The sequence below is a fragment of the Capricornis sumatraensis genome, chromosome 4 (assembly GCF_032405125.1).
Source record: "Capricornis sumatraensis isolate serow.1 chromosome 4, serow.2, whole genome shotgun sequence".
Classification (NCBI taxonomy): domain Eukaryota; kingdom Metazoa; phylum Chordata; class Mammalia; order Artiodactyla; family Bovidae; genus Capricornis; species Capricornis sumatraensis.
Genome location: NC_091072.1, coordinates 88,797,471 through 88,869,559, shown reverse-complemented (window position 1 = coordinate 88,869,559; position 72,089 = coordinate 88,797,471). Strand labels below are relative to the sequence as shown.

Below are 72,089 nucleotides of genomic sequence, written 5' to 3'. Positions count from 1 at the left end.
TTTTGTTTGCTGGAAGATTTCTGATTACAGTTTCAATTTCCGTGCTTGTGATGGGTCTGTTAAGATTTTCTAATTCTTCCTGGTTCAGTTTTGGAAAGTTGTATTTTTCTAAGAATTTTTCCATTTCTTCCACGTTGTCCATTTTATTGGCATATAATTGCTCATAGTAGTCTCTTATGATCCTTTGTATTTCTGTGTTGTCTGTTATGATCTCTCCATTTTCATTTCTATTTTATTGATTTGATTTTTCTCCCTTTGTTTCTTGATGAATCTGGCTAATGGCTTGTCAACTTTATTTATCCTTTCAAAGAACCAGCTTTTGGCTTTGTTGATTTTTGCTATGGTCTCTTTTGTTTCTTTTGCATTTATTTCTGCCCTAATTTTTAAGATATCTTTCCTTCTACTAACCCTGGATCCTCTACATAGAAACCCTAAAGACTCCACCAGAAAATTACTAGAGCTAATCAATGAATATAGTAAAGTTGCAGGATATAAAATCAACACACAGAAATCGCTTGCATTCCTATACACTAATAAGGAGAAAGTAGAAAAAGAAATTAAGGAAACAATTTCATTCACCATTGCAATGAAAAGAATAAAATACTTAGGAATATATCTACCTAAAGAAACTAAAGACCTATATATAGAAAACTATAAAACACTGGTGAAAGAAATCAAAGAGGACACTAATAGATGGAGAAATATACCATGTTCATGGATCAGAAGAATCAATATAGTGAAAATGAGTATACTACCCAAAGCAATCTACAAATTCAATGCAATCCCTATCAAGCTACCAGCGGTATTTTTCACAGAGCTAGAACAAACAATTTCACAGTTTGTATGGAAATACAAAAAACCTCGAATAGCCAAAGCAATGTTGAGAAAGAATGGAACTGGAGAAATCAACCTGCCTGACTTGAGGCTCTATTACAAAGCCACAGTCACCAAGACAGTATGGTACTGGCACAAAGACGGAAATATAGATCAATGGAACAAAATAGAAAGCCCAGAGATAAATCCACACATCTATGGACACCTTATCTTTGACAAAGGAGGCAAGAATATACAATGGAGAAATGACAATCTCTTTACCAAGTGGTGCTGGGAAAACTGGTCAACCACTTATAAAAGAATGAAACCAGAACACTTTCTAACACCATACACAAAAATAAACTTAAAATGGATTAAAGATCTAAATGTAAGGCTGGAAACTATAAAACTCCTAGAGGAGAACATAGGCAAAACACTCTCCGACATACATCACAGCAAGATCCTCTATGACCCACCTCCCAGAATACTGGAAATAAAAGCAAAAATAAACAAATGGAATATAATTAAACTTAAAAGCTTCTGCACAACAAAGGAAACTATAAGCAAGGTGAAAAGACAGCCTTTGGAATGGGAGAAAATAATAGCAAATGAAGGAATGGACAAACAACTAATCTCAAAAATATACAAGCAACTTATGCAGCTCAATTCCAGAAAAATAAACCACCCAATCAAAAAATGGGCCAAAGAACTAAATAGACATTTCTCCAAAGAAGACATATGGATGGCTAACAAACACATGAAATGATGCTCAACATCACTCATTATCAGAGAAATACAAATCAAGACCACAACATGGTACCATTTCACACCAGTCAGAATGGCTGTGATCCAACAGTCTGCAAGCAATAAATGCTGGAGAGGGTGTGGAGAAAAGGGAACCCTCTTACACTGTTGGTGGGAATGCATACTAGTACAGCCACTATGGAGAACAGTGTGGAGATTCCTTAAAAAATTGGAAATAGAACTGCCTTATGACCCAGAAATCTCACTGCTGGGCATACACACTGAGCCAGGACATGGAAATAACCTAGATGTCCATCAGCAGACCAATGGATAAGAAAGCTGTGGTACATATACACAATGAAGTATTACTCAGTCATTAAAAAGAATATATTTGAATCGGTTCTAATGAGGTGGATGAAACTGGAGCCTATTATACGGAGTGAAGTAAGCCAGAAAGAAAAATACCAATACAGTATACTAACATATATATATATATGGAATTTAGAAAGATGGTAATGATAACCCTGTATGCAAGATAGCAAAAGAGACACAGATGTATAGAACAGACTTTTGGATTCTGTGGGAGAAAGAGAGGGTGGGATGATTTGGGAGGATGGCATTGAAACATGTATACTATCATGTAAGAAATGAATCGCCAGTCTAGGTTTGATGCAGGATACAGGATGCTTGGGTCTGGTGCACTGGGATGACCCAGAGAGATGATACAGGGAGGGTGGTGGAAGGGGGGTTCAGGATTGGGAACTCATGTACATCTGTGGCAGATTCATGTCAATATATGGCAAAACCAATACAGTATTGTAAAGTAAAAAAATAAAATAAAATAAAAAACAAAGGATTAATTATTAATAACCAATTAAATGAGTTATTAAGGATTGCCAATATTTTGTATTAATAAAATAAAACGAGCACATTAATAGGATTTACTGATTAAAATACATCCCACAAAGAAGTCTGGTTGAATGTTATGTTATTGTACATCAATAGATAAAATTACCCTTATTTTCAGAATAGAAGCCTTCATTTCAGTGTCATAGTTTTAAGTTCCTGCTTTTTTGCTTTTTAACTAAAATTTCCCATAAATGTAGCTTTCATCACAGTGCTTTAGGTTTATAGATATCTTTAAAGACATATATGCATTTTTATTCAAATACTAGCCATTCGCAACCCTAATGATAAAGTAGGTATATATATATAATCCCATTAAGTCTTGGTTTACAAAAAAATGACACTTCATTCTATGACTCAGAATTTTTTTTTCTCAGGAAAGTGGCAACAGTGGGTAAAATATCTTATGGGGTCATTTCTTCCCCCTGCAAAGTAGACTACAATCAAAAGAATCTGAAGATCATGGTCTTTATTATCATCCTGGCTTTAACTTCTGCCTTCTTTCTCCAAACACATACACATTATCACTGTAGTCTGGACTATCAAGAAGAGATCTTTTTTGCACACAAAATAGAATTGTTTCATATCTCTTGCTCAGGATATTTCAGTTTCAACATTACCTTCAACAATGATTATTAGCATATTTTAGATGCTTTTCCCTTTAAGAATAAGTGAAAAATAATTAAAGCTTCTTTCTTCTGAGGAAAATGTACATATACACATAACACACGATATAATCTTATACAGCTCAAGAGGTTTTGCAACACCCCTGAAGCCCATCCACAGATCTTCTAGGAATCCCTCTTCCAGCCTATAGAATTTGCAAATTGAGTCTCCTTTGAATAGTACAAAAGATCTTTTGCCTACCTAACCAAACTATTAACTTTCTCTCCCCACTTCAAAAGGAATTTTCAGAGCATATTATATTCTCTCTTATACCTCTTTTTTAAAATAAACTTTTAATTTTAGAATAGTTTGAGATTTACATTAAAGTTCCTATGATAGTGCATATTGCTTCTGTATTCACCAAACCCACTTTCTCCTATTATTACAGGAGGTAATAATAAAATAAAACATTTTACCTCAGTGTAGTACATTTATTACAATTAATGAAAAAATGTGGTGGTTTAGTAGTTATATCATGTCTGACCCTTGTGACCCCATGGTCTGTAGCCCACCAGGCTCCTTTATCCATGAGATTTCTCAAGAAAGAATACTGGAGTGGATTGCCATTTCCTTCTCCAGGGGATCTTCCTGAGCCAGGGATTGAACCCTGGTCTCCTGCAGGCAATCTCTTGCATTGCAGGCGGATTCTTTACTGGCTGAGCCACCAGGGAAGCCCCAATGAACCAATATCAGAGTGTTATTACTAAATAAAGTTCATACATTTTTTCAGACTTCCTTAGGTTTTATGAAATTACCTTTTTCTAAGATCCTCTCCAGAGCACCACATTATGTTTAGTTGCTATGTTCTTTTGGCTCCTCTTGGATCCACTGCTGAAGTAGTGTTTGTCAGGTTTCTCTGCTGTAAAATTACTCCTTTATCCTCCTTTCCATAGTGTATTCTTGGGAAGGGATTCACTATGCACAGCCCACACTAAAGAGCGGGGAGTTATACTCTATTTTCTTGAGGGCAGAGTATCCTTGTAAGTTTCTTGGAATACTTTTGCATGGGAGATTTGTCCATTCTTCTTTCCCTTTGTTTTTAAAATTGCTTTATCTCCATCAAAATGATGAAATAACTAAACGTTCCCCAAATTTCTATGAGTAAACACACAATGTACTTCTCATTCATCTCTCAATGTCCAGCATGGTTCCACATGTGGCTCTGCTCCAGACAGTCACACAGGCACTCAAGCTGACAAGAGGTTTTACCAACAGGTGACTATACCTTCTGACACACACAACTTCATCAGTTGCCAAGGTAGGTAGAAAGCACTGGAGTGTTTTCACTAGCAATTAAATGTTTTCACTTTTAAAGTGACCTGTATCATTTCTACCCATAGCTCATTGGCCAAAATTACATAGCTCTCTGTAAATTCAAGGGAATAAGGAAGTATAATCCTTCCCTGTGCCTGGAAGGAGAGAGAACCAGACCTGGAAGGTTCCTATCACAAATCTGCTACCCCAACTATCCACCTAACAAAATCCTCTTCTTCCTCCAGTTCTCATTTATCTTAAATGCTGTGAAGCCTTCATTGTCTCTTCCGCACAGATTTCAGATTCCCCTCTTTGCTCCATCAGTCCTTTGAGCAGACCAACAGTAAACAGCCATTGTGAGTGAGTGTTAGTTGCCCGATCATGTCTGAGCCTTTGCAACCTCATGGTCTTAGCCCACCAGATTCTGCTGTCCATGGGATTATCCCAGTAAGAATACTGGAGTGGGTTGCCATCGTAATTGTTGTTTTGAAGAGAAAAACAATTATGCCTTTTCACCTTGGTATCCTCAGCTTTAATACAGTACCTCTTACCTAGAAAATATTCAATCAACTTCTATTATTTATCGAATTAACAACTGGAGGAAATCCTAAATTCATAACCAAATGTTACATAGGAACTTTTTCCCTAATAAAATTATTCATGCATAAATTCTTGACAATTGAAGTATAAAATTATTTTCCTTTACTAACTTTAACATTGGATCATACCTTCAAAGATTTTACATATGTTGGCCTGAGTAATCCTGTATCTCAAACATATGGTCTTGTTTCTAATTTATTTCAGACCTAAGTTAACTCTTTATTTAAAAAATGATTCTGTCTTTAAAATTTTAGGTTTGTTGGTGCACTTAATCGCTCAGTCATGTTTGACTCTTTGCAATCCCATGGACTGCAGCCCACCAGGCTCCTCTTGTCCATGGAATTTTTCAGCAAGAATATCAGAGTGGGTTGCCATTTTCCTCCTCCAGGGGATCTGCCAGACCCAGGGATTGAACCCAAGGTCTCTTGCATTAGCTGGCAGAGCCTTTACCAATAGCACCATCTGAGAAGCCCCCAAAGTAAATGGTCTCATTCTTAATTTCTTTCAGAAATCTGAGTTAACTTTATCTAAAAAGTGATTTTGTCTTTAAAATTCTAGGTTATCTTTTGTAATTGCTTTCCCATGTTGGAGAAGCACATCCTTCTGTAGTTTATGTGCTATGCGTGTGCTTAGTTGCTCAATCATGTCTGACTCTTTGCGACTCTATGGACTACAGCCTACCAGGCTCCTCTGCCCAAGGGATTCTCCAGGCCAGAGAGTGGAGTGTGTTGCGATGCTCTCCTCCAGGAGATCTTCCCAACCCAGGGATCGAATCAAGGTCTCCCAATTTGCAGGCAGATTCTTTACCATCTGAGCCACCAAGGGAAGCTGTGGAAGCTGTGGCTGTAGTTTGTGGTTGATATTTGTTTGTAAGCTTGCATTACTTCCCTGCATCATTTGTAATATCAAAACACTATTTTAACACAGGTGGTCAAGAGAGGAGTGTAACACCCTAATTGTAGGTGGAGTATATTTATATACAGGGAATTTACCAATTTTGTTGAATGTCTACACTATACATATGAGTGTCCTTCTTTCTGAGAAAGCAGAGGAGAAGCTTTAAGAGAGCATAAGACCTCAAGTAGCTCATCATGATGAGTATAAGGACATGACAGCAAACCTCAGGATAGACAATAAAGTCATAGGTGACATGTGATTGACATATGTGTGTTATAAAGGCCGAGTCCTCTGAGTTCAAGGTTGGCATGCTCTGGATGAAGAGTGGGTTGGAGGGTAGAGAAACCAGAGGGAAGAAGACTGCTTAGAAAGCCAAGTCAGTAGTCCCATCATGAAATTCAAATCCTAACCAGATTTCACACGCTGACTACGCAGAGGATATTTAACTTGCCGTAGATTTAACTTTTACATAAGGAAGATATTTTAAGTGCATTCACTCAGTCGTGTCCAACTTTTTGTGACCCCATGGGTTGTAGTCCTTCAAGCTCGTCTATCCATGGAATCCTCCAGGCAAGAATACTGGAGTGGGTTGCCATTTCCTTCTCTAGGTTTCTATACTTAGGCTTATTTTATTCCCATTATTTTTCAGAAAAATTAGTAGTCATGCATGTATGTATAAATGAGTTTGTGTAAACTTTCCTATTAGAAGATAGTATACTTATGAGGAAACTTAAAAGTACCTTAACTTCCCAGATGTTGAAACATCCATTTATATTTTTTAAGCAGGTTTAAGTTTACCATTTTATATACACATGATATTTCTGATTTACTTAATTGCTCTTTAACTGAAAATCCTTTTGCAGTGGGAGGGAAGCTCAAGAGGGAGGGGATTTATGTAAACTTATAGCTGATTTACACTGTTATACAGCAGAAACTAATGCAATATTGTTAAGCAATTATCCTCCAATTAAAAACAAATCTTAAAATAGAAAATCTTATTGAATCAGTAGTCAAGAAAACTATTTTCCAAAATAAATCAGTAAGGCACTGATACTAGCCCTCATCATCTTTGGGGTCAAATCATGTTAGACTCTGTGAAAATGGTGCCATGTTTGTGAGTTCAGCTGCTATTTGACTGAGTTGGAAATAGACCACTCCCATGCCAGCAACCAGCTACCTCACAGAGGTATGATATTAGCTTGAGGTGAGGGGTTGGGGTGAGAAAATGAATTTTAAAAAATCTTAAACAACCTGAAGTGTTTCATCTTCAATTCAATGTGTACAGATAAATTGTTGCTAATAAGAAGCTGAGCACATTATCTTATTTGGTTCCTAAGGGTAGCAATAAAAGATTTGTTGAGAGAGAGAAAAAATATAAATAACCAAAATAAATAAAAAAATAAATAAATAACCCAAGTACATGACCTTATTTGCAACAATTTCTTCTCTCTTATCCCAACATTTTGTGATGTTGCTGCTGCTACTGCTGCTGCCAAGTCGCTTCAGTCGTGTCCAACTCTGTGCAACCCCATAGACGGCAGCCACCAGGCTGCCCTGTCCCTGGGATTCTCCAGGCAAGAACACTGGAGGGGGTAGCCATTTTCTTCTTCAGTTTTTTTGTGATGTTACTAGAGCTAAATTACAGATTGAAACCATAGCTTTCTAGTTCAAGAAAGAAACTGAATGACTATGCAGCAAATAAAAAGATCAAGCTTAATCTTAAATCAAAAATTAATGCTTAACAGAGAAACAAAATCAGAATTCTCTTCTAGAAAGAGGAAACTAAAATGGGAACATTTTGTTCTTTTTGTAAACAAGATTATGCTTTATCACCTGTTTGAAAAATTACTTTTCAGTGATGAATGCCCAATTGTTACGTGAATTGAGAAAGGATTTTTGAACCTGACCTGTATGGGAAGGGAAATATTTGCTCATAACGTGAAAAGGAGAAGTGAGATCCAGCCTAAGTTCTAATTGTATTGACCATGAACTTTTAAAGATAATAGAAATAATAGGACAAAGAAAGTATGCACAAAGAAATAAAGATTTCCTCAGTTATCAGTTGTGCACACTTTAAGAATTTTGTTATTGAAATAGTCTCTAATTGTTTTGCGGCATTCCTGATGTGGGATCAATCTCTTAAAGAAAAGTCACACTTTAAAAATAAATACATAAAATGGGTTTGTACAACTGTATCAGGAACTAAACGTGGTAGATAAAGGAGCTACAGCATGTTAGGGGGTGAGAATTGCATAGCGATAGAATTCCTTCCACTTCACTTCAACTTCAAAGTAATGTGTTGAACTGAAGAGACCATTGAGATGATCTGAATCTAAATCCCAGCTCTATCACTATCTATGTCTTTGGGCAGGTGACTTTTCTTCTCTGGGACACATATATTTTAATTTGTAAAGTGGACATAATACTTACATTTAAGACACTGGTATGAATTATGTCGTTGTTGTTCATTCAATAAGTCATGTATCCTCTGTGGCCCCTAGGACTATAGAACACTAGGCTCCTCCATCTTCCACTATACCCCTGAGTCTTTTCAGATTAATTCCATTCAGTGGTAATACTATCTAACCATCTCATCCTCCACCACCTCTTTCTCCTTTTGCCTTCAATCTTTCCCAGCATCAGGATCTTTTCCAATGAGTTGGCTCTTTGCATCAGGTGGCCAAAGTATTGGAGCTTCAACTTCAGCATCAGTCCTTCCAATGAATATTCAGGTTTGATTTCCTTTAGGATTGACTGGTTTGAACTTCTTGCAGTCCAAGGGACTCTCAAAGTCTCCTTCAGCATCATAATTAAAAAGCTTCTGTTCTTCAGTGCTCAGTCCTCATTATGATTCAATTTTCACATCCATACATGACTTCTGGAAAAACCACAGCTTTGACTAGACAGACCTTTTTCAGCAAAGTGATGTCTCTGCTTTTGAATACACTGTCTAGGTTTGTCATAGTTTTCCTTCCAAGGAGCAAGCATCTTTTAATTTCATGGCTCCACTCACCGTCCACAGTGATTTTGGAGCCCAAGAAAATAAAATATCTCACTGTTTCCACTTTTCCTTCTTCTATTTGCTATGAAGTAATGGGATCAGATGCCACGACCTTAGTTCTTTGAATGTTGAGTTTTAAGTCAGCTTTTTCACTCTCCTCTTTCACCTTCAAGAGGCTCTTTAGTTCTTCTTTGCTTTCTGCTATTAGGGTGGTGTCATCTGCATATCTGATGTTATTGATATTTCTCTGAGCAATCTTGATTCCAGCTTGTGCTTCATCCAGCCTGGCATTTCCCGTGATGCACTCTGCATATAAGTTAAATAAGCAGGGTGACAATATACAGCCTTGTACTCCTTTCCCAATTTTGAACTAGTCAGTAATTTGTGTATTAATTCATTACCCAAAGTCTCAGCCAAAGTTGTCAAACTCCTTTCAACAGGTTCACACATTCCAGAACATCTTTAGGTTTTTCCCCAGGGAATTCACAGGGACTCTTCTCTCTTCATCTCAATAATTGACCTTCTTATCCCTCCTGTATTAGAACCCTGTGCTTAGAACCCCCATGTTCTAATTTATTTGCTCTTTTTATTTTTTATGTATTCATTTTATGGCCAAGCAGGGTGACTTGCAGGATCTTAGTTCCCCAACCAAGGACTGAACTTGGGCCCTGGCAGTGAAAGCACCAATTCCTAACCACTAGACCAGAGAATTCCCAGGAATACATCATTTTGGAATTTCTAGAGCCACATGCCTTTTTAATGTACATATTTTTAAAGTAACAAAAAGAGCATGTTATTAACAGACCCAGATATCTTCATTTCTCTAATATGAAGTTAAAAGCAGATAATCTTAAATGAATGTTTGGCAATTAATGTTTCAGTATTTTCTCTTTTCTGGAAAGGATCTACATATCCAATGAATATTCTTCTTAAATTTAAGGTTAACAAAATGATTTTGAAAGCAATTTTTAAGTAGATATACTTTATAAAATATAATGATGGTTGCAGAATTCATTTATAAACCTTTTTCCCACTTAGTAGTAGGAGTAGTAGTAGTTAGTCACTCAGTCATGTCCAGCTCTTTGCAACCCCATGGACTGTAGTCCACCAGGCTTCTCTGTCCATGGGATTCTCCAGGCAAGAATAATGGAGTGGATTTCCATGTCCTTCTTCAGGGGATCTGCCCAACCCAGGGATCAAACCTACATTGGAGGCAGATTCTTTACCATCTAAGCCACCAGGGAAGACCCTTTTGCCCACTTATATCCATTTAATTCATGTGTTCTTAACAATTATGCTTGAGTCGCCATGAAACTTTCATGAGATATTAAAAATTAACCATCATTTTGAGTTACTTTTCTTGTTGAAAAACCAAGCAAGTAGCAAAAATCACAAAAAGAAAGAAACTTAAAATTTACACATGGCTTTTTTCTCTACCATATTGACGTACATCAAGAAAATCATTTTTATTGCAAACTGAGTTCTTAGATTGAATTTATAATTTTATCATCTCAAGCACCTAGTAGAGACAACATAAAATTTGACAAAGTTGATTCATTTTATTTGAAAAGAATATTTACTTAGTTATTTGGCTGCACCAGGTCTTAAGTTGTGGCAAGCAGGATCTCTATTTGCAGTATGTGGGATCTAGTTCCCAGACCAGGGACTGAACCTGAGCCACCGGCATTGGGAGCTTAGAATTTTAGTCACTGGACTGTCAGGAAAATCTCATGACTAGTCTTAATTTATACAAATGATTCTATTTTCTTTAAGCTAATTAAATAGAGCACAAGTTTTTAGGAATGCTATCCAGAGGGAGAAAAATATCACATATACACAACATAAAAACGTAGATATATGTAGACATATAGACAGATGCAAACACAGATCTCATAGCTTTCATTTCAATTTAGTCACTTTTCAGGTACAGTAGTACAAAACTCAAGAGCTTATAAAAGAGCAGTTGGATCTAAATGGTGTTTCTGGCAGATGGAACAAGTTTTCCCCTCAGATGACTGGCGTCTTTTACCAAGATTTGTGGAAAAGACCATTAAGATTTTTACTTGTCTTTAAAAGATAATCTTATGGAGGCTGTCAACAAAATCTGGATCAAGGGAGCTTATGAAAATATGAAATAACAGTTTGTTTTTCAAATCTCTCTTTTTGTTCCAGTCTCATGCTTGCTTTAGGCAACAATTTTCTCTTTGCATGTTTACATTTCAAAGATATGGTAAAGTCAATATTTCCAAAGTACTGAGAAAGAATTGTAGGGTTTAATCTAAGAAGGAACTCAGGGGCATATTTGCCTGTTATCAGAAATCTAAGCCTATTCCTATAACATTTTTCTTTTCTTTTATAATAGGATAGTCCAATGATATTTTAAGTTTCTTTTTATTATTTTCTTTCTGTAGCCCTATCCAGACTATAGGACATTCTAGACATGGTGGGGTCCTCCTACAGAGTAACAGACAATACGTCAAGACTTCTCGTACATTTTCTGGACCTTGTCAAAACTGTTTCCTGCTATCAATATTTATATAAATTATAAACCTCCTTGAGTGATGTCTGCAGGTTTTGACATTTATTCTCTGATCTTCTTCTTTTAATCTTGTTAACAAAGTGTTTTGTTTCACTTTGTTTTCTCAAGTAACCAAGATATTTTTTTGTAGCTATCTTTGTCTTTCTTTTTCTTTTCAATAGAATCTTACCATAAGTGAAAATAGGACCTCTGTTTAAAATGCAAGCTCTCTTAAAAATACTTTTTAGATATAAAAGTTCAGATCTTCAATATACCTCTTTCAACTCTGACTCCAAACCAGTGAGTCTTTTTATGGCTTAAAACCAATATTAGGGTGGCGCAGATGGTAAAACGTCTGACTGCAATGCGGAAGACCCGGGTTCAATCCCTGGGTTGGGAAGATCCCCTGGAGAAGGAAATGGCTACTCACTCCAGTGCTCTTGCCTGGAAAATTCCGTGGATGAAGGAGCCTCACTGGCTTCAGCCCATGAGGTTGCAAAGAGTTGGACATGACTGAGTGACTTCACTATGGACACGAAAGGTGTCCTCTAAGAAATGTAGGCCTCTCAAGATGCAGAACCTCTCCAGAGAAAGCTGGACCACTGGGGAAGTCCCAGGTGAGAGCTGTTTTACCCTACTCTTCTGAGAGAAGGGAGAGAATATTCTCAAAGACAAAAGTATGCTACTGACAACTGAAAATGGCAGCTTTAGATTTATGCTAAACAATGTATTACATAGAAACAATCTACTTTAACTGATTTATGCTAAAATATTTGCACTTTGACGCAAATATTATTTTGAGCTGAAGGCAATGGAGGAAAAGCAGATCAAAGACAAGTTCTCTGTCCTCCCCTTATTTTCTGGAAAGCAGAACATAAATTTGTGCATAAATTAATCACCAACAACCCTGAACACTTATCAGCCCCAATACAGCCCCAGAGGACTCTACAGAACAAACATTAGTACTAGTTATTATCTGCCATTAGTTTCAAATGTATTTATCACCCCCAAATTTGATACACTTGGAAGCCTATTACTCTTTTCCTCTCTGTAGTCGCTCCTCTGATTATATACTGTTCTTTGGTTCAGATGGTCTGTAAGTCCAGATTCCAGCCACCTCTGTGAGTTATTTATCCCCGCATTTCTCATAAGTATACATGAGATGTACATGTTAGTATACTTGTTCCCTTTTCTCTTGTTAATCTGTATTTTATTGCAGAGCTCCAGCCAAAAACCAAAAAGAGTAAAATGAAACACATGTTTCCTCCTGTACAGTTTCTAGTATTGTTGATGGGACAGTGAAAACCCAGGACACTCTACTCTCCCTGGAGACTGCAGCTGAGATATGGGATAGCTAACAACAGACCAGCAGAAGGTAAGAATTCTTACCATGTCGGTCTCCCAGCTCTCTGTGTGTAGTGCACAGTCAACAGAGGAGGAGAAATATTTCTCTTTGTCCCTCCCTTTCCAAATTCACAGTGGTAGGAGAAAAACATTTGTGAAAATAGATCTTGAACTGTGACTCTTGTGAACATGGTTTTGGTAATAAACACCTATGGTTACTGATCCTTAGCCTCCCAGAAGGAGTCGTGTTTTCCTTTGTCCCTTTCATTTGTCATAACGATGAAAAATCATCAGATGAGAATCTCCAATTGTTTTGTTTTATATCCTAAGAATGTGGCTTTAGTGAAAAGTGCAAAGTGAAAATGGCAGCTTTAGATTTATGCTAAACAATGTATTACATAGAAACAATCTACTTTAACTGATTCAGAATCTAATTCTTTTACTCTTCAATTTACTTTAGGGGATTCTAGAGTTTTTAAGATTCTACAAATAATACCAACTCCTTGTCATATCTTGAAATAATTTTTGGAATTAAGTAAATATGGAATGCACTCTGCAGTCGTGTTGTGAACAACACAGGACTCCACATTTGTGTTCAGCATTCTGTGCTCTAGTGAAGGCTGGTGGAGATGTATGTATCTCCAGTTAACAAATAACAATACTTGCATTTGTCTATAGCTTGTGTTTCATGTACTGATGAACTATTTTGTTCTCCCAAAGGATTTGAAGTATGTACTTTACAAGGAAGGTATGTTTTAGCCTTATTACAATTTGTTTCATCTTTCTCTACAGGGTGGCATGGAAAAGTCATTGTCGAGACCATGACGTCAGCAGTTATGTTGAGGGTTGCACGCTGTAACTGTGGAGTTATCGTTCTTCAGCTCATTTTGTCTCTTTTTCATGTTAAGAAACTAATAGTTGAATGAAAGCTTATACCACCATTCCTTCAAACAAACAATGGTTTTACAGAAGCAGGAGCATATGGTCTTCTAAGAAGCTTGGTGTTTATCTAATGTGTTAATTGTCTGACACTAGGCCTATAATATTTTTCAGTTTGCCAGTAAAACTAATGCTGGTGAATATTTGTCTAAACTCTTAATTATCTAATACATCTCCAGTACATTCAGTTCTTAATTAAAGCAAGATCATTTATGCACCTTGCTGATCATGAAGGAATATAAAGAGGGATTAGATGAACTGTTGCTTTTTCTTAATTTCATTAGCATTATGACAAATTCAGAGACAGCTGAGTCTGCAATTATTGAAATAATTGCTAGTTAACCACAGATATGAAATGATGCAGGCTGTAAAAATACAAACATTTTCATTAAAAACTTTGCAGTTCAAACCTTGTCTTTGTTTGTTTAGAGCCATTTAGTGTCTCTGAAGAAATACCTATGTATATTTTGAACAACAACAAAAAAGGGATTCCCTGGTGGCTTAGAGGGTAAAGTGTCTGCCTGCAATGCGGGAGACCCGGGTTCGATCCCTGGGTTGAGAAGAACCCCTGAAGAAGGAAATGGCAACCCACTCCAGTACTCTTGCTTGGAAAATCCCATGGACAGAGGAGCCTAGTTGGACACGACTAAGCGACTTCACTTTCCTTTCCTTTCCTTTTGAAAAAAATGACATTTAGCATTTCCAACATCCTCTTCTATACCCAGACAGATATGCTGGAGAAAAACCATAAGCATGATGAAAGATCTTACTTAACTTTTTAAATTTTTTTGGTAAGTTGCACAGATTGTGGGATCTTAGTTCTCCATCTAGGGACTGAATCTTTGCCCTCAACAGTGAAAGTAGGGAGTCCTAACCACCAGACTACCAGGGAATTCCCCTCAGTTTAAATTCATAACACAAATCTCAAATGGGCCCTCAAGACTACCTGGTCATCTTAGTCACTTCTCTGTATTGGTGTTCCCACTCTTTAAAATGTCTGTCATTATTTACTTCTCCTCTCATTTCAAAGTCCCAGCACACATGCCAACCACTGGTCTTCCATGCTCTCAGATCTCAGTAGATGACCTGGCCTCATGTTACACTGGCAGAACAGAAGCAACCTCATAAAAATTCTCCCTCCTCACCACCATAACCGAGCTCATGTTTCTCTGGGTCCATCCTCCCTTCTTTCCCCTTTATCACTAGGATAAAGAGCCTATGTTTTTGCCAACTGCAGTGTCTCAATAGGTAGTCTTCATCACAGCCCTCTCACTACCCCAATTTAGGCTAAGTTTTTCCTGCATTCTGAGTTTTCCCTCTTCACTGGATCATCCCTATCACTGTATTAACTGCCCTGGTAACATTGTCAGGAGGTAAACACTGACAATTTAGGATCACCTAATCATCAGATTCTATGCATTTCATCAATTGTCCCATAAGTCCTTCTTAATTAAGAAGTCTAATTCAGAATTGTGTTATATTTAGTTGTTATGTTTCCCAGTTTTTGATTTAGATCACCTCACATTTTTCCTGACATTTATGACTTTAATCCTTTTGAAGACCTCAAGCAGCTGTGGTGAAAATGGCCTAAGTTTTTTTATATATATTTTTTCTCTGAAATAGGTTAGGTTATGCATCTTTGCAGTGGAATCTTAACCAATGGACCTCCAGGAAAGTCCCTGAAAGTGAGGTCTTTTTTAATGAAATATAGGTGGATTTTGCTTTTTTATCCAGTCTGACTTCTCATTTCAGTATCAAGCCATCCTAAGTGCTTTTTCTTTTGATTATCAATACTTGCACTCTCCTGCTATTTGCTTTTAGCCCACTTTTCCCATAAAATTTGATTATAATTACTTTAAATAGCTTGTTGTTGTTCAGTCGCTCAGTTGTGTATGACTCTTTGCAACCCCATGGACTGCAGCACATCAGGCTTCTCTGTCCACCACTAACTCCTGGAGTTTGCTTAATCTCATTTCCATTGAGTCCATAATGCCATTCAACATCTCATCTTCTATCTCCCCTTCTCGTCCTGCCCTCAATCTTTCCCAGCATGAAGATCTTTTCCAGTGGCTGTTCATATGGCTTTTCCCAGCATCAGGATCTTTTCCAATGGCTCTTCATATCAGGTTTCCAAAGTATTGGAGCTTCAGCTTCAGCATCAGTCCTTCCAAGGAATATTCAGGGTTAATATCCTTTAGGATTGACTGGTTTGATCTTGCTGTCCAATGGCTTTCAAGAGGATTCTCCAGTACCACAGTTTGAAAACATGAATTCTTTGATGCTCAGCCTTCTTTATGGTTCAACTCTCACAGCCATACATGACTACTGGAAAAACCATCAGTTCAGTTCAGTTCAGTCGCTCAGTCGTGTCCAACTCTTTGTGACCTCATGAATCACACCATGCCAGGCCTCCCTGTCCATCACCAACTCCCGGAGTTAACTCAGACTCACGTCCATCGAGTCCGTGATGCCACATCCTCTGTTGTCCCCTTCTCCTCCTGCCCCCAATCCTCCCAGCATCAGAGTCTTTTCCAATGAGTCAACTCTTCACATGAGGTGGCCAAAGTACTGGAGTTTCAGCTTTAGCATCATTCCTTCCAAAGAAATCCCAGGACTGATCTCTTTTAGAATGGACTGGTTGGATCTCCTTGCAGTCCAAGGGACTCTCAAGAGTCTTCTCCAACACCACAGTTCAAAAGCAGCAATTCTGTGGTACTCAGCCTTCTTCACAGTCCAACTCTCACATCCATACAGGACCACAGGAAAAACCATAGCCTTGACTAGACAGACCTTTGTTGGCAAACTAATGTCTCTGCTTTTGAAGATGCTATCTAGGTTGGTCATAACTTTCCTTCCAAGGAGTAAAAGTCTTTTAATTTCATGGCTGCAATCACCATCTGCAGTGATTTTGGAGCCCCCCAAAATAAAATCTGACACTGTGTCCACTGTTTCCCCATCTATTTCCCATGAAGTGATAGGACCAGATGCCATGATCTTCATTTTCTGAATGTTGAGCTTTAAGCCAACTTTTTCGCTGTCCTCTTTCACTTTCATCAAGAGGCTTTTTAGTTCCTCTTCACTTTCTGCCATAAGGGTGGTGTCATCTGCATATCTAAGGTTATTGATATTTCTCCCGGCAGTCTTGATTCCAGCTTATGTTTCTTCCAGTCCAGCATTTCTCATGATGTACTCTGCATATAAATTAAATAAGCAGGGTGACAATATACAGCCTTGATGTACTCCTTTTCCTATTTGGAACCACTCTGTTGTTCCATGTCCAGTTCTAACTGTTACTTCCTGATCTGCATACAGATTTCTCAAGAGGCAAGTCAGGTGGTCTGGTATTCCCATCTCTTTCAGAATTTTCCACAGTTTATTGTGATCCACACAGTCAAAGGCTTTGGCATAGTCAATAAAGGAGAAATAGATGTTTTTCTGGAACTCTCTTGCTTTTTCCATGATCCAGCAGATGTTGGCAATTTGATCTCTGTTTCCTCTGCCTTTTCTAAAACCAGCTTGAACATCTGGAAATTCACGGTTCGCATATTGCTGAAGCCTGGCTTGGAGAATTTTGAGCATTACTTTACTAGCATATGAGATGAGTGCAATTGTGCCGTAGTTTGAGCATTCTTTGGCATTGCCTTTCCTTGGGATTGGAATGAAAACTGACCTTTTCCAGTCCTGTGGCCACTGCTGAGTTTTCCAAATTTGCTGGCTTATTGAGTGTAGCACTTTCACAGCATCATCTTTCAGGAGTTGAAATAGCTCCACTGGAATTCCATCACCTCCACTAGCTTTGTTTGTAGTGATGCTTTCTAAGGCCCACTTGACTTCACATTCCAGGATGTCTGGCTCTAGATGAGTGATCACGCCATCGTGATTATCTTGGTCGTGAAGATCTTTTTTGTACAGTTCTTCCATGTATTCTTGCCACCTCTTCTTAATATCTTCTGCTTCACTATATGAACCTTTTTAAAAAAATCATTTAAAGTTTTGTTGTTGCTGTTGTTCAGTCACTAAGTCATATCCAACTCTTTGGGACCCCATGGACTGCAGCACACCAGTCTCCACTGTCCTTTACTAACTCCTGGAATTTGCTCAGATTCATGTACATTGAGTTGGTGACGCCATCTAACCATCTCATCCACTGCCTTCCCCTTCTCCTTTTGCTTTCCAGCATTATGGTCTTCTCAATGAGTCATTCTTTATATCAAGTGACCAAAGTATTGGAACTTCATCAGTCTTTCCAATGAATATTCAGGATTGATTTCCTTTAAAAATGACTGGTTTGATCTCCTTGCAGTCCAAGGAACTCTCTTTTATTCCAGTATTAGATATAATGGTCATCTGAATTAAATTCACCCAATCTTGTCCATTTTAGTTCACTGATTTCTAAAATGTCAATGTTTTCTCTTGCCATCCTCTGCTTGACCACGTTGACTTTATCTTGATTCATGGACCTAACATTCCAGCTGCTACTGCTAAGTCACTTCAGTCATGTCCGACTCTGTGTGACCCCATAGACGGCAGCCCACCAGGCTCCCTCGTCCCTGGGATTCTCCAGGCAAGACCACTGGAGTGGGTTGCCATTTCCTTCTCCAATGCATGAAAGTGAAAAGTGAAAGTGAAGTCGCTCAGTTGTGTCCGACCTTCAGCGACCCCATGGAGTGCAGCCTTCCAGGCTCCTCTGTCCATGGGATTTTCCAGGCAAGAGTAGTGGAGTGGGGTGCCATTGCCTTCTCCGAACATTCCAGGTTCCTGTGCAATGTTTTTCTTTACAGCGTTGGAGTTTACTTTCACCACTAGGCACATTTACAACTGACTATTTTTTTCTACTTTGGCCCAGCCACTTCATTCTTTCTGGAACTATTTCTCTGCTCTTCCCCAGTAGCATACTAGACCCTACCGACCTGGGGGACTCATCTTCTTGTGCCATATCTTTTTGCCATTTCATACTGTTCGTGGGGTTCTTGAGGCAAGAATACTGCAGTGGTTTGCCATTCCCTTTTCCAATGGACCATGTTCTGTCAGAACTCTCCACCATGATCCTTCCTTCTAGAGTGGTCCTGCAAAGCATGACTCATGTCTTTATTGAGTCACACAAGACTGTGATCCATGTGATCATTTGTTTAGCTTTCTGTGATTGTGGTTTTAGTTCTTGGAGGATGTGAGATTATGCTTCTTCTACTTCTACTTCTGTCTACCCTCTGATGGATGAGGATAAGAGACTTACGTAAGCTTCCTGATGGGAGTGACTGGCTATGGGGAAAACTGGATCTTGCTTTGGTGGGCTCAGACAGTGAAGAATCTACCCGTGATGCGGGAGATCTGTGTTCAGTCCCTGGAGAAGGGAATGGTTACCCACTCCAGTATTCTTGCCTGGAAAATCCCATGGACAAAGGAACCTGGTGGCCTACAGTCCTTGGGGGTCACAAAGAGTCAAACACAACTGAGTGACTAACACTTTTGGTGGGCAGGGCCATGCTTAGTAAATCTTTAATGCAATCATCTGCTGATGGGTGGGTCTGTTCTCACTCTCCATTAGTTGTTTGGCCTGAGGTAACTCTTTGGCCACCTGATGGGAAAAGTTGACTCATTGGAAAAGACCCTGATGCTGGGAAAGATTGAAGGCAGGTGGAAAAGGGAAGACAGAAGATGAAATGGTTGGATGGCAACACCGACTTTATGGGCATGAGTTTGAGTAAGCTCTGGGAGTTGGTGATGGACAGGGAAGCCTGGCATGCTGTAGTCCATGGGGTCACAAAGAGTCAGACATGACTGAGTGACTGAACTGAACTGAACGGAGTCAACTCAGTCCTGGAGTGTACAAGCTCTATGTTGGGGCTACTGTTTTTGTTCAGTAGCTAAGTCGTCTCTGACTTTTTGTGACCCCATGGACTGCAGCAACCGCAGGCTCCTCTGTCTTCCACTAGCCCCTGGAGTTTGCTCAAACTCAAACATGTCCATTGAGTCAGTGATGCCATCCAATCATTTCATTCTCTTACCCTTTCTCTTCCTGCCCTCAATCTTTCCCAGCATCAGGGTCTTTCCCAGTGAATCAGCTCTTTGTATCAAGTAGCCAAAGTATGGGAGCTTCAACTGCAGCATCAGTCCTTCCAATGAATATTCAAGGTTGATTTCCTTTAGGATTGACTGACTTTATCTCCTTGCTGTTCAAGGGACTCTCAAGATGATGCTCCAGCACCACAGTTGGAAAACATAAATTTTTTGATGCTCAGCCTTCTTTGTGGTCCAACTATCACAACCATACATGACTACTAGAAAAACCATTGTTTTGACTATAAGGAACTTTGTCAGCAAAGTCATGTCTCTGTTTTTTAATATGTTGTCTAGGTTGCTCATAGCTTTCCTTCCAAGGAGCAAGCATCTTTTAATTTCAAGGCTGCACTCACCATCCACAGTGATTTTGGAGCCCAAGAAAATAAAATCTCTCACTGCTTCAACTTTTTTCCTATTCTTTTTGCCATGAAGTGATGGGGCCAGATGCCATGATCTTAGTGTTTTTGGAATGTTGAGTTCACTCCCCTCTTTCACCTTCATCAAGAGGCTCTTTAGTTCCTCTTTGCTTTCTACCATTAGAAGTGGCAGTGGCATCATCTGCATATCTGAGGAGGGCTACTGGCCACCTCCACAAAGGACTGGTGCCAACAGATGCCTCCTAGGACTGCTGCTGCCTGCGCTCTTGTCCCCATGGCAGGCTACTTCCAACCCTTGCCTCCATAGGAGAAAATCTTTTCATCCCTGTCAGACTGGCTTCTGCTCAGGATTTTAAAGCTGGCTTATTTCTGAGTCATTCTCTGCTCTGCTCCTCTCCATTCATTCTGGAAAATTGTTCAGGAGGTCAAAAGTCCATCACTGGTCTTAGGCGATAATCAAAGCACTGGCAGGCCTGTATTCCATTCTAAAGGTTCAGGGACAATCCATTTTCTTGTCTTTTCCAGTTTCTGGAGGCCATCGGTCTTCCTAAAGCTGAGACGCCTGCAGCAGCAACTTCTTCCAGCCTCTACTTAATTAGGTTTATCAAACCTCTACTAAACTTTTCAAAGAGCCAGATTTTCATTTGCTGATTTTCTCTATTGTTTTTCTGTTTTCAGTTTCACTGATTGCTGCTCTAATTTGTATTATTTCTTTTCCTCTGCTCTAGGTTTGAGTTGTTCTTCTTTTAGGTTCTAAGTTAGAAGCTCAGGGTTGGTTTTTTTTTAATTTCACAGTTTATTCTCTACTAATAAATGTCTTTAATGGTATACATTTCTCTGTAAGCACTGTTTTTATGGCATCCCATACATTTGTATGAGCTTATTTTTATTTTCATTTCAGTTCAGTTCAGTTCAGTCACTCAGTCGTGTCCGACTCTTTACGACCCCATGAATCGCAGCACGCCAGGCCTCCCCGTCCATTACTTCTCTTGAGAGACCCAGTGTTATTTAGAAGTGTGATGCTTCACCTTTATTTTTAAAATATTTTTTCTGTGTATAAAATACTAGGTTGACTATTTTTGCCTTTCAGTACTTTAAAGATGTTACTCCAATGATTTCATTGTTTTTATTGTTTCTGATAAGAATTCTAATCTCACTCTTTGTTTCTCTATATGTAACTAGTCTTTTTTTTCTGGATCCTTAAAAAACAGAAACAGCTTAATTGAGATAAAATTATTTTCATCACCCATTTGTAGTCACTTCTCATTTCTCCCCAATGCTCATAGCACTAGCCAGCCACTAATCTCCTTTCTGTCTCTACAGGAGTGCCTAACTAGACAACTCATGTGTATAGTATGTGGTCTTCTATAATCGACATTTTTCATTTAGCATCATGTTTTCAAAATTTATCCATGTCATAACATGTATCAGTACTTTACTTCTTTTTATGGTGAAATAATATTCAGTTATATGCATCCTGTTAAATGTATATACCACATTTTATTTATATGCTTATTAGTTGATGGGTATTTGAATTGTTTTCATTTTTAGCTGTTATGAATAATGCTGCTATGAACATTTGTTTACAAGATCTGCATGAACATGTGTTTTCATTTCTTTTAAAATGAAACCTAGGAGTTGAAGTGCTGGATCATAAGGTAACTATGTGTTTAACATTTTGAAGAACTGTTAGACAATTTTCCAAATGACTGCACCATTTACATTCCTGCCAGAAGTGTATGAGATTTCTAGTTTCTTTGCATCCTAACCAATATATGTTATTATCTGTATTTATGAATCTAGCCCTTCTAGCCCGTACCACACTGTCTTGATTACCATTGTTTTGTAGTAAGTTTTGAAATTGGGGAGTGCAAATTCTACTTTATTCTTTTTCAAGATTTTTTTTGCTATTCTGGGTCCCTTGAATTCCATATGAATTTTAGGATCAGCTTGTCAGTTTCTACAGAGAAGTTACTGGGATTCTGATAAGGATTTTGTTGAATCTATAGATTAGTTTGGAGAATATTGCTATCTTAACAATGGTAAGTCTGCTGGTCCTTGAACATGAAATTTTTCCCAATTATTTAGATCTTAACTTCTCTCAACAATGGCTAGTGCTTTCCAGTGTGTATGTTTTGCACTTTTTTGGTTAAAGTTATTCCTGAGTATCTTATTCTTTTTTATAAAGAATAAATAATCTTATTTTTAAATAAGAATAAATAATAATTCCATTTGTAAAAGGAATTATTTTATTTCATTTTTGGATGGTTCATTAAAAGTGCACAGAAATGCAATTGACTTTTGTAACTAGATCCTGTATCCTGCAACCTTGCTGAACTTGTTTATTAGGTTTTTGTTTGTTTGCTTGTTTTTAACAGATGCTTTAAGATATTCTATCAGGTTGGCCAAAAAATTCAGGTTTTTCCATAATGTTTTATGGAAAAATCCAAATGACATTTTTGGCCCACCCAGTACATACAAGATCATGTTTACTGTGAATAAAGATGGTTTTACTTCTCGTTTCTGATCTGGATGACTCTTATCCTTTTTGTAACTAATTGGTTTGGCTAGGGCCTTCTGTACAATGTTGAATAGAAGTGGTAAACAAAGAAGGGCTTCTTTGTTTTGTTCCTGATCTTTCGGGGAAGATATCCAGTTTATCAAAATTAGCTATACAGGTTTTTTTTTTTTATAGACATCCTTTATCAGACTGAAAATGTTCCCTTCTGTTCTTAGTTTGTTGAGTAGTTCCATCAGGAAATGGTGCAGGATCTTTTTCAATGTTTTTTCTATATCTACTGAGATGATAATGTCATTTTTGTTTTTTATCTTGTTGATGGGATGTATTGCATTGCTTTCAGGTGCTAAGCGAATTAGTATTGCTGGGATAAAATCCACTAGATCATGGTGCATAATTCGTTTTATGTGTTGCTGCATTCAATTAGCTGTTATTTTCTGAGGAGCTTTACATCCATCTTCATAAGAAATACTGATCTGTAGTTTTCTGTTTTTGTGATGTCTTTCTTTAATTTTGGTATAAGGGTAATATTTGCCTCCTAAAATGGGTTGAGTACTGTTTCTTACTCTGATTTTGGTAGAGTTTGTGAAGAATCAGTATTCATCTCTTATCCATTCAAATTTAATGTTATTATTGATAGTTAGATTTACATCTGCAATTCTATTTTTTTTACATGTCTCATGTTTTTTGTTCCACTCTTCTTCCTTTACTGCATTTTCTCATTAAACAAACTTTTCTAATGTAGCACTTTAACTGAATGATTTTTCACTATTTTTAGGGTTTTTTAGTAGTTGCTCTAGGTTTTACCATCTTTATCCTAATTTATCAAAATCAGCTTCAGATTTTTACCACCAAAAAATAAAACTATTCTTCTTGGCATTCAGTAGGAGGGGCTTTCCTGATGGCTCAAATGGTGAAGAATCTGCCTGCAATGTAGAAGACCCAGATTCAGTCCCTGAGTTGGGAAGATCCCCTGTTGATGGGAATGGCAACCTACTCCAGTATTCTTGCCTGGAGAATTCCATGGATAGAGGAGTCTGCAGGGAACAGTCATGTGGTCACAGAGAGTCAAATACAACTGAGTGACTAACAACACAATAACAGCTTTATTAGTATGTATTTTGATTTGTAGGAAGGGGAATTCATTATCTTTTAAAAACAATTTTATATTATTTACAATTTTGCAACAACTGTGTTCTTTTTATAGTCACACAAAAAATAAAAATAAAATATACAAATAAATAAATAAAAAGAAAAACAATGCTGAGGTTCAATTAACAATATAGGAACACAATGTGTTCAAGCAACACATATAGGAAAAAATGTAAAGATAAAGGGTATAATTTCATGCCAGCTTATTTTCTGTCGGGGGCCAGCATGAGGAATCCCACCCATGACAAGGTCATGCGGAAGGAAGCCTGACAAAATGCAAGGATGTGATCAGACTTCAGGGGTTCCCCCTGGAATTTCCTGAGCATCCACCCCACAACACCAGAGTCTGCCTACTTAACTGTGTTATGCTTTCCACCTACTCTTCTGTCATTAACAGGGGGCTGTCCCCCCACCACCTTTTTCTGGAAAAAATTAGAGCTTTTAGACAATAAATCTACTGGGCATAATACGAGTGTTTCAATCCAAAATCCCCTCTGATGGCTTTCTAGCCTCCCTGCAGGACTCGTACAGCTGCGCATGTGATTGTTTGAGGCCTCCTGACTGCAGGAGGCACAGGAAGCTTAAAACATCCTAAGAATGTAGGGGCTTCCAAGGAGTCAAAATCATTAGAATAGGACTGATTAAAGGTTTCATTTGTTGAGCCAATACTTGCTGCCAAATTTTCATATCCTTTATTTTTAGTTATAGTTGGTATATAGAAAAACAAGTAGTAGACCTGGTATTAGCAACATTAGATCTTTGAGTTAAGTACCTTCTTTGTTATAACCCACTGTGCCTTTGTTCTGTAGAAATGTAACTTTAGTGCTTTAAGAAGATGCAGATTAAAGAAAAACACTTCAGGGGAAACGAGATTAACATTCATTAAGAAAGAGAGCCAAAAAGTGTTAGAAGCCTCTGGGCCAGAAGATAATGTAAATCACCTGAGACCTTTTGTATACAAAAGACTTACAGAAAGGGTCAGGACTGCTGCTCCTGCATGACTCTGTGTCTTCCATTATGTAAAATTTAGGGTATAGAAACACCTTTTGAACAATAAAGCTGGAGGGGGTTTTTGCACAAACCTGGCCTCCCCTTGTCGATTCTTTCTCTTGCTCCCTCCCTCTCCTTTTCAGGCTGATCCCTTGGAATGTGGAGGCTCACCGAGTCTACTTACTTGCCCGGGCTTCTGAGACCGACGTGAGAGGGAGCCCAAGGCGGGGCACCCTCCGATATTCAAGCGGGCATCTGTGGCCCAACGTAGATGGTGCAAGTTCCTTGTCTGGAACTTTATTGGTTTTCCTTGTAAACCAAGTTAATCAGCCTCTTTTCTCCACTAAATTTTCCTACTACACTATTTCTTCCTAATCTAATCTTATATTAATAAATAAATAAGTTTTTTCCCTCGCCAATGCCATCCCCACTTCGAATTCCCTGGATCCACTGGGGCTGGATCCCGGCAATTTTCTTTATCCTAAAATGACAGAATGTCCAGATCATTTGTGAACACCTGCAATTACATATTTCTCACTGGTCTTTTTTGTTGTATCAGCTTCTAAGCGTCAAAATAATTCTATTCAAAGGTTTTCAATGAAAGGTAAGAGAAGATAGTAGGTTTAGAATCAGTAAAGTTCAACAAAGGTAAAATTTTTTTCTGTGTAACTGACAAAATTATTAATTATAAGTAAATTATATTCTTAAAATGTTCATAGTGGCCTTAAAACATTCTTATTTTGAAATAATTATAAATTCATAGAAGTTACAAAAAATGTACAGAAGAATCCTATGCACTCTCCCTCCAGCCTCCTCCAGTGTTAACATTTTGCACAACTGTAGTACAGTACCAAAGTAAAAAACTGACATTGATACAATCTAGAGGCTTATTTAAATTCACCACTTATACATGTACTTATTTGCGGGTGTGTGTATGTGTGTGTGCGTGTGTGTGTGTGTGGCTTTATGCTGCTTTATCACATGTGGAGTCTTGGATAATTACAATCAAGACACTTGATCATACACATCAGCCCAAGACTCCTCTCTTCAACTACTTTATAGTCGTAACTCTCTACTCCCTCCCATCCCTAACACCTATAACTGCTTCTCTATTCTCCGTCTCTTTTATTGTTACTTCGTGAATGTTAAATAAGTGGAATCTTTCAGTGTGTATCCTTTTGAAATCTGTTTTTTTCATTCAGTATAATTTTCTTGACGTTCCTTCACGATGTTGCATGTATTAATAGTTTGTTTCTTTATTATCACTGGGTAGTCAACCAGTGGACATACTAGTTTGTTAAACCATTCACTTGTTCAAGGAAATTTGGATAGTTCACTTTTATTGGCTATTTAAGAATAAAGTTGCTATGAATATACTTACACAGAATATCTCATGAAGAAAGAAGACATTTCTCTGGGGTAAATACCCAAGAGTGGATTGCTGGGTTGTATCATAAGTCCATTTTAATTTTTGCATGATTTGCCAGGCTATTTCATACTTAATAGAGAAACAAATCTGAATACTCTTCTGGAAAAAAAACAACAACAACTAAAATGGAAAATTTTCCATCACTTTTTAAACAAGATTATGCTTCATGATGTGTTTAAAAAATAATTTCTCAGTGATGAATGCCCAACTGTTATGTAAATTAATGAAGGATATTTTAATCTGACTTATGTGGGAAAGGAAATATTTGTTCATAATGTGAAAAGGAGAGTGAGATCAAGCCAAAGTTCTAATTGAACTGACCATGGAAATTTAAAGATAACAGAAATAATTGTACAAAGAAAGTATACACAAAGAAATCCAAAGCTTTCCACAATTATCAGCTGTACACACATTAAGAACTAATGTTTAAATAGTCTCTAATTGTTTCATGGCATTCCTGGCACTAGATCAATCTCTTAAAGAAAAATCACACTTCAAAAATAAATACATAAATTGGTTTTGCACAACTATATCAGTAAGTAAAATCAAACACGTGGTAAATAAAGAAGTTACAGTGTGTTAAGGGGTGAGAATTGTGTTGCGGTAGAATTCCTTCCCTTTCACTTCAACTTCAAAGTAACATGGTAAATTGAAAAGGCCAGGGAACTGACCTGAATCTAAATCCCAGCTCTCCCACTCCCTATCTATATGTCTTTGGGCAGATGAATTTTCTTTCCAGGACACATATTTTTTGATTTGTAAAATGGACACAATACCTGTATTTAAGACCCCTGTTTGAATTATGTCATTGTTGTTGTTCAGTTGCTAAGTCGTGTCCAATTCTTTGTGACCCCATGGACTACAGCATGCCAGTCTCCTCTGTCCTTCACTATCTTCCAGAGTTTTCTCAGATTAATTCCATCCAGTGATAATACTATCCAACCGTCTTGTCCTCTGCTACTTCCTTCTCCTTTTGCCTTCAGTCTTTCCCAGCATCAGGGTCTTCTCCAGTGAGTTGGCTCTTTGCATCAGGTGGCCAAAGTATTGGAGCTTCAACTTCAGCATCAGTCCTTCAAGTGAATATCAGGGTTGATTTCCTTTATGATTGACTGGTTTGAACTTCTTGCAGTTCAAGGGACTCTCAAGTGACTTCTCCAGCACCACAATTTGAAAGCATCAATTGTTCAGCACTCAGCCTTCTTTATGTCCAATGCTCACATCTGTACACGTCTACTGGAAAAACCATAGTTTTGATTATACGGACCTTTGTCAGCAAAGTGATGTCTCCGCTTTTTAATATGCTGTCTAGGTTTGTCATAGCCTTCCTTTCAGGGAACAAGCACCTTTTTTTTTTCTTTTCTCTTGACAACAACATCCTTTTATGTCTTATATATTGATGTGCTCCTATGTTGGAGGTATGTATACTTACAATTGCTATATCTTCTTAGGTTGAGTTTTTCATCATTATGTAGTTAGTGTCCTTCTTTGTCTCTTGTAACAGTGTTTATTTTAAAGTTTATTTTGTCTGATATAAGTATTGTAACCAACTTTCTTTTGATTTCCATATGCATGAAATACCTTTTACCATGGCCTCACTTTCAGACTGTATGAGTCTCTTCATCTGAAGTGAGTCTCTTGTAAGCAGCAAATATATCAGTCTTATTCTGTATTCATTTGGTCAGTCTTTGTTGTTTGGCTGGGGCATTTAGTCCATTTGCATTTAAGGTAAAAATGGATATGTCTGTCTTATGGCCATTTTGTTAATTGTTTTGGATTTGGTTTTGTAATGTTTTTTCTTTATTCTTCTTCTCTTCTCTTGTGATGTGATGACTATCTTCAGTTTCATTTTTAGGTTCCTTTTGGTATGTGTATCTATTATAGATTTTTGCTTAGGAGTCTCTATTTATACATGCTTGTTTTAAGTTGCTAATCTTTAGATTTCAAGCAAGCAGTCTTTTAATTTCATGGCTGCAATCACTGTCCACAGTGATTTTGGAGCCCAAGAAAGTAAAACCTGTCACTACTTCCATTGTTTCCCATTCTACCGGCCATGAAGTGATGACACTAGATGCCATGATCTCAGTTTTTTGAACATATAATTTCAAGCCAGCTTTTTCACTCTCCTCTTTCACCCTCATCAAGAGGCTCTTTATATCCTCTTCACTTTCTGCCATTAGAGTGGTATCATATGCATATCTGAGGTTGTTGATATTTCTCTCAGCAATCTTGATTCTAGCTTATGATTCATCCAGCCTAGCATTTTGCATGATATAGTCTGCATATAAATTAAATAAGCAGGATGACAATATACACCCTGTTATACTCTTTCCCCAATTTTGAATTAGTCAGTAATTGATGTATTAATTCATTACCCAAAATAGCCAAACTCCTTTCAATAGGTTTTCACATTCCAGGTCATCTTTTAAGTTTTTCCTCAGGGAGTTTGCAGGGACTCTTCTCCCTTCATCTCAATAATTTACCTTTTCCTCTCTCCTGTATTAGAACTCTGTCTCCTAGAACCCATATATTCTATCTTATTTGCTCTTTTAAATATTTATTTATTTACTTTTTGGCCAAGCTGCGTGGCTTGTGGGATCTTAGTTTTGCAGCTAAGGATTGAACTTGGGCCCTGGCAGTGAATGCACAAAGTCCTAACCACTAGTCAGCCAAGGAATTCCCAGGAATACATCATTTTGTAATTTTTAGAGACATATGCCTTTTTAAAGTACATTTTTTTTCAAGTGGACAAAAGAACATTTTATTAACAGATCTAAATATCTTTTGTTTCTATAAGAAGTCAAAAGCAGATAAACTTAAACATGTTTAGCAATTAATGTTTCAGTATTTTCTCTTTTTTGGAAATGATTTACATATTCAATGAAGGTACTTCATTTAAAGTTAATGTTACAAAAATATTTTGGAAACTTTCTAAGTAGACATATTTTATAAAGCATAGTGATGGCTGCAACATTCATTTATAAACTTTTCTCCCACTTATATCCATTTAATTCATATGTTCTTAAAAATTATGCTTGAGTTGCCATGAAAATTTCATGAGATATTAAAAATTAATCATCAGTTTATTTTTCTTATTGAAAAACCAGGCAAGTAGCAAAAGTCACAGAAGCAAAGAACCTTAAAATTTACTATGGTTTTTTATCCTTACCATATTGACATGCATTAAAGAAATAATTTTTATTGTAAGTTTAGTTCTTAGACTGAATTTATAATTTTATCATCTCAAGCATCTAGTGGAGGTAACATAAATATATTTGACAAGGCTTAATTTATTTTATTTTTTAAAATTTATTTATTTGGCTACATCAGGTGTTAGTTGTGGCATGCAGGATCTTTATTTGTGCACATGGGATCTAAACCAGGGACTGAACCTGGGCCCCCAGAATGGGGAGCATAGAATCTTAGCCACTGAACCAACAGGGAGATCAAATGACCGGTCTTAATGTAAAAATTGCTTCTATTTTCTTTAAAGCAATTAAATAGAGCTCTTTCACAAGTTTTTAGGAAAACTATCCAGAGGGAGAAAAATATCACACACACATAGCGTACGTACATAGACATATGTAAACATATAGATGAATGCAAAGACACATCTTATAGCTTTCATTTAAACATCATAGCCACATGGCAAGTGCATGTGTAGCTCAGTTGCTCAGTTGTGCCCAACTCTTTGCAACCCTGTGGACTGTAGCCCTCCAGGCTCCTCTGCCTATGAAATTCTCCAGGCAAGAACACTGGAGTGGGTGGCCACAACCTCCTCAGAGGATCTTCCTGACCCAGGGAGCCAACCTGTATCTCTTGCATTTCCTACTATTGGCAGGCAGGCTCATTACCACTTGTGCCATCTGGGAAGTCCCTATAAAAGAATAGTGATAGTGAAGTTGCTCAGTCGTGTCCGACTCTTTGCGACCCCATGGACTGTAGCCTACCTGGCTCCTCTGTCCATGGAATTTTCCAGGCAATAGTACTGGAGTAGATTGTCATTTCCTTCTCCAGGGGATCTTCCTGACCCAGGGATCAAACCCAGGTTTCCCACATTGTAGACAGATGCTTTACCATCTGAGCCACCAGGGAATAGTCACATGTAAATGGCTATGGTTTTTCCAGTAGTCATGTATGGATATGAGAGTTGGACTATGAAGAAGGCTGAGCGCCGAAGAATTGATGCTTTTGAACTGCGGTGTTGGAGAAGACTCTTGAGAGTCCCTTGGACTGCAAGGAGATCCAACCAGTACATTCTAAAGGAGATCAGCCCTGGGATTTCTTTGGAAGGAATGATGCTAAAGCTGAAGCTCCAGTACTTTGGCCACCTCATGAGAAGAGTTCACTCATTGGAAAAGACTTAGATGCTGGGAGGATTGGGGGCAGGAGGAGAAGGGGACGACAGAGGATGAGATGGCTGGATGGCATCACTGACTCGATGGACGTGAGTCTGAGTGAACTCCAGGAGTTGGTGACGGACAGGGAGGCCTGGCATGCTGCGATTCATGGGGTTGCAAAGAGTCGGACACGACTGAGCGACTGAACTGAACTGAACTGAACTGAAATGGTTTCTGCCAGGTGGAACAAGTTAAGCTCACCCACTATAATGGCTGAAGTATTTACCAATATTTGTGGGTAAGACTTTTAGATTTTTACTTGTCTTTAAAAGATAATCTTATGGAGGCTTTTGGCAAAATCTGGAAATATCAAATAAAGTTTGTTTTTAAAATCTCTCTTGGTTATCATTTTTTCCAGTCCCAAGTTTGCCTTAAGCAACACTTATCTCTTTGGATGCTTACATTTCAAAGATATGGTAAGGTCAATATTTCCAAAGTACTGAGAAAGAACTGTAAGGTTTATTGGAGAAGGAATTCAGGGGCATATTTGCTTTTTATCAGAAATCTAAGATAATTAATTACTATAACATTTTTCTTTCCATTAGCAGTAGGATAGGATAGTTCAAGGATATTTTAAATTTTTAGAGTTTTTATAGGGCAGCCCCAAAATACAAGAAGGTCTGGACATGGTGGGGTTAGCTTACAGAGTAATAGACAATAAATCCAGACTTCCTGTGCATTCTCTGAACCTTTGTCAAAGCTATTTGTGGCTATCAATATTTATGTAAACATCACAACTGCTTGAATGACGTCAGCAGCTCTTAATGTTTATTTTCTGAACTTACCTTCCTAATCTTGTTAAGAAAATGTTTTGTTTTTTCTTACACTAACCAAGGTATTCTTTATAGCTATCTTTTCTTTCTTTTTTTTTTTTCTTTTCAATCTCATCTTTCCATAGATACCAATAGGACCTTTGTTCAAAATGCAAGCTTTCTCAAAAACCCTTTTAAGGTGTAAAAGTTCAAATCTTCAATATACCTCTTTCAACTGTGACTCCAAACCAGTGAGTCTTTTTATGGCTTAAAACCAATATTAGGGCTTACTCATGGACACAACGGGGCTTCCTGGGTAGTTCAGTTGGTAAAGAATCTGCCTCCAGTGCAGAAGAACCCAGTTTGATCCCTGGGTCAGGAAGTTCCCCTGGAGAAGGGATAGACTGCTGCTGCTGCTGCTGCTGCTGCTGAGTCACTTCAGTTGTGTCCGACTCTGTGCAACCCCATAGACAGCAGCCCACCAGGCTCCCCCATCCCTGGGATTCTCCAGGCAAGAACACTTGAGTGGGTTGCCATTTCCTTCTCCAGGGATAGACTACTCACTCCAATATTTTTGGTTTTCCCTCATGGTTCAGACAGTAAAGAATCCATCAGCAATGGGGAAGACCTGGGTTTGATCTCTGGGTTGGGAAGATCCCCTGGAGGAGTGCATGACAACTCACTCCAGTATTCTTGCCTGGAGAATCCCCATGGACAGAGGAGCCAGGTGGGCTACAGTCCATGGAGTTGCGAAGAGTCGATCATGACTGAGCGACTAAACACACGCGTGGACACAAGGGCTTTCCCTAAGAAATGTGGCCCTTTCAAGATGCAGAGCCCCCCCAGAGAAAGTCTAAGGAAACAAACACCTTCCGTGTCTCAGGTGGCAATGAAACCTCTATCTGTCACAAAGTGAGACACCTTAAGTCTCTCATCTCGTCACCTCCGATACCAAAAAGGTGGTACTGGGATGAGAGTCTTCCCTTCACAAATCAGGCAACAAAGGTAGAGCCTGTTCATAGAGGCCCCTTATGAACTGAGACTCTTTATTAAAACAGACTCCCCTGAGTGTTCACATGGCTGAATGAATAAAAAGAATGCTGCCTGTCACTTCATGTCTTGGGCTCCCTGCTGGCTAGCTGCTGATGCAAGCCTGACAGACAACCTGTACCCCTAAAGTGGCAGAAGCCAGAGGGAGTATTCTCACTGGTGACAAAGCCAAGTTCTCAGGATATAAAACAAAACAAATGGAGATTCCCATCTTATAGTTTTTCATGCTCGTGACAAATGGCAGAGACAAACAAAAACATGGCTCTTTCTGGGAGGCTAAGAATCAATAACCATAGGTGTTGATTACCAAAACCAAATTCATAAGAGTCACAATTAAAAATCTTTTTTCAATTTTTTTTTCTCCTGCCAGTGTGCATTTGGAAAGGAAGGGACAAGGAGAAATTGTTATCCTTTTTCGTCTGTGCACTCTAGACAGAAAGCTAGGAGACTGACATGGTAAGGATTCTTACCTTCTACTGGTCTGTTGTCAATTAAACCATATCTCAACTATAGTCTCCATGAACAGTAAAGTGTTCTGGCCTTTCACTGTCCCATCCTCATCACTAGAAGCTGTACAGGAGACATTATGTGTAACAAAAGACAGTTTAACAAGAGAAAAGGAAATAAGTATATTAACATGTACATTTCATGTATACTTATGAGAAATGCCAGGATGAGTAAATCAAAGAGTAGCTGGAATTTGGACTTAACAGATCATCTTTACCAGAGAATAGTAAATATTTAGAGGTGCAACTAGACAGAGGAAAAGAGTACTGGGCTTCCAAGGGTGCTGAATTTTAGGATGATAAATACATTAAAAACTGATAGGCAATAGTAGCTAGTCAAAATCATTGTTTTGTAGAATCCTCTGGTGTTGTCTTGGGGCTGGTAAGTATCTGGGGTTTTGGTGATTAATATCTGCACAAATTTATGTTCTGCTTTCAGGATGATAGGGGGAGGGCAGAAAACTTGTCCAGGATCTGCTTCTTCAGTTCAAAATAATCCTTGTGCCAAAGGGGAAGATTTTGGAATGGCATATTCTGTGATTCTTCTATAGATTTTACCATCCTGCTTTTTCACTTTACAATGACACTATGTTCTAACATGGAAATGTGAAGTAAGACATTGTCAGATGGAGTTAAGAATGTTGTTCACTGGAGGTTTTTTTATCGTACTATGACATTGATTTATAAATTAAGAATTTATAATAGACACCAAAAGAGTAAGTATAGGAATCTGGCTGAGCAACATGGTGTTGTGCTATATATCAATCAGAACAACAGGCAGTGTGTCATGTTCTTTGTGAAAAGTGTATATAAAATAATTTTAAGTGAAAAAAATGAAGACAACATACTGAAGTCACATAAAACAACTTAATGTAAATGAATGTTAATTAAAGATGGGAGTTTATTTTCAGCTGAGAAAAATGTTGGTTCAGGTTTTTTTTCTGAATACTTGCTCAACTTCATAATAAAATAGGAGGAATTTCCTCTTTTGGCAATGGTGCTAAACCTTGTTCTTTCTTTCTTAATGTCTTTAAGTAAGCTCACTTCCTTATTTTTTGCAGACTAATTCTTAGGGTATCAGAATATCTTTCTTCAAACATAAGAAGGAAAATGTTTAAGTCAGTGGACCAATAAACTGTTTCTGTTTTCCACATGTTTCAGAGGGTGGAGCCACCAAACCAGTGAGATAAGAGGGGAGTGAAAAGATGTTAAATAGCAAGTCTGGCTCACCCTGGTCAGTCTGGACATTTGACTTCTCAGTCAACATGAAGGCTCTCATTATTCTGGGGCTTCTCTGCCTTTCTGTTGCTGTCCAAGGCAAGGTCTTTGAGAGATGTGAGCTTGCCAGAACTCTGAAGGAACTTGGACTGGACGGCTATAAGGGAGTCAGCCTGGCAAACTGTAAGTTAACTCTTCTTCCTCCTTCCAAACAGTTGACCAGGTGTGGAACTAACAGAGGATGAATAATGAGCAAGGGACTTTGAGTGAATGGGTTTTTCTTTGTTGGAGGGTTTGTACGCTTACCATGGTTAATAACATCAACTTGCTCCTTTAGAATCAAATGTACCAGGTGAAGGACTGAGGCATGAGAGGGCCGTTCTAGTCCCTCTAAGCATGCCAGCTGGCACATGTAGGGTGGTGATAAAATGTATTTCAGCACCTCAGATATGTGTCAAGCCCATGGTGTTTGACTCTAGCAGTTTGGCAGCTGGGTTCTTCTAACCTGAGTAAGGCAGTATTTTTCTCATTTTTAATTCCCTTACCAATGTTGGGTTTTTAACAGCAAGGTTTTTAAAAAATTACATTAAACTCTCAAACCAGGGACAGTAGGAACCTATTTCCTTCAATTCATTTCTATAATAAGGATCCCTGAAATACAGCAGGAAATGACATTTTATTGTGCTCACCCTAGTTGATTATTTTTCATTTCTTCCACAGAATTCAAGAAATGGCCTTAGGAAAAGTTCCTCTGTATTGTAGTCTATATTTTTCAATGTCATCACTGTATTTTTCACATTGAATTCAGACATCTCCCTCCATAACTATTTTTGAGTGAATGAGCAAATGGCTAGATGGATGGATGGAGGAGAGTCTTTCCTACTCTGTGATTCTTACTGTCTAATTTGGTACCCAAATTCACCTTCAGGGTCATAAGAAATTTTCTCTCTCCCAGAGAATCCTTATTTTTCCTAATAACATATTTTTCCTTAATGTGTGCATCTGCTGCTAATGACCAAACCCACTCAACTAATCTGTTGGTTTTGCTATTCTAGGCTCAGTATTAACTTAGGGATGTGTGAAGGGCAAGAGCTATTTTAATTTTTTTTAATTTATTATCTTGTTTCATTAGTATTACCAAATGATTTGCTAATAAAAGAATTCTCTTAAGAGAATTCCTAACATGAAAGTGTTAAAATATTTCACAAGTAAGTACATCTTTTTACTTTTAAAGTAAGTTGTTAGTAAAGTAGAACTAAATAGAACTGATTGGGCTATGAAGTGTAAGTCATCTCATATTGTTTTTCAACCAAAAATACATTTTTTTCCAGGGTTGTGTTTGACCAAATGGGAAAGCAGTTATAACACAAAAGCTACAAACTACAATCCTGGCAGTGAAAGCACTGATTATGGGATATTTCAGATCAACAGCAAGTGGTGGTGTAATGATGGCAAAACCCCTAACGCAGTTGACGGCTGTCATGTGTCCTGCAGTGGTAAGACAAGATGATGTTGAGTGATAGCCCAGGCCCCATCTGGTTACACCTGTAAGAACAGAGATTCAGTACAAATGAAAATGTCTTGAAGGCTTCCCTGGTGGCTCAGATGGTAAAAAATCTGCTTACAGTGAGGGAGATCTGGGTTTGATCGTTGTTCGGGGAGAATTCCATGGACAGAGGAGCCTGGCTGGCTACAGTCCATGTGGTCGCACACAGTCTAACACAATGAGCAATTAACACTTTCACTCATCATGAAAGCTGGCTGTTTGCTAACATACAAGAGTTTCTTGAATGACCTAGCACTTTAGTATAACTGAACTTGTTGATGCTTTGTAAAGGACAATGCCATTCCTCTTATCTTGTTTGAGAAGGTTTAGGGATAATTAGGTTTGTGTGTATGTGTTTTTATTTAATATACCCTCCTTTATTGGAAAACAAAGGATTACTAGCTAACCAAAGAGGAGGAATACCTGTGGTTCCTTTTAAAAAATTGTTTTTACTTTTTATGAGTATATGTTTTAATTATATAGAAAATTAGAAACGTAACTATGCAACCATCAGTATGGTCATCATGTACTTTAACAGTTATTCACATTTTGTCATATTTACTTCTATGTATATAAACTGTATATATATATATATAATGTATGTATGTGTATGTGTTTTGGCTGAGTGATTTAAAGTGCATTTGAAACTCTAAATTCTTAAGCTTACATTTCCAAAAAATACAGTTCGTATTTAAATACTGTCATTGTGACAAGTTAATTTACAGATTTGTTTAACTGGGCTAAAATAAATTTTCTATTGAGTTCCGTTTAAAATAGAGATGACATGCAGTGTTTAGTGCATAAAATATTGGTGAGCTGATACAAATTTATATTGCTAATTTTTTATATATTAAAATTCCTAATAGAGAAATTAGTCAAAGAATATTCTTTTGTATCATGTTAATTTACTTTAAAAAGCATTTTGCATTATATAATAATCTGTGGTCACTGAATAAAAATTCTCACTATCCAGAGATTTATGATAACTGGTAAGTTTTGGTATCCACATCTTTCAGAAGATACATCACTCACATACATGAATGTAGAACTATATTATGCATATTTGTACCCACATATAAGCATGTAAGCAATGTATGTCAGCAGAAATGAAATTATACTAAACTTACTGCTTTATAATATGCTGTTTATTGCACAAAATTATTTTATCAACAAATATCAATCTTTATTATATTTCAAGATGAATAAATTCCACTAAATAAATATTCTATTATCAATCCAAATCTCATTGATAAACACTTAGGCTGTATTTTCCCCTGTTATTAATTGATATGAAACATCTGTACACACATCTTTGGGCACATCTCTTATTATTTCTTTAGAATAAATTTCCAGTAATAGAATTGCTGAGCCAAAAAATGCTGGACCCATTTCCGCTTGGTTGTTTTAGTTTTGTTTCAGTAGCTCAGCTGGTAAAGAATCCACCTACAATTCAGGAGACCCTGGTTTGATTCCTGGGTCGGGAAGTTCCCCTGGAGAAGGGATAGGCTACTCACTCCAATATTCTTGGCCTTCCCTGGTGGCTCAGATGGTGAAGAATCTGCCCACAATACAAGTGACCTGGGTTCGATCCCTGGGTTGGGAAGATCCCCTAGAGGAGGGCATGGCAACCCACTGCAGTATTCTTGCCCGGATAATCACCATGGACAGAGGAGCCTGGTGGGCTATAGTCCATGGGGTCGCAAAGCATTGGGCATGAATGAGTGACTAAGCACAGCACAGTAAAAAGAGAATCTTCTATCACATTAATTAATAATTCCAGGACTCCCAATGACTTTGGTAAATGAGAAACGAAATGCTTTAATTTCATGCCAAATAGGATAGAATGAAGAAAAAGTTTTCCCCCAATATTCACAACATGGACTCTTAAAAAATAATTTTAGTTGTACTTTCCTTAGCTTAAGAAAATAAAGCCTGCAGAACCTAAACTTAAAATGAAATCTCTAGGAATGTTGTTTTCATTTCTCACCATTTGCTTTTCAGAATTAATGGAAAATAACATCGCTAAAGCTGTAGCATGTGCAAAGCATATTGTCAGTGAGCAAGGCATTACAGCATGGTACGTTGTTTTTTTTTCTGCTTCCAATTCTATTGAGATGTAATTGACACAGAGCGCTGTAGAAGTTTAAGATTTACGGTATAAGAGTTTGACTTACATACATCATGAAATTATTATCACAGTTAGTTTAGTGAACAACCATTATGTCATATGGTTGCAAAAACAAAGAAATTGAAGAAAAAAATATGTGTGTGTGACGAAAAGTCTTAGGCTATACTCTCTTAACAGTTTTCATATATATATATGAATTTTATGTATGAATATGTATATTCACTAAATGAATTCACTAAATTCATTTATATGAATTTATATTTATATTTATATTTCTTATATTTATATTTCTTATATTTATTTATATTTATATTTATTTATATTTCTTATTTCATACATATAGCGGTGTTGATTGTATTTATCACATTGTACATTACGTATCTAGCATTTTTATACTTGGAAGTTTGTAGTACCTTTAGTTGCCTTCATCCACTTCACCACCCCTCACCTCAACCACAGCCTGATTCTCTGGTAACCACGTATCTGACTTCTTTTTTCTATGAGTTTGTTTGTATGTTTGTTTGTGTTTGAAGTATAATGGACCTACAACACTATGTTAATTTCTATTACAGACTATGGTTAGTGTTAAGCATTAAAAAAGAGAGCTGAGGGCTTTCCTGGCGGTCCCGTTGATAAGACTTTGTGCTTCTAAGGCAGGGGGTGCTGGACAGGAAACCAACAACATCAGGAGTGGCCAAAAAAATAAGACAGTGAAGAGAACTGGGGGTTTTTTGGTAGCACCTCAGGGCACCTGGAATTTTAGCTTCCCTCTCCCCCACCAAGAATTGAATCTTATCCACAACTTTTGAAGGGCAAAGTCTTAACAACTGGACCACCAGGGAAGTCCCAGGTGAGAGCTGTTTTACCCTACTCTTATGAGAGAAGCAAAGGAATATTTCCAAAGAACAAAGTATGCTACTGAGAACTGAAAAATTGAAGCTTTAAATTAATGCTAAACAATGTACTAATATAAACAGTTTACTTTAACTGGCTCAGAATCTTATTCTTTTACTCTTCAATTTATTTTAGGAGATTCTAGAGTTTTTAAGATTCTACACACTCTACCTTGTCATATCTTGAAATTATTTTTGGAATTAAGTAAATATGGAATGAACTCTGCAGTTGTGTTGTGAACACAGGACTCAACATTTGTGTTCAGCATTGTGTGCTCTAGTGAAGGCTGGTGGAGATGTGAAGTCCTTGGTATACATATCTCCAGTTGGCAAATAACAGTACTTGGATTTGTCTATAGCTTGTATTTCATGTATTGATGAACTATTTTGTTCTCCCAAAGGATTTGAAGTATGTATATTACAATGAAGCTATGTTTTAGTCTTATGACCATTCATTTCATCTTTCTCCACAGGGTGGCATGGAAAAGTCACTGTCGAGACCATGACGTCAGCAGTTATGTTGAGGGTTGCACCCTGTAACTGTGGAGTTATCGTTCTTCAGCTCATTTTGTCTCTTTTTCATATTAAAGAAGTGATAGTTGAATGAAAGTTTATACCACCATTATTTCAAACAAATAACGTTTTTACAGAAGCAGGAGCAGGTGGTCTTTCTTCTAAGAAGCTTAATGTTTATCTAATGTGTTAATTGTTTGATATTAGGCCTATAATATTTTTCAGTTTGCTAATGTAACTAATACCGGTGAATATTTGTCTAAAATCTTAATTATCAAATATGTCTCCAGTACATTCAGTTCTTAATTAAAGCAAGATCATTTATGCACCTTGCTGATCATGAAGGAATATAAAGAGGGATTAGATGAGCTGTTTCTTTCCTTAATTTTATTAGCATAGATTCATGCATTATGACCAAATTCAGAGGCAGATAAGTATTGAAATAACTAATTAACCACAGATATGAAATTATGCATGCTGTAAAAATTACAAACAATTTCATTAAAAGCTTTGCAATTCATTCCTTGTCTGTTTTGTTTAGATCCATTTAGTGTCTCTGAAGAAATACATATATATGTACTTGGGAAAAAATGAGCTGACACTTAGTATTTCCAACATTCTCACCTGTATCCAAACAGAAGGATATTGCTAGAGAAAAATCCATAGGCTTATTCACAGATCTCAATTAACAACAACAAAAAAAATTGGTGGAACTGCACAGCTTTGGGATCTTAGTTCCCCAAGCAGGTATTGAATCTCCACCCTGAACAGTGGAAGCATGGATTCCTAGCCACCAGACTGCCATTCCTTTCAGTGTGGTTAAATTCATAACCACAAATCCCAAATGGGCCCTTAAGACTGATTGGTGGTCACTTCTCTGCAAACTTTCTGTGCTGATATCCCCACTCTCATCCCAAAATGACTGTCACTGTTCACTTCTCTCTTTCCAAAGATCCAGCAAGCACCCCAGCTACTAGCCTTCCATACTCTACTCTCAGTAGATGACCTGGGCTCACACTACACTGACAGAACAGAATCAAGTCATACAAAATTCTCCCCTCCAGGCCACCATAATAGTGTTCACATCTCTCCTTGAGCCCTCCTTCCCTTCTTTCCCCTTTATCACTAGGATGTAGGGCCTCTGCTCTTGCCAATGACAGTGTTTCTACATGCAGTCTTCATCATACATAGCCCTCTCACTACTCCAATTTAAGCTAAGTTTTTCCAGCATCCTGTGTTTCTTCCTCATTGTTGGATCATCCCATCACTGTACAAACTGCCCCAGAAAAGTTTCATCTTGCAAAGAACTCTCCATGGACTCTACCTGCCAGAGTTCAGCTCCAGCAGCCAGGGATTCAACCTGAAGGGATGAGCGGTGTTGGCAAGAAACTGAGGCAGCCTCTCAGTTTTTCTTTGGACTGCCTGTTTATTTCAAGCTTATGATTCTTTAATACTTTTACAAAAGCATTAGGTCAGAGGTTTGATATTTTTAGTTCCCAGAGACCCAGATTTATTTTTCTCCAAAAATCATTGTTGCCCCTCAAAAGGAGTTCCCTCCTCAGTGATTCTCTTATCTACTTTTTCTCATGTGTCCTTGTGAATACACTGTAACTCATGCTAACATCTGGGTTGCATACCACATTCCTCAGTTTAATTCTTATCTTTCTAAGTCTTGTTTGCCCCTAGTATCCTAAGCTCAACATTTCTAAGAAAGGGCTTCTAGCTAAATATCTCTGAAGTCCCTAATCTCTATAAGCTATAGTAGAATATGTTAACATTACAGCATCCCTTAAATCTTTAGCTTCTAACTATTTTAACTATTCCTAAACCCTAAATTCAGCAAACTCCTTTGCCGTAAACACTTTTCTCACAAATGGGCTTCAGATAGCAATCCCTACAATGGCCTCAAGCTGCAGCCTGTGTGCCCACTCTGGAACACTTTATTGTAAAATTCCTTGAACAAATGTCAGTGATTAACTTTATGAATTATTCTTTGAGCACAGCTGCAGAAGGCTTTATGCCTTCTCATGCTCCTCTCAAAAACAATAAGTACCTTAATATTCTCTTCAGTCAACTCAGCCGAGGAAAGGAAAAAACAAATCAGAATCACAAAGCCTAACTCCTTCATTCCGGGTCCGTGCCTACGGAACAACGGGAGGGGGTTTAGGGCTGTGCCTCCATTTTGTCAGTAATGCCTAACGCTGCTTCCAACATCTACATAACCCTCCAAGTACATCATTCTTTGCTCCCTTTTACAGCAGCATTTCTGGGATGAAATATCTATATTCACCCACTCCATGACCTCACCTCCCTTTCTCTTTTCGTCTCTTCTTAATCTGACTGCTCTCCTCACTTAGCTGAAAATGGCTCCAGCTTGACTCCTCCCAGGATGCCTTGGGGCTAGTTCTAGTGATCACCTGATTTCTGTTCATCCTACTTGATCTCTCAGCAGCATTTGACAAAGTGAATCACTTCCTACTTCTAGAAAAGTTTTTCTTCCTTAGCTTCTCCTCCTTTACATCCTACCTCATTGATGGCTCCTTCTCAGCCCTTCATGGCTAGCTGTTCTTCTGCTTGATTTTTAACTGTGGGAGTCCCCAGGACTCAAACCTGTAAAACCATCTGAAAGAATAGTTTTACTTATTCATTTATTTTTCTTTTCTTGCCAAAGTATAACTTTCAAAAGAATAGAGTCTTTCCCACTCTTTAAGGACATTAAAATAATCTCAGTGTTTCCCAAAATTTGCAAGTACAGTAAAGCCTTTTAAGTTTTCAGAACAGTTTGAGAATATAATGCCAATATGGTGCCCAGCAGCTCTGAATCCTTCAATATGCAACTCTCAAAGAACCTCAGAACATCATCCAAATTAGGAGGTGAACACTGACAAATTAGGACCACTTCATCATCAGATATAGGCAATTTTATCAATTGTAACATAAATTTTTCTTAACTAAAAGGTATAATTCAGAATAACATGTTAAAATTGGTTGCTATATTTTTCAGTTTCCTTCAATCTAGATCATTTCTTCACTTTTTTCTTAACTTTTATCACTTTAACCCCTTTGAAGACCTCAAACCAGCTATGGTGCAAATGGCCTAAGGTTTTTCTGATATTCTCTAGAGTAAATTAGGTTATGCATCTTTGGCAGAGATACCACAGATGTAATACTGTGCTCTTTCTGTTGTATCTTTCAGGTGACATGCAGTTTTGAATATTCTATTACGATGTTCTCATCAATTATTTGATTAATGTAATGTCTGCAGATGGTGACTGCAGCCATGAAATTAAAAGACGCTTACTCCTTGGAAGAAAAGCTATGACCAACCTAGATAGCATATTCAAAAGCAGAGACATTACTTTGCCGACTAAGGTCCGTCTAGTCAAGGCTATGGTTTTTCCTGTGGTCATAGAGTTGGACTGTGAAGAAGGCTGAGCACCGAAGAATTGATGCTTTTGAACTGTGGTGTTGGAGAAGACTCTTGAGAGTCCCTTGGACTGCAAGGAGATCCAACCAGTCCATTGTGAAGGAGATCAGCCCTGGGTGTTCTTTGGAAGGAACGATGCTAAAGCTGAAACTCCAGTACTTTGGCCACCTCATGCGAAGAGTTGACTCATTGGAAAAGACCCTGATGCTGGGAGGGAATGGGGACAGGAGGAGAAGGGGACGACAGAGGATGAGATGGCTGGATGGCATCACCAACTTGATGGACGTGAGTTTGAGTGAACTCTGGGAGTTGGTGGTGGACAGGGAGGCCTGGTGTGCTGCGATTCATGGGGTTGCAAAGAGTTGGACACGCTGAGTGACTGAACTGAACTGAACTGAACTGAGGTACTTTGAGAAGTTTTCTTCCTCATCAAAATGTGAATTTTTGCATGCACTTACTATATCAGTATGGACACCTGGTTTCCTATCTTACTGCAATTATTACGTGTCATAATCCATGGCCATCATTTATTTCAATGCTCATATTGTCCCTGATTTGGCCAGGAGAGACTCTACAGACTAGCTTCGGTGTCCCCATCATTCTCTGGATACTTTTTTGCTTTTTTGTGTAAAGTGTTTTAATTATCCCCTTGTTCTTTTCCTCCTTCAGCCTGGAATCTTCCACTTCTCCCAAGAACCCTTATTTTAAAAAACCAGCTCTGAGTAGTTGAGTGTTATTGTTTGCCTATCCCATCAATGATAAGGGCTATAGAATGTATGAATTTACATAATTTTTATCTATTTAAATTGAATTCATATAATACCTACAGTTCCAGTCTCATACAACTAGGTTAATTCTAGTTTTTTTCCTTTTTCATGTTGGTAACTCCCTTGTATGCTGCTGCTGCTGCTGCTGCTAAGTCACTTCAGTCATGTCTGACTTTGTGTGACCCCATAGATGGCAGCCCACCAGGCTCCCCTGTCCCTGGGATTCTCCAGGCAAGAACACTGGAGTGGATTGCCATTTCCTTCTCCAATGCATGAAAGTGAAAGTGAAGTCGCTCAGTCGTGTCCGACTCTTAGCGACCCCATGGACTGCAGCCTTCCAGTCTCCTCCATCCATGGGATTTTCCAGGCAAGAGTACTGGAGTGGGTTGCCATTGCCTTCTCCAACTCCCTTGTATGACAGTGAGAAATCAGGCACCCATTGTCTTTAATACCCTTGAGGTTTATTGTGAACACATGCATATATTTGATCAACTTGACTGTTTGTAACCAATCTCCCAACACTGCCACACCATGGATTTGATGCTGTGCACTCAGGCTTTGATACCTCTCATTGGGTCACCCCTTCCTCCACATCTGGACAGCTGCTTTGGTGTGTTATATCTTTGACACAACATGCTGGACCACTGTTTTTACCGGAAGGAGGGCAGAAAGGTTTTACTCTTGTTTATACCTGTATTCCAAGTACCTAGAACAGTGCCTATAACATCATACATGCCCAATAAAAATCAGTTGCTTGAATGAGTCTCCCTGATGAGTTAGTATATTCCCCAACCCTGGGGATTCTGAGTTTTCTTACTATCCAATCTCAGATGATTCTAATACAGTAGCTTCTGGGGCTCCAAGTATCAGATCTCAGATCTATCTGACCAGCCATGGGAGGACAGCAGAGGGTCCAAACTCTAGTACAGCCTCTGGCTTCAAGATTTTAGGACCATTTTGCTATGAATAAAGGGTTTATTCACATCAGGATATCCAGAGGTGTAAGAAGAATTAGTCAAGGTAGAGGAGTGAGGCTTGAAGAGTCACAGCTCAGATGCACAGATAGGATATATCTAAAAAGCCGCAGGACAGACGTATAACAATGGCTGACTTAAGAAATAACCAGAGAGTAGCAAAAGTTGGCCTAACAGGGAAAGCAGTGGTTGTTGAAGATTTTGCTTAGTGTTTTTGATAAATGTCATCCCTTTACTTATACCTGTTATTTTAATACAATTAAGATCTCAAGCCAAATTTTCACCCTTATTCTGAGAACGAAGTAAAAATCAATGTGAAAGTTTCATCATGTTTAAAAGACATTCAGTTCTGATGTTGCTCAGTTTCACCTCAGGATATTATTTGACATGTAGAGTGATATTCCAGATGATTTTACTGGGCTCTTCCTGTAGCACTAGTTATAACTAAGCCTTGAGCATATCTCTTGCACTTGTATTTAGCAGACTTACTTAAAAAATATTTTATAGAAATTGCTAAAGGAAATTTAAAAGTTATAAGTGACTAAAGTCATTCATAGACATAATGTTTTTCAGTTATATATATGCCTATTAGGCAAATTACATTTAAAAAATAATTTTATGTATTCATTTTATGTTTTGCTGTGCTGAGTCTTCATTGTGTGGGCTTTTCCGTAGCTGAGGCAAGAAGGGGCTATTTCTAGTTGCAGTACATGGGCCTCTCCTTGGGGTGGCTTCTCTTGTTGCAGAGCTCTAGGGGGCTGGAGCTTCAGTAGTTGCTGTACAGGGCTCAGTAGTTGCAAGCCCCGGTCTCTAGAGCACAGGCTCAGTAGTCGTGGTGCACAGGTTTAGCTGCTCCGAGCACATGGGATCCTCTAAGTCAGGGATCAAACATGTGTCTCCTTCATTGGCAGGTGAATTCTTTACCACTATGTCCACCAGGGAAGCAGCAAGTTATATTGTAGACCATTCAAATTTTTTTACAAAGTTATAAATTCTCAGTGTTTCCAGAATGAGATGTTTCTACAGATTTGTTATGAAAGATGTTACTCCTCGTTTCTCCCACTTCACAGGCAACAATTTTCTACTCTTTTAGCTTAATGTTAGGAATTTTAGACAGTGCCCTGTTGGCCTGATTGTTAGCATTTTGCACTTTCACTGCTGTGGCCCAGGTTCAATCCCTGGTCTAGGAATTGAGATAACACAAGCTGTGTGGCATGGCTGAAAAAAAAAGAATTTTATTTATGCTCCCATGCTTTTATGTATCAGGCTTGTATTGCTTCTTCTTGATTTCTCCATTTTATGATATTGATTCCTATGGTTAAGGATTAAGTTCTATTTCCTCCTCTTGCATCTTCATCATACATGGCAACTTTCCCTAAAACCTATCCTTCTGATGTAACTATATATACTTTATTAGATCAATACTCAGTTTTTACATAGTCATAAATACAATTATTTTCTTCTCCTATGCAATATTTTATTTCCCCTAGAGCTAATAACTACATGATCTTAAACTGGCTTAGCTTTCTTTGTATCTATCATTAGTTCAACTCCCAACTTCAAGGTGGCTTCAATACTTTATTGAAGTATAGTTGATGTAAATACAATATTATATAAGTTTTAAGTGTACAACATAGCAATTCACAATTCTTAAAAATTGTATTTCATTTGTAGTTATAAAGTATTGGCTATATTCCTTGTATTGCCCAATATATTTGTGTAGTTTGCTTATTAATTTATTTTGTCTGTGCTACATGGCTTTCAAGATCTTAGTTTCCAACCAGGGTCCAAACCCGTGCTCCCTGCAGTAGATGCGTGGAATCCTATCTGCTGGACTGCCAGGGATTCTCGGCTTATTTATTTTATACATAACAGTTTGCACCTCTTAATCCCCACTGCCATCTGCGTCTCCCGTTTGAATCTCCTCTCAGGTCTTTAGATGCAGATAGTATTTCATCAGTCTTATCTTTCTCCAAGTTTTTTCATTTCTGCTATCAAAGTTTTAATTCCAACAGCTCTTTTTCACTCCCTGAGTATTCTTTTCTTCCTTGTTTTGTGTCATGTTTGCTATTTCTTATTTTATCTGGATATAGTAATAACAGTTTGGGTTTGTTTTGGCGTTAGTTGACTTCTCTATGTTTCCTCTTATCTGCCATTTTCCTTTTTTTTAATTTGAATTATATCTTTTCGTATTAGAGGCATTTCTCTGTTATTTGGCAATCCTTGGTTATCTACTTAAGTTCAGGATTGGAAAACTTTAAAAGTCATTTGAGGTTCCAAGGGCCTATGTGGATTTGACCATGTGTACTTCTCAGAAGGATGACCTGGTTGGTTGAGTCAGTTTCACTGAGGCCCCTTAGATCTCCTCTTAGACTAGACACATCCCCAGGGCAGCCTCTCCCTCCTCTCTGCTCACACACACATAAAAAGGCCTGGTTGCCAGTACTTCAAGAGTTTAGTAGGGGATGAAGGGTTTAGTGGGGGGTGAAGGTTTTAGTGCCAGGCATGTGTTTGGCTAATCTACTTATTTTCTGTAGGGTATTCCTCCCTTAATCCTGTCTGGTGGCTCTCAATGCAAAGGCCTTACTTTACCCCTGTTTTATCCCATGGGGGTAAATAAGGGGTAATTGTTCAGCTGAATTAAAAAAAAAATTTTTTTTGTGGAAAAGTCACATAATATAAAGCATACTATTTTAACCATATTTAACTATATATTTCAGTGGCACTGAGTGCATTCACATTATTGTGCAACTCTCATTATCATCCATTCTCAAATTGTTCACCTTCCTACTGAACCTCTGACCCTGTTAAACACTAACTCCCCATTCTCCCTCCCCCAGCCCCCGGCATCTATCCGTGTCCTTTCTGACTCTATGAGTTTGAGTATTCTAGGTGTCTCCTCGGAGAAGGCAATGGCAACCCACTCCAGTACTCTTGCCTGGCAAATCCCATGGACAGAGGAGCCTGGTGGGCTGCAGTCCAGGGGGTCGCTAAGAGTCGTGCACGGCTGAGCGACTTCACTTTCACTTTTCGCTTTCATGCACTGGAGAAGGAAATGGCAATCCACTCCAGTGTTCTTGCCTGGAGAATCCCAGGGACGGGGGAGTCTGGTGGGCTGCCGTCTATGGGGTCGCACAGAGTCGGACACGACTGAAGTGACTTAGCAGCAGCCGCAGCAGCAGCAGGTGTCTCCTATAAGTGGAATCAAACAGTATTTGTCTGCATCTAATACATATTCCCTTGTGGCTCAGCGGGTAAAGAATCTGCCTGCAATGCAGGAGACCTAGATTTGATTCCTGGGTTGGGAAGATCCCCTGAAGAAGTGAAAGGTTACCTACTCCAGTATTCTGGCCTGGAGAATTCCATGGACTATACACTCCATGGGGTTGCAGAGTTGGACACGACTGAGTGACTTTTACTTTCAATGTACATTGGAATGTATTTTTAGGTAAATATATGTCCTACAAACAGATTATAACTTTTTTTTTTTTCTGCTATGGGAACAGTTCAGTTCAGTTCAGTTCAGTCGCTCAATTGTGTCCAACTCTTTGTGACCCCATGAATTGCAGCACGCCAGGCCTCCCTGTCCATCACCAACTCCTAGATCTCAATAATCATCTATTTTATACATGGTAGTGTGTATATGCCAATCCCAATCTCCAAACTTATCCTACTTCAGTACCCCACTTGGTATCCATGTGTTTATTCCCTAAGTCTGTAGAACCTGAATATTTTTTAAACAGAATCTCAACCAATCTTTTTTTTCTAGCTCCTCTCTTCCTCCTCCCTTCCCTTACTTCCAGAGATCCCTACACCCACAAATTCTTGAGATTCAGGGAGTTCCTGCAGTGTGAACTGGCTAGCTTCTTAGCTCTGACCTCAGCTCCCAGGACTGCCCTATACCACTTACCTCTTCTAGTGAAAGTTCCAAGACTTCTGTTTCTGTCTTCTCTCTTATTCTCCCAGTCCTGATAGATTTAAGTCTTTTTGAAAAGCTCTTATTTTTTGACTCTTTTTTTCTTTTATTTTTGGCTGTACTGGTCTTCTCTGCTGAATGCAGGCTTCTCCAGCTGTGGCGAGCAGGTGTCACTGTGTGTTGCAGAGTGCGGGTTTCCCATTGTGGTGACTCCTCTGTTGCAGAGCGTGGGCTTTAGCCTGGAGGGCTTCAGTAGTTGCAGCCCACATGCTCAGTAGTCGTGGTACACAGTTTTTAGGTGGCATGTGGGTCTGTATTCCCAGACCAGGGATCAAACCTGTGCCCTCTGCTGTGGAAACACAGATTCTGAACCATTAGACTACCAGGAAAGTCCTTACTTTTATTTTATGAAAGCTTATTTTGCTTTAAAAATACTTAGGGTAACTTCTTAAGCAAAGAATAAAATTTTTTTTTTGAGAAATGGGAGAAGCAGAAACAAGAAAGCCGGAGAAATAATTACAAAGAGGAAAGTTCTGCTCCAGAGATCACATTATTTTTTGTGTGTGGCTAAGGCAGGTCTTACTTGCAGAATGCTGGGTCTTTAGTTCGAGCATGTGGGATCTAGTTTCCTGACTGGGGATTGAACCTAAGAACCCGGCATTGGGATCTTTAGTCTGAGCCACTGGACCACCAGGGAAGTTCTAGAGACCACATTCTGAAAGGTAGAATCCAGCAGAGTGTGCAGAGGGCAAAAAATCCTGTATTGTGGTATGAAGAATGTATTGTAACTGAAAGTTGGATCCCGCTGCTCACTACGCAAAAGCCAATAAAGAGGCCAGGGTGGTGTAAAAGAAAGTTTGCTTTATTTTGAATGCTGGCTACAGGAGTGGGAAGGGTGTGGGGGAGTGGGGCAGAGGGGAGGGGATGCCTGTTCAAAGACTGACTCCCCCCAAACCACCCCCCCCCATAGTCAGTGGACAAGAGCTTTTATAGGCCAAGGAAGGGGGTTATATGCAGGAACAGTATAATCAGCTCTGATGTCATCTTGAAATTGGTCACGTGTTAGTCTGACCACTCTCATGTTGTTTTAGGGACAGTGAATATTCAGTTTGAGGGTTGGTTTGTTTCCATTTCCTTGAGGCCAGTTCTCAGAATTGTGGCAGCTTATGTCCTGGGTCCTGCTCCATTTCAGTATCACAGAGTACTTTAACAGACCTCACTGATTTCAACCACTTTTGGGAAAAGAGCCTAGAGTCTTCTTACTTTTCCAATTTTCATTTATTCATTATTCAACAAACATAGATGACTAGAAACATTTTGTAGGGCTTAAGAACATTAAAGTGTATAAGATACAATTATTGTCCTCATGGAGTTCACAAATAATTAGTATATAACATACGTGTTATAAGAACTTCAGTGTTATATAACTTAAGTGTTTCAATCCAGTAAGCACCACAGAAACAGAGGACAGTCTGACTGAACTATTTGGAAATCAGCAGCCAGAAAGATAGGAGAAAAAAGACTATATTTTATCAAAGGAGGCATAGATAGCTGTGTCAAATCCTGCCAAGAAGCTAAGGAATTAGGGGAAGCGGCAGATGGATTTACTGATCCACTAGCTTTGTTCGTAGTGATGCTTTCTAAGGCCCACTTGACTTCACATTCCAGGATGTCTAGCTCTAGGTGAGTGATCACACCATAGTGACTATCTGGATTGTGAAAATCTTTTTTGTACAGTGCTTCTGTGTATTCTTGCCACCTCTTCTTAATATCTCCTGCTTCTCTTAGGTCCATACCATTTCTGTCCTTTATTGAGCCCATCTCTACATGTCTCCAATTTTATTTTTGTCTTTGCCTTTTAATATATATATATATTTAAATTTTTTATATTTTGGGCTGTGCTGAGTCTTCGTTGCTATTAGGGTTTTTCTCCAATTGCAACAAACAGGGGCTACTCTCCAGTTGTGCTCAGGCTTCTCACTGTGGTGGCTTCTCTTGTTGGGGAGCACTGGCTTTGGGGTGTACAGGCTTTAGTAGTTGAGCTCCCAGGCTCTAGAGAACAGGCTCAATAGTTGTGGTGCATGGGCTTAGTGGCAGCAAATGGAAGCTTTCCAGATCAGGGATCAAACCCTATGTTTCCTGCACGGGCAGACAATGACACAGAAGTTAGCTTGCAGAGACTCTCCTGGCCAAACCAGGGACAATGTGAACAACAAAATAAACGACAGCAATGGATTATAGCAAAGCTAGTAGAGGTGATGGAATTCCAATTGAGCTATTTCAAATCCTGAAAGACGATGTTGTGAAAGTGCTGCACTCAATATGCCAGGAGATTTGGAAAACTCAGCAGTGGCCATAGGACTGGAAAAGGTCAGTTTTCATTCCATTCCCAAAGAAAGGCAATGCCAAAGAATGCTCAAACTACCGCACAATTGCATTCATTTCACATGCTAGTAAAGTAATGCTCAAAATTCTCCAAGCCAGGCTTCAACAATACATGAACCATGAACTTCTAGATGTTTAAGTTGGTTTTTGAAAAGGCAGAGGAACCAGAGATCAAATTGCCAACATCCACTAGATCATCAGAAAAGCAAGAGAGTTCCAGAAAAACATCTATTTCTGCTTTATTGACTATGCCAAAACCTTTGACTGTGTGGATCACAATAAATTGTGGAAAATTCTGAAAGAGATGGGAATACCAGACCACCTGACTTGCCTCTTGAGAAATCTATATGCAGGTCAGGAAACAATAGTTAGAATTGGACATGGAACAATAGACTGGTTCCAAATAGGAAAAGGAATATGTCAAGGCTGTATATTGTAACCCTGCTTATTTAACTTATGTTCAGAGTACATCATGAGAAACGCTGGGCTGGAAGAAACACAAGCTGGAATCAAGATTGCCGGGAAAAATATCAATAACCTCAGATATGCAGATAACACCACCCTTATGGCAGAAAGTGAAGAAGAACTAAAGAGCCTCTTCATGAAAGTGAAAGAGGAGAGTGAAAAAGTTAGCTTAAAACTCAACAGAGATCATTCTGTCGTTTATGAGATTGCATCCATGTACTGCATTTCAGACTCTTTTGTTGACCATGATGGGTACTCGATTTCTTCTAAGGGATTCCTGCCCACAGTAGTAGATATAATGGTCATCTGAGTTAAATTCACCCATTCTGGTCCATTTCAGTTCGCGGATTCCTAAAATGTTGACATTCACTCTTGCCATCTCCTGTTTGACCACTTCCAATTTGCCTTGCTTCATGGACCTAACATTCCAGGTTCCTATGCAATATTGCTCTTTACAGCATTGAACCTTGATTCTATCACCAGTCACATCCACAGCTGGGTATTGTTTTTGCTTTGGATCCATCCCTTCATTCTTTTTGGAGTTATTTCTCCACTGATCTCCAGAAGCATATTGGGCCTCTACTGACCTGGGGAGTTCCTCTTTCAGTATCCTATCATTTTGCCTTTTCATACTGCTCATGGGGTTCTCAAGGCAAGAATACTGAAGTGGTTAGCCATTCCCTTCTCCAGTGGACCACATTCTGTCAGACCTCTCCACCATGACCCATCCATCCTGGGTGGCCCCACAGGCATGGCTTAGTTTAATTGAGCTAGACAAGGCTGTGGTCTATGTAATTAGATTGACTAGTTTTCTGTGATTATGGTTTGTGTGTCTGCCCTCTGATGCCTCTTGCAACACCTACTGTTTTACTTGGGTTTCTTTTACCTTGGATGTGGGGTATCTCTTCATGGCTGCTCCAGCAAAGTGCAGCCACTATTCCTTACCTTGGATGAGGGGTATGTCCTCATGGCCGCCCCTCCTGAACTTGGGTGTGGAGTAACTCCTCTCGGCCCTCCTGTGCCTGTGTGGCCACTGCTCCTTGGACGTGGGGTTGCTCCTCTCAGACTCCTCCCCTGACCTCGGGAGTGGGGTAGCTCCTCTCAGTCGCCACCCTTGACCTTGGAAAAAGGAAGAGAGTTCCAGAAAAACATCTATTTCTGCTTTATTGTCTATGCCAAAGCCTTTGACTGTGTGGATCACAATAAACTGTGGAAAATTCTTCAAGAGATGGGAATATCAGACCACCTGACCTGCCTCCTGAGAAACCTCTATGCAGGTCAGGAAGCACAGTTAGAACTGGACATGGAACAACAGACTGCTTCCAAATAGGAAAAGGAGTACATCAAGGCTGTATATTGTCATCCTGCTTATTTAGCTTCTATGCAGAGTACATCATGAGAAACACTGGGCTGGAGTAAGCACAAGCTGGAATCAAGATTGTCGGGAGAAATATCAATAACATCAGATATGCAGATGATACCGCCCTTATGGCAGAAAATGAAGAGCAACTAAAAAGCCTCTTGATGAAAGTGAAAGAGGAGAGTGAAAAAGTTGGCTTAAAGCTCAACATTCAGAAAACGAAGATCATGGCATCCGGTCCCATCACTTCATGGCAAATAGATGGGGAAACAGTGGAATCAGTGGCTGATGTTATTTTTCTGGGCTCCAAAATTATTGCAGATGGTGATTGCCGTCATGAAATTAAAAGGCTTACTCCTTGGAAGGAAAGTTATGACCAACCTAGATGGCATATGAAAAAGCAGAGACATTACTTTGCCAACAAAGGTCTGTAGTCAAGGCTATGGTTTTTCCAGTGGTCGTGTATGGATGTGAGAGTTGGACTGCGAAGAAAGCTGAGTGCCAAAGAATTGGTGCTTTTGAACTGTGGTGTTGGAGAAGACTCTTGAGAGTCCCTTGGACTGCAAGGAGATCCAGCCAGTCCATCCTAAAGGAGATCAGTCCTGGGTGTTCATTGGAAGGACTGATGCTGAAGCTGAAACTCCAATACTTTGGCCACCTGATGTGAAGAGCTGACTCATTTGAAAAAATCCTGATGCTGGGAAAGATTGAGGGCAGGAGGAGAAGGGCACAACAGAGGATGAGATGGTTGGATGGCATCACCAACTCAATGGACCTGACTTTGGGTAGATTCTGGGAGTTCATGAAGGACAGGGAGGCCTGGCATGCTGTGGTTTATGGGGTAGCAAAGAGTCGGATATGACTGAACAAATGAACTGAACTGAACTGAATGGATTATGACTCATTATAATTGGAATAAATTAGGAAGCCAGGGGTCCATCCTGATATAATGTATGCATGCCTGCATGTGCACTTACTCGTGTCCGACTCTTTGTGACCCCATGGATGGTAGCCCTCCAGGCTCCTCTGTCCGTGGAATTATCCTGGCAGGAATACTGGAGTGGGCAGCTGTTTCCTTTACCAGTGGATTGTCTTGACCCTGAGATCAAACCCATGTCTCGTGTGTCTCCTGTATTGGCAGGCGAATTCTTTACCATTGAGCCACTGGGGAAACCCATACTGATATAATAAGTCAATATAAAAATTGAAATTTTGATCAGGAACAAAATTTCTCAAAGTACCTCACCATCTCCCAAATACTTCACAGTGGAGGTGACTTGCAGACATCACCTTGAGCAAATGATCAATGTGTACATCATCAGTAATAGAACATTTCAAAACTGGATGTCACCTGAAAGGATGCAATGGGAAGAGCACAAAATCACTTCTATGGTATCCCTGCCAAAGGTGCATAAGCTAATCTACTCCATAGAATATCAGAAAAGCCGTACGCTGTTTTACACCATAGGTGGTTGAAGTCTTCAAAAGGGTTAAAGTCATAAAAGTCATGGAAAAAGGGATCTAGACTGAAGGAAACTGAGAAACATAACAACCAAATAAAACACTTGGTTCTTTTAATTAAGAAAAGCTTTTGGGACACTTGATGAAATCGCATAGAATCTGATGATTAAGTGGTCCTAATTTCTCAGTGTTCACCTCCTGATTTGGATGATGTTTTGAGGAGTTACACACTGAAGGATCAGAGCCACCGGGCACCATTTTGGCAGTATATTCTCAAAGTGTTCAGGAAACATAAAAGACTGTACTGTACTTGCAAATTTTGGATAAAATTGACATTATTTCAGTGTCTTCAAAAAGTTGGAAAAACTCATTTTTAGTGTTATACTTCAGCTAGAAGAGATAAATAAATGAATAAATATGTTTATCAGATGATTACAGGCTTGAGCCCTAGGGCACTCTAACTCTTAAATATCAGTCAGCGGCGAAATAGAATGGCTGTGAAGGAAGCATCAGTGAAGCAGAATGTAAAGGAGGAAAAGCTGAGGAGGAAAATGTTTTCAAAAGTAGGAAGTGGTTCACTCTGTCAAATGCTGCTGAGAGATCAAGGAGGATGAACAGAAAACAATTGATCACTGAACTGGCTCCAAGGCATCCTGGAAGGAGTCAGGCTGGAGCCGTTTTTAGCTGAGAAAGGACAGCAGTCAGATTGAGAAGAGTCACAAAGAGAAATGGAGGTGAGGATGTGGAGTGGGTGAATACAGATAACATCCCAGAAGTGTTGCTGTTAAAGAAAATAAAAAATGTTATGTAGAGCTCACAGAGAGTTCTTTGTAAGAAGCAAGGTTAGCAGGGCAGTTTGTACAGTGACGGAGATGATCCAGCAAAGAGGGGGAAACTCAGGATGCAGGAAACCCTCAGCCTAAACTGGAGCAGGGAGAGGGCTGTGATGAAATCTGCGTATGGAGACAGCGCCCCTGGGAGGAGCAGATGCCCTTCATCATAGTGATAAACGGGAATGAAGTGAGGTTGGGCCCAGGGAAAGAAAGATGTGAGCTCTATTACGGTGGGGATGAAGGGAGAATTTTCTATGAGTTGCATCTGTTCTGTCAGTGTAACCTGAAGCCAGCTCATCTACTGAGAGCAGTGTGTTGAAGCCCGGTAGTTGGGCGTGTGGGTTAGGACTTTGAAATGAGAGGAGAAGCAAATAGTGACAGCCATTTTAGAGAGTGGGGACACCAATACAGAACCGCAGAGAAGTGACTATGATGGCCAAGCAGATTTGAGTGCCCATTTGAGATTTTTGTTTATGAATTTAAGGTGAGGGGAATACCTTGGTGGCCCCATGATTAGGACTCTGTGCTTTCACTGTTTAGGGTGCAAATTCAAGCCCTGGCTGGGGTACTAAGGTCCCAGAAGCTGTGTGGCATCACCAAAAAATTTTTTTAATTTAAAATATTAAGTGAGATCTGTCAGTATGCTTATGGATTTCTTGCAACACCCAGCTATTTCATTACAGGTGAAGATGTAGGAAATACTAAGTGTCAGATCATTTTTTTCCCAAATATATACATATGTATTTTTTTCAGAGACATTACATGGCTCTTATTACTTTGCTGACTAAGGTCCATCTAGTCAAGGCTATGGTTTTTCCAGTAGTCATGTATGGATGTGAGAGTTGGACTGTGAAGAAGGCTGAGCGCTGAAGAATTGATGCTTTTGAACTGTGGTGTTGGAGAAGACTCTTGAGAGTCCCTTGGACTGCAAGGAGATCCAACCAGTCCATTGTGAAGGAGATCAGCCCTGGGATTTCTTTGGAAGGAATGACTCCAGTACTTTGGCCAGCTCATGCGAAGAGCTGACTCATTGGAAAAGACTCTGATGCTGGGAGGGATTGGGGGCAGGAGGAGAAGGGGACGACCAAGGATGAGATGGCTGGATGGCATCACTGACTCGATGGACGTGAATCTGAGTGAACTCCAGGAGTTGGTGATGGACAGGGAAGCCTGGCATGCTGTGATTCATGGGGTCGCAAAGAGTCAGACACGACTGAGCAACTAAACTGAACTGAACTGAACTGAACAAAGGAAGACAAGGTATGAATTGCAAAGCTTTTAATGAAAATGTTTGTACCTTTTTACTGCCTGCACAATTTCACATCTATTTAATAGCAATTAATTCAATGCTTGCAAGCTCATCTACCTCTGAATTTGTCATAGAGTATGAATCTAAGTTAATAAAATTAAGGAAAAGCGTCAGCTCATCTAATCCTTCTTTATGTTCCAGAATCAGCAAGATGCATATATGAGTTCTTTACAAAGGCTAAAATAGGTTGATGTATAAATTGTGAGTTTATTTTTAAAGCTGTGTAAATGCAACATTTCTACAAAAACATTTAAATCAAAGGCTACACTGTATGAAAACAAAATTCTTAATTCAGGCTGTTTTCATATATAGCCATTTGGCATTCATCTCCTTTTGGCTGGACAGATGAAAATTCACATGCCTACACAGTGGGCCTTTGCCCAAGATCAATTTGCATGAAGATATTCTTTTGTAATATTTGTGTTAAATATTGGGGAGTACTTGTATCATTCAAAATTAAGTCTGGGTTATTTCTTTGATTAAGAACTTAATGTACTAGGGATACATTTGATAACTAAGGTTTTAGACAAATATTCACCAGCATTAGTTCTGTTTAGAACCTGAAATATGTTGTAGTAATATCAAACAATAAACACATGAGGTAAGCATCAAGCCTCTTAGAAGAAAGACCACATGCTCCTGCTTCTGTGAAAGCATTATTTATTTGAAAGAGTGCTAGTATAACCTTTTACTCAACTATTACTTCTTAATATGAAAAAGAGACAGATGAGCAGAAGAAAGAAAACTCCAGAGTTACAGTTTGCAACCCTGAATATAACTGCTGACATTTCGGTTTCGACACTTGTTTTTCCACGCCACCCTGTAGAGAAAGATGAAACGCACGGTAATAAGGTTAAAACATATCTTCATTGTTTATACATTCTTATACATATTTCAGATCCTTTGGGAGAACAAAATTATTTATCGATATATGAAATACAGGCTACAGACCGATCCGAGTATTGCTATTTATTAACTGGAGACATGTATACCAAGGCCTTCACATCTCCCCAAGGCTTCACTAGAGCACAGAATGCTGAACACAAATATTGAGTCTTGTGTAGTCCACAAAACAACTGCAAAGCATGTTCCATATTTACTTACTTTCAAAATTAATTTCAAGATATGACAAGGAATTGGTAGAGTGTGTAGAAACTTAAAAACTCTAGAAGCCCTTAAAATAAATTGAGGAATAAAATAATTAGATTCTGAATCAGTTAAAGTAGATTATTTCTATGTGATACACTGTTGAGCATAAATCTAATTTTTTAGATTTTCAGTTCTCAGTAGCATACCTTGGTCTTTGAGAATATTCCCTCACTTCTCTTGTAACAGTAGGGTAAAACTACTGTAAAACAGTAGGGTAAAACTCCCCCCTACCCTTTTTTTTTTTTTGACCGCACCACATGGCCTCTGGTATCTTAGTTCCCCAACCAGGTACCAGACACCCACCTCCTGAATTGAAAGCACAGAATCTAAACTAGTAGGGAAGACCACAGGTCTCCTTTTAATGCCTAACGCATACTTTGCTCTGTAAAAGGAACTTACATAGTGTTGCAGTTTGAAGTTTATACTTCAAACACAAACAAACCAGCTCATAGAAAAAGAGGTAAGATTTGTGGTTACCAGAGGTGGCTGTTGTGGGTGGGGTGAGGGGTGGGGAATTGGATGAAAGCAGTGGAAGGTACTACAAACTTCCAGGTCTAAGATAAACAAACACTAGGGATGTAATGTACAACATGATAATATAATTAACACTGCTATATCTTATCTATGAAAATAGATTAGAGTGTAAATCTTAAGCTTTTCATCACACACACAAAATTTTTTCTTCTGTTTCTTTAATTTTTTATCCATTGAGATCATGGATATTCACTAAACTTACTGTGATAATCATTTTGGGATGTACATAAGTCATTATGCTGTACACCTTAAACTTCAAAAGTGCTGTGTGTCTATTATATCTCAACAACACTGGACAGAAAACAAAAACAAAAAAAAGAACATACCATGCTGTAATGCCTTGCCGACTGACAATCTTCTTTGCACATGCTACAGCTTGAGTGATGTCATCTTTCAGCAAAGCTGAAAAAGAGGTGGTGAGAAATGAAGACAATGTTCACAGAAATTTCATGTAAATTTTAGGTTCAGCCAGCTTTATTCTCTTAGGCTGAGGAAAGAACAACTAAAATTATTTTTTTAAGAATCTCTTTATCTGTGAATATTGGGAGAAACTCTCTCCATTCCATCTCACTTAGCATGAAATAAAGCATTTGGTTCTCATTTGCCAAAGTCATTCGAAGCTCTGAAACTATTAACAAATATGATAGAAGGTTCTCTTTTCACTGGACCTTGTGAAAACAAAACAAAAACAAACAAGCAGAACCTGGTCTAGCAGTTTTTTGCTCAGCAATTCTACTAGTGGAAATTTATTCCAAAAAAAATAGTAAGATATGTACACAAGATACATGTTTTAATACAAGAGTTGGATTGATAAATTTTAGAATATTTATATAGTAGAATTCTATTCATCCAGAAAAAATAATAAAGATTAATATTTGTTGAAAAAATGATTTTTTTACAGTAAAGAGCAAATTGTAAGCTGGTAAATATGAGTCAGTTTCATTTTTGTTGAAGCACATTGCTTACATGTTTGTGAGTACAAATGTGCATAATACAGCTTTACATTCATGTACTTGAGTGATGCATAATCTGAAAGAAAACTTGAATACCAAACCAGTGGTCATAAATCTCTGGGTAGTAAGAATTTTTATTCAATGACCACAGATTATTACACAATAAAAAATAATTTTTAAATCCTAACACTTAACTGAGTACAAAAGAATATCCAGAAACTAATCTTCTTTATTAGGAATTTTAATATTAAAAATTAAATAATATCAAATTTACAATACTTCTCAATATTTTATGCAATAAATATTGTATGTGTATGCACATTTGCTAAATAGCTTCAGTCATGCCCAACTCTGTGAGACCTCATGGACTGTAGCCCCTCAGGCTCCTCTGTCTGTAGGGATTCTCCCAGGCAAGAATACTGGAGTGGGCTGCCATGCCCTCCTCCAGAGAATCTTCCCAACCCAGGGATCAAACCCGTGTCTCTTATGTCTCCTGCGTTGGCAGGCAGGTCCTTTACTACTAGCTTCACCTGGCAAGCCCTAAATATTGCATATGTTATCTCAATTTGAAAAGGAACTCAATAGGATATTTGTTTCATTCTGATTAAACAAATCCATATATGAAATTGTTAGAATGACAGTGATTAAATATGAAGTGTATTTTTAGAGATGCACAGTAAAGAATTTAGAAATGGAATGTAATAATGTTTCTAATTCACTTTAAAATCACTCAGCAAAAAACCACCAACTGGATAATATATACATAAAAGAAGTAAACATGACAAAATGTTAACAACTGCTAAAGCACATATTATGCTGTTAAAGTACACATTTATGTTGATATGTGTTTCAAATTGTTCACATATTTAAAATATTTCATAATCAAAAGTAAAAGTTTTTTAAAAAGACCCACATATATTCCTCCTCTTTGGTTAACTACTAATTCTTTCATTTTCCAATAAAGGAGTGTATATTTAAAACACACACACACAACCTGATTATCCCTAAACCTTTCCCAAACAAGGTAAGTAGGAGGAATAGCATTGTTCTTTACAAAGCATCAACATGTCCAGTTATAATAAAGTGATAGATCATTCCAAAAATTTTTGTATGTTAGCAAACAGCAACCTTTTATGATACCAGCTGTTTAATTTCTTACTTAAGGACTTATGAGATAGATAAAGCATTTCTAGAAGTTAAGATGGAGTTTTTCTAGGTCCATCATGAACTCTTCAAGATCTTTTCATTTGTATTGAATCTCTATTCTTGCAGATATAACCAGAAGACATCTGTGCCATCCCTCAACATTATCTTGTCTTACCACTGCAGGATACACCACAGCCATTAACTGCTCTTGGGGTTTTGCCATCATTACACCACCATTTGCTGTTGATCTGAAATATCCCATAATCCGTGCTTTTGCTTCCAGGATTGTAGTTTGTAACTTGTGTGTTATATCGGCTTTCTCCATAGATCAAACACATCCCTGGAAAAAAATGTATTTTTAGTAATAAACAGTAACATCATATGACTTATATTTCATAGCGCAATTCTATTTTACTAATGACTTATTTTAGAAGCATAAAGATATATTTTACTTATAAATATTTTAACATTTGGTATTAAGGGCCCTTAAGAGAATTCTTTTGTTAGCAAATCATTTGAAAATACTAATGAAATAAGATAACATACTGCAAAAATATTAAAATAGCTGTGTCTTCTATTACTATTAGCCTTCCCCTGCTCCCATCCCTCAGGTAAGATTGAGCCTTGAATGGAAAAAGCAACAGAGCTGTTGAGTTTATTTGGTCATTAGCAGCAGATATGTATACTAATGGAAAAATACCTTTATTAGGAAAAGTAAGGATTTTCTAGGAGAAAGAAAATTTCTTATGATACCTAAAGGTGACTATGGGTTATCAAAATAGAATTCAGACAACAAGAATCATAGAATAGGAAAGACTATGTCATTCAGGCAGCCAGCCAGCCAGTTGCTCATTCATTCAGAAATATTTATGGAGGGGAAATATCTGAATTTAATTTGAAAAATACAGTGATGACATTGACAAATACGGACTAAAGTACACAGTCACTTTTCCTTAAGGCACATCTTTAATTCTGCAGAAGAAAATGAAAATTAATTAATGGAGAGTCAGAATAATAAGATATATTTTCATGCTGTATTTCAGGGATACTTATGTAGATATTGATTGAGGGAAGATAGGTTTCTACTGTCCCTATTTTAAGAGTTCAACGTAAGTTTTAAAAAACTTTGCTGTTAAAAGCTCAACATCATGGTAGGGGGATTTAAAAAAGAAAAAAAACAACACTGCCTACTCAGGCTTGCAGAACACAAGTTCCAAACTGGAAATGGGTAGAGTCAAACACTAAGGGCTTGACAGACATATCCCAGGTTCTGAAATATATCTTAGAGTCAGCCTTCATGTGCCAGCTGGCAAATTTAGTGGCACTAGAGGAGTATGTGGGGATCTGGCATGCTTAGAATGGTATAGAATTTGACCCTCCCATGACTCATTCCGTCACCTGGTACCTCTAATTCTAAAGGAATCTTTGATGTTTTTAACCATTGTAAATGCACAAACCTGCTAAGAAATAAAAAAAGCCCATTCACTCAAACTCTTTCTTCTTCCTCTGTTAGTGTCTGTTCCACACCTGGCTAACTGTTTGAAAGGATGAAGAAGAGTTAACTTACAATTTGCCAGGCTGACTCCATTATAGCCATCCAGTCCAAATCTTCTCAGCGTTCTCGCAAGCTCACATTTCTCAAAGACCTTGCCCTGGACAGTGACAGAAAGGAGGAGAAGCCCCAGAATAAGGAGAGCCTTCATGTTGACTGAGAAGCCAGACCTCCAGGCTGACCAGGGTGAGCTGGACTTGGTATTTAACATCTTTTCACTTCCCTCTTCTCTGATCAGTTTGGGGGCTCCACCCTTGGAGACATGTGGAAAGCAGGGACTTTTTATTGCTTCACTTACACTAAAAGTTTTGTTCTGTGTGTTTGCAGAGGGGTATTCTGATGTCCTAAGAGTTAATTGCAAGAAAATTATGAAAGATATTGCTCAGGAAGAACTGGGATTAGCACTATTGAATTTGAGCAACTATAAAGAAATAAAAACCCTGAATGAACATTTTACACAACTGAAAATGAGTTCCCATCTTGATTAACATTCATTTGCATGGTGTTGTTTTATACGCTTTCATTATATTATCATCTTTTTCCTTAAAATTGTTTTATATACATTTTCCACAAAACAATATGACATACTGCCTGGTGTTCTGACAGGTATGTAGCACCATACTGTGTTGCTCAATCAGATTCCTCTACTAACATTTTTGGTGTCTATTATAAATTCTTAATTTATGAATCACTGTTTTACTATAATAAGTAAGCTCATGTGAACAATATTCCTAACTTCTTTCTGACAATGCCTTATTTCACATTTCCATGTTAGAACATATAATGCAAAAGAAAGTGAAAGTGAAAAGAACTTAATAGTAAAACCTACAGAAGGATAACAGAATATGCCACCCAAAAATCGTCCCCTTTAGCACAAGGATTATTTTGAGCTGAAGGCAATTGAGAAGAAACAGATCCAAGAAAAATTCTCTGCTCTCCTCCTGTTTTCCTGAAAGCAAAGCATAAATTTGTGCAGATATTAATCATTTTAATTAATTGACACTTATCAGCCCCAAGACAGCAACAGAGGACTCAACAAAATAACCTTTACTGAGTAGCTGCTATCTTCCATCAGTTTCTAATGTATTTATTGTTCCACAGTTTGCCAACCTTGAGGCCTCAGTTCAGTTCAGTCGCTCAGTCGTGTCCAACTCTTTGCAACCCCATGAATTGTAGCACGCCAGGCCTCCCTGTCCATCACCATCTCCCAGAGTTCACTCAGACTCTCGTCCATCGAGTCAGTGATGCCATCCAGCCATCTCATCCCCGGTCGTCCCCTTCTCCTCCTGCCCCAAATCTCCCCCAGCATCAGAGTCTTTTCCAATGAGTCAACTCTTCACATGAGGTGGCCAAAGTACTGGAGTTTCAGCTTTAGCATCATTCCTTCCAAAGAAATCCCAGGGCTGATCTCCTTCAGAATGGACTAGTTGGATCTCCTTGCAGTCCAAAGGACTCTCAAGTGTCTCCAACACCACAGTTAAAAAGCATCAATTCTTCAGCACTCAGCCTTCTTCACAGTCCAACTCTCACATCCATACATGACCACAGGAAAAACCATAGCCTTGACTAGATGGACCTTAGTCGGCAAAGTAATGTCTGAGGCCTAGCACTCTTTTCCTCTGTCTTGTTGCTACTTTAAAAGTATATTGTTCTTTGGTTAAGATAATCTGTAAGTCCAAGTTTTAACCATGTTTTTAAGTTATTCCTGTTAACATTTCTCATAAGTATATATGAGATGTACATGTTAATATACTTGTTTACTTTTCTCTTGTTAATCTTTCATACAGAACCCCAGCCAAAAACTTAGTAAGGTGAAATGAAACAAATGTTTCCTCCTGTGCCATTTCTAGTTATAAGGATGAGACAGTGAAGTGTGGAACACTCCACTGTTCCCTGGAGACTGCAGTTGAGATATGGGATAACTGACAGCAGACCTGAGAATTTTTACTATGTCAGTCTCCCAGCTCTCTGTCGGCAGTGCACAGTTAAGAGAGGAAGATAACAGTTTTTCCCTGTCCCTACCTTTGTGAATTCACATTGGCAGAAGAAAAACATTTGTGAAAATAGATCTTGAATTGGGACTCTTGAAGTGAAGAGGAGCTAAAAAGCCTCTTGATGAAAGTGAAAGAGGAGAGTGAAAAAGTTGGCTCAAAGCTCAACATTCAGAAAATGAAGATCATGGCATCTGGTCCCATCACTTCATGGGAAATAGATGGGGAAACAGTGGAAACAGTGTCAGACTTTATTTTGGGGGGCTCCAAAATCACTGCAGATGGTGACTGCAGCCATGAAATTAAAAGACACTTACTCCTTGGAAGAAAAGTTATGACCAACTTAGATAGCATATTCAAAAGCAGAGACATTACTTTGCCGACTAAGGTCCGACTAGTCAAGGCTATGGTTTTTCCAGTGGTCATGTATGGATGTGAGAGTTGGACTGTGAAGAAGGCTGAGCGCTGAAGAATTGATGCTTTTGAAGTGTGGTGTTGGAGAAGACTCTTGAGAGTCCCTTGGACTGCAAGGAGATCCAACCAGTCCGTTCTGAAGGAGATCAGCCCTGGGATTTCTTTGGAAGGAATGGTGCTAAAGCTGAAACTCCAGTACTTTGGCCACCTCGTGTGAAGAGTTGACTCACTGGAAAAGACTTTGATGCTGGGAGGGATTGGGGGCAGGAGGAGGAGGGGACGACTGAGGATGAGATGGCTGGATGGCATCACTGACGATGGATGCAAGTCTGAGTGAACTCCAGGAGTTGGTGATGGACAGGGAGGCCTGGCGTGCTGCGATTCATGGGGTTGCAAAGAGTTGGACACGACTGAGCGACTGAAATGAACTGAACTGAATTGAATTTGGTTTTGGCAATCAACACCTATGGTTATTGATTCTTAGCCTCCCTGAAGGAGTCATGCTTTCCTTTGTTGCCATCATTTGTCAGAAGAATGAAAAACCATGAGATGAGAATCTCCATTTGTTTTATGTATTGAGAACTTGGCTTTGTCACCAGTGAGGATTCTTGCTCTGGATCCTGCCACTGGGGGGTGCAGGTTGTCTGTCAGGCTTGCATCAGCAGCCAGCCAGCTGGGAGCCTACGACATGAAGTGATAGGCAGCATTTTCTTTGTCCAACCATGCCAGCTTTTAGGGGAGTTTGAATAAAGTATCCAAGTCCATAAGAGGCCATAATGGCCTCTACCTTTGTTGCCTGGTTTTGAAAGGAAAACTCTCTTAGTAGTATCATCTTCTGGTAACACAGGTTAGGAGGCCAGTGATTTAAGGTGTCACTTGATGGGAGATAGAGGCTTCTTTGCCACCTGTGACATGGAAGGTCTTTGCTTTCTTAGGCTTTCTCTGGAGAGGCCTTGCATCTTGGGAGGGCTACTTTTCTTAGGGGACACCTCTCATGTCCATGGGTAAACTCTAATATTGCTGGGGTTTTTTTTTAATTTATTTATTTTATTGGAGGCTAATTACTTTACAATATTGTAGTGGTTTTTGCCAAACATCAACATGAATCAGCCATGGGCGCACGTGTGTTCCCCATCTAGACCCCCTCTCCCACCTCCCTCCCCATTCCATCCCCCAGGGTCATCCCGGTGCACCAGCCCTGAGCACCCTCTCTCATGCATTGAACCTGGACTGGCAATCCACTTCACATACGATAATATACACATTTCAATGCTACCCTCTCAAATCATCCCACCCTCACCTTCTCCCGCAGAGTCCAAAAGACTGTTCTTTACATCTGTGTCTCTTTTGCTGTCTCACATATAGGGTCATCATTACCATCTTTCTAAATTCCGTATATATGCATGAGTATACTGTATTGGTCTTTTTCTTTCTGACTTACTTCACTCTCTATAATAGGTTCCAGTTTCATCCACCTCATTAGAACTGATTCAAATGCATTCTTTTTATTGGCTGAGTAATACTCCATTGTGTATATGTACCACAGCTTTCTTATCGATTCATCTGCTGATGAGCATCTAGGTTGCTTCCATGTCCTGGCTATTGTAAACAGCACTGTGATGAACATTGAGGTACACGTGTCTCTTTCAATTCTGGTTTCCTTGGTGTGTATACCCAGCAGCGGGATTGCTGGGTCATATGGCAGTTCTATTTGCAGTTTTTTAAGGAATCTCCACACTGTTCTCCATAGTGGCTGTACTAGTTTGCATTCCCACTAATATTGGTTTTAAGTCATAAAAAGACTCACTGGTTTGAAGTCAGAACTGAAATAGGTATACTGAAGATTTGGAGTTTTACACCTAAAAGTATTTTTTAAATTTTATTTATTTATTCATTTATTTATTTATAGCTAAACTGGGTCTTCGTTGCTGCGTGCAGGCTTCTTCTAGTTGCTGTGAGCAGAGGCTACTCTCTAGTTGTGGAGGGTGTGCGTCTCATTGGAGTGGCTTCTCTTGTTACCAAGCATGGGCTCCAGATCCCTGGGTTCAGTAGTTGCAGAGCATGGCCCAGTAGTTGTGGTGCAAAGGCCTAGTTGCCCCTCAGCATGTGGAATTTTCCCAATCAGGGATCAAACCCATGTACCCTGCATTGGCAGGAGGATTCTTAACTGCTGGACCACAAGAGAAGTGCCTAAAAGGACTTTTTACAACTAAGTTATTGTATTTCTGGCTGTCCTGGGTCTTCATTGCTGCACAAGCTTTTCTCTGGTTGTGCAGAGGGGGTGCTGCTCTCGTGTGTGGGCTTCTCATTGTGGTGGCTTCTCTTGTTTTTGACCACAGGCTTAAGGGCACACGGGCTTCAATATTTGGGATTCATGGGCTCAGTATTTCAGGTCCCAGCCTTAAGAGAACAGGCTTAGGCATTGTGGGCACAGACTTGGTTGCTCTGGGGCATGTGGGATCATCCTATATCAGGGATTGAACCCGTGTATACTGCATTGGCAGGTGGATTCTTTACCACTGAACTTCCAGGGAAGACTGATAAAGGGATTTTTCAAAGAACTCTAATCTGGACAGGTTCAAAATTGGGAAAGGAGTTCATCAAGGCTGTATATTGTCACACTGCTTACTTCACTTCTACACAGAGTGCACATGTGCCTGCATGCTAGGTCACTTCACTCGTGTCCAGCTCTGTGCAACCCTATGGACTGAAGCCCACCAGACTCCCCTATGCATGGGGATTCTCCAGGCAAGAATACTGGGGTGGGTTGCCATGCCCTCCTCTAGGGGATCTTCCCAGCCCAGGGATCAAACCTACATCTTTTATGTTTCCTGCATTGGCAGGCAGGCTCTTTACCACTAGTGCAACCTGGAAAGCCCTCTATGCAAAGTACATCATGTGAAATTCTGGACTGGATGAAGCACAAGATGGAATCGAGATTGCTGGCAGAAATATCAATAACCTCAGATATGAAGATGACACCACTCTAATGGCAGAAAGCAAAGAGTAACTAAAGAGCCTCTTGATGAAGGTGAAAGAGGAGAGTGAAAAAGTTGGCTTAAAACTCAAAATTTTTAAAACTAAGATCATGGCATCTGGTCCCATCACTTCATGGCAAGTAGATGGGAAAAAAATGGAAACAGTGACAGACTTTATCTTCTTGTGCTCCAAAATTACTGCGGATGGTCAATGCAGTCATGAAATTAACAGACGCTTGTTCCTTGGGAAAAAGCTATGATAAACCTAGACAGCAAATTCAAAAGCAGAGACATTACTTTGCCAACAAAGGTCCATCCAGTGAAAGCTGTTTTTTCCAGTAGTCATGTATGGATGTGAGAGTTGGACCATCTGTTTGAAGGCTGAGCTCTGAAGAATTGATGCTTTCAAACTGTTGTGCTGGAGAAGATTCTTGAGAGTCCCTTGGACTGCAAGGAGATCAAACCAGTTGATCCTAAAGGAAATCAACCCTGAATATTCATTGGAAGGACTGATGCTGAAGCTGAAGTTCCAATAATTTGGCCACCTGATGCGAAGTGTGGGCTCACTGGAAAAGACCCTGATGCTGGGAAAGATTGAGGGCAGGAGGAGAAGAGGGTGACAGAGAATGAGAGGGTGGGATGGCATCATCGACTCAATGGACGTGAGTTTGAGCAAGCTCTGGGAGATAGTGAAGGACAGGGAAGCCTGGTGTGTGCCAGTCCATGGGGTCACAAAGAGCTGGACACAACTGAGTGACTGAACAGTAACAACAATATTAAACTAATGTCTTTGTGGTACCTATAGGAAGATCAGATTGAAGAAAGAGAGAGAAAGAAAGAAAGAAAGAAAAGAAGTATATATGGAATTACCTTGGCTAGTATGAGAAAAACTAAAACACTTCCTTAACAAGATTAGGAGGGGAATATCAGAGAAAAACTTCAAGAATTGCAAATGGTACTCAAGTAGGTGTAAAATTGATGTAAATGTTAAAAGCCAGGAAATAGGTTTGACAAAGGTCCAGAGAATGTATAGAAAGGCTTCATAGATTGTCCCTTACTCTGTAAGCAGACCCCATCAGGTCCAGACCCGCCCACATTTGGGGCTGGCACTACAAAATAAAAATTATTTAGCTATATTATCCTACCATCAAAGAAAAGGAAAGCATTATAGTGCCTTTCCTAGATTTCTGTTAATAGGAAAATATGCCCCTGAGTTCCTTCTTAGATAAAACCAACAATTCTTTCTCAGTCCCTTGGAAATATGGATCTTACCATATCTTTAAAGTGTAAGCATCCAAAGAGATAAATGTTGACTAAAGCAAACATGGGACTGATATAAAAAAAACAGAAAAGAAAGATTTTATAAAAAAAATAATAAATTGCTGTTTGGTATTTCCATAAGCTCCCTTGCCCTAGATTTTGTTCACAGCCTCCATAAGATTATCTATTAAAGACAAATAAAAATCTTACAAGTACATTTCCAGAAATACTGGTAAAATGCTTCAGCCATCTGAATGTGTAAATTTAAATTGTTCCACCTGCCAGAAACACCATTTAGATCCAGCTATTCTTTTATAATAATTAAAAGAACGTAACTATTCTTTTTGTTTTAATTTACAAACCATAGAAGTCTATTTCTCACAGTTCTGGAGGCTGGAAAGCCCAAGATCGAGGCATTGGCACTGTGATTTCTTCTACAGGTTCTCTTCCTGGTTTGCAGCCGGCACCTTCTTGCTGTTCCTCACGTGGTGGAAGGGTCTTTGTGGGGTCTGTTTTATGAGAACACTAATCCCATTCATGAAGGCTCCACCTTTATGACCTGAGAACTACTCAAAGGCATCATCTCCTAATATATCATCTTTGGGGTTTTAGGACGTCAACATCTGAATTCAAGGGAGTACAAACAATATAAATATTCTTTTATAAGTTCATCTCAAGGTTCAGTGGTAATGTTTTGAAATTTTTATCTCTAAAAGGGAGTTAGCTTCCTGCCCTAGAAATTTGCTACCAGTTGATAATTGCTTAAATGAATATTCTTATGTTTCAGGATTTGTTCTCAAGAAATTTCAGTGTTCTGGGACTCTGTCAAGTGATCTTAATTAGGGGTTTTGGGTTATTGAAAAAAGGGGAAATTTATTAACAGGTCTTCCTTGATTTACTGTGGGGTTACATTCTGATAACCCATCATAAGTCAGAAATAACATAAGTCAAAAATGCATTCTACACATCTAACCTACCAAACATCATAGTTTTGCCTAGCATACCTTAAATCTCCCTGGGACACATTCATTAGCCTACACTCAGGCAAAATCATCTGACACAAAGCCTGTTTTAGAATAAAGTGTTGAATATGTCAGGCAATATTGAATATGCTCCTGAAAGTAGAAGACAGAATGGTTGTCTGGGTACAGAATTGTTTTAAGTATATTGGTTGTTTACCCTTGTAAACAAAAGGTAACACTAGGCTGGGATAAGATCACATTTCAAATTCCAAGTATATTTTCTACTGAATGCATACCACTTTTACGCCATTGTGAAGTTGAAAAACCATAAGCCATGTTGAAGTTGGAAGAACGTCTGTATGGTAACAGCAAATTCAGACACAGTGCATGCCATGTCCCAGGCATTATTCTAAAAAGCTTAATATGTATTAACTCACTTAACTCCCCTTGAAAAAGGTATTGTCAACATTGGCATTTTACAGATGAGGAAACAGGAATTCACTCAAGTCCAGCAGTTTGCCCACAGCCCCTCTGGGAATGAGTAAAAGGCCCCTCTGCCTGTCCACCTGCTTTTCCTGTAAGCTCCATCCAACACTTCAGTAAAACTACCTATTAAAGGCCCATCAGAGTGCCTCTAACAGGAAGTTCATCTGAAAGCAGACCAGTTAGAAGAGTAGGGATCTGCGGGAAGTGGAAGGACAGGCTTGGTGTCAGAGTGCTGTATCATCCTTTTGTCGTCCCTATTCACTTAGCATTCCATTTAAGTAGTCATACTAAGTTACATAGGAGACACCTACCTATGTTTTTGTTTATAGGTTCTTTTGCATGCAAGAAGCTGACAGGTCACATAATCAAACCTTGTGATCATTGTGCTCATTGTGCTCATTATTACTAGGGTAATTCCCTGGCTCCACCAGAAAAATAGCTTCAGGGAGAAGTCACAGTTCCCAGGAGCCACCAAATACTTGCAAAGGCTGGCGTTTTCACTTCCTCATCAAGAATGAGCCTCTCCAAAGAAAGACGGGAAACTAAGTATGCAAATTCTTGAAAGTATACATTTGCCTGGTGTGAATCACTACTTGCTTAATTAGGTGCTCAGTTAAGAAAACAGCTTTGTATAAGGATGGGGGGAGAAATAGGGACAGGAGGTGGTGGAGATGGTGCTGGAAAGGAATGGAGAGGATAAATAACTGTTAGGGCAAATGTATTAATTCTATCTGCAGAGTTTTTTGGTTTTTAATTTTTATTGGTTTGGGGGTTTTGGAGGGGTTTTCAGGTTTTGGTATCATTTTGATTTGTTTTTTGGCATATCTTTCTCTTTAATTCTACAATGTGAGAATGATGAAGCAGAAAACAGACCCTCTGATCTTAGTGACGACAGCTTCCAAAGTCACTTGTTACTCACTTGGTGGCTGTTGAACTCTGAAATCTCCTCTTTTACTTTCTGAGAAAGGTGAGAATTTCATTTTTAAAAGTTTGCAGACAGAAAACATCAGGATTCTGTAAACTTCATAAGAAGTTGGGTTTTGGCTTTGTGTCTGGGAGGGAGTCCCTTTATCCAGGAGAGTTGGTTTTGATCTTTCTAGGCAACGAGGCTTACCGTGGATGCTCCTCTCTCTTCAGCAGCCACAGGTCTGCTTGTGGCCTGGCCTGTGCACCCTCCCCTCGCTTTAGCCACCCTGTGTGGACACAGGAGATTAATTAAACCCTGTGCAGTTCCTTTTCTTTCAAGTTCTGCTTGAGAGAACATTCTGATTTTCAAGTGAGAAAATTTGTTTAAGTTCTAGTCATTCTGGAGCAGCATCCTGAGGTGTCTTGCCACAAGTTAGAATCCTTGAATTATAGGCCGGGAGGCGATAGCTTAAATTCAAATCTTTTTCTTGCATGTGTGATCTCTCAAGGAAGTCCATGACTTATAGGTAAAACTGAGCATGTCATTAAATGATGGAGGCTAATAAAAAATGGAGGCTTCTCTTTTGGCTCAGTGGTAAAGAATTAGCCTGCCAATGCAGGGGATGCAGGTTTGATCCCTGGGTCAGGAAGATTGCCTGGAGAAGGAAATGGCAGCCCACTCCAATGTTCTTGAGGGGGAAATCCCACAGAAAGAGGAGCCTGGTGGGCTACAGTTCATGGGGTCATGAAAGAGTCAGACATGACTTAGTGACTATAACAACAGCAACAATGAAAGAGGCTTGTCTGAGAATTTACATGGCAGGCTTAGAAATCCAGGAACTTGACTGTCATCCTTCAGAAAAGCCCAAGGCTCATTGCCTTTGTTCCAGACAAATTTTCTGTGGGCATTTGTGTGTTTGGAAAGGGTATGTGCTTCAAGGAAGACAAGGAGCAGTGTGCAGGGTGTGGGTGAGGCCAGGAATGGTGTTCCTGTCCCTTCTGTCACGCCTATGTCACTTTGTGCCACCCTCCACCCCTGGCTTGCTTTTAAAATTTCTGTTGTTTTGCAAGCAAGGTGAGCCAAGCAGAGGCACTTGGGGGATAAGTTGTTGTGAAGCTTATAGTTGGGAAAGGGTGGTGTTTAAGATCTGTTAGATTGTATTTTAAGACAAAACAGAGGTAATTACTCTATTTCTTTATGGACCACCTGCAGAACTACTGGAGGTACTGACTTTTAAAAAGAAGAGTTTTCTATACCCCCACAAAGTTGATATTAAGCCCTGAGAATCTGTTATTTTAACAGGCACGCCACGTTTTTTCAAATATTAACTGTAAATCTTAGAGCTTCACAGAGTATTTCATAGACTGAAGGGATATATACATGGGCACAGTTCTCTCTCTTTAAAAAAATTACTTCCACATTGAGAGTAATGGCCAGCCTGCAAAGAGATTCCCTATCCTGCCTCACTTAGCCCTGGAAAGGATTCAGTTCAGTTCAGTCGCTCAGTCATTTCCGACTCTTTGCGAACCCATGGACTGCAGCACACCAGGCCTCCCTGTCCATCACCAGCTCCCGGAGTCTACTCAAACTTATGTCCATTGAGTCAGTGATGCCATCCAACCATCTCATCCTCTGTCCTTCCCTTCTCC

At 38.9% G+C, this 72,089-nt stretch overlaps 2 protein-coding genes across 2 annotated transcripts; one reads left to right on the top strand and one right to left on the bottom strand.

Moving 5' to 3' along the window:
* Positions 1–34,178: 34,178 nt before the first annotated feature.
* LOC138077717 (lysozyme C-1) lies at positions 34,179–39,238 on the top strand. Its single transcript, XM_068969856.1, has 4 exons — positions 34,179–34,314; positions 35,463–35,627; positions 37,679–37,754; positions 39,172–39,238. The coding sequence occupies exons 1-4, from the start codon at positions 34,179–34,181 to the stop codon at positions 39,236–39,238; spliced, it is 444 nt and encodes a 147-aa protein (XP_068825957.1).
* Positions 39,239–56,861: 17,623 nt separating this feature from the next.
* LOC138077710 (lysozyme C, intestinal isozyme) lies at positions 56,862–61,593 on the bottom strand. The gene is made up of 4 exons (XM_068969850.1): positions 61,458–61,593; positions 60,066–60,230; positions 58,118–58,193; positions 56,862–56,928 (listed from the first exon to the last, which is right to left on the bottom strand). The coding sequence occupies exons 1-4, from the start codon at positions 61,591–61,593 to the stop codon at positions 56,862–56,864; spliced, it is 444 nt and encodes a 147-aa protein (XP_068825951.1).
* Positions 61,594–72,089: the final 10,496 nt, after the last annotated feature.

Coding starts and splice junctions, on each gene's coding strand:
- LOC138077717 (XM_068969856.1), top strand. CDS start 34,179: ATGAAGGCTCTCATTATTCTGGGGCTTCTCTGCCTTTCTGTTGCTGTC. Junction 34,315..35,462: donor GGGAGTCAGCCTGGCAAACT/GTAAGTTAACTC, acceptor ATTTTTTTCCAG/GGTTGTGTTTGACCAAATGG. Junction 35,628..37,678: donor CTGTCATGTGTCCTGCAGTG/GTAAGACAAGAT, acceptor TTTGCTTTTCAG/AATTAATGGAAAATAACATC.
- LOC138077710 (XM_068969850.1), bottom strand. CDS start 61,593: ATGAAGGCTCTCCTTATTCTGGGGCTTCTCCTCCTTTCTGTCACTGTC. Junction 58,194..60,065: donor CTGTGGTGTATCCTGCAGTG/GTAAGACAAGAT, acceptor CCTCTTTTTCAG/CTTTGCTGAAAGATGACATC. Junction 56,929..58,117: donor CGGCAAGGCATTACAGCATG/GTATGTTCTTTT, acceptor CTTTCTCTACAG/GGTGGCGTGGAAAAACAAGT.